Source organism: Nicotiana tomentosiformis, chromosome 3, assembly GCF_000390325.3.
Source record: "Nicotiana tomentosiformis chromosome 3, ASM39032v3, whole genome shotgun sequence".
NCBI classification, from domain to species: Eukaryota; Viridiplantae; Streptophyta; class Magnoliopsida; order Solanales; family Solanaceae; genus Nicotiana; species Nicotiana tomentosiformis.
This window is the reverse complement of record NC_090814.1, coordinates 88,335,418-88,405,397: the sequence shown is the minus strand read 5'-3', so window position 1 is coordinate 88,405,397 and position 69,980 is coordinate 88,335,418. Positions and strand designations below refer to the sequence as shown.

At 37.6% G+C, this 69,980-nt stretch overlaps 7 protein-coding genes across 12 annotated transcripts in view; 3 read left to right on the top strand and 4 right to left on the bottom strand.

Annotated features, from left to right (window-relative positions):
* Nucleotides 1-1,485, bottom strand: part of LOC104086984 (probable inactive purple acid phosphatase 1) — a 7,051-nt gene extending 5,566 nt beyond the window's left edge. The window contains exons 1-3 of the mRNA XM_009591353.4: nt 1,299-1,485; nt 193-377; nt 1-54 (exon numbers count right to left, since the gene is read on the bottom strand). The exon at nt 1-54 is cut by the window's left edge and continues 38 nt beyond it. Coding sequence (XP_009589648.1) covers nt 1-54; nt 193-360 — 222 coding nt within the window. The 5' untranslated portion in view covers nt 361-377; nt 1,299-1,485. The remainder of the gene's footprint in view (nt 55-192; nt 378-1,298) is intronic.
* Nucleotides 1,486-18,618: 17,133 nt separating this feature from the next.
* Nucleotides 18,619-19,245, bottom strand: LOC138908141 (uncharacterized). Its single transcript, XM_070198783.1, has one exon. The coding sequence runs from the start codon at nt 19,243-19,245 to the stop codon at nt 18,619-18,621; it is 627 nt and encodes a 208-aa protein (XP_070054884.1).
* Nucleotides 19,246-23,944: 4,699 nt separating this feature from the next.
* Nucleotides 23,945-30,491, top strand: LOC104086985 (polypyrimidine tract-binding protein homolog 2). Of its 5 annotated transcripts, none has more exons than XM_009591355.4 (11): nt 23,945-24,102; nt 25,233-25,423; nt 25,660-25,869; nt 27,158-27,220; nt 27,329-27,402; nt 27,955-28,047; nt 28,362-28,419; nt 28,815-28,919; nt 29,022-29,103; nt 29,593-29,705; nt 29,905-30,491. In XM_009591355.4, the coding sequence occupies exons 2-11, from the start codon at nt 25,238-25,240 to the stop codon at nt 30,247-30,249; spliced, it is 1,329 nt and encodes a 442-aa protein (XP_009589650.1). In that variant the 5' UTR covers nt 23,945-24,102; nt 25,233-25,237; the 3' UTR covers nt 30,250-30,491. The 5 variants fall into 5 exon arrangements, with proteins under 5 accessions (XP_009589650.1, XP_009589649.1, XP_009589651.1 ...); XM_009591354.4 differs by having other exon boundaries at nt 25,220-25,423; XM_009591356.4 differs by lacking the exon at nt 23,945-24,102 and having other exon boundaries at nt 25,285-25,423; nt 25,645-25,869.
* A 553-nt stretch (nt 30,492-31,044) lies between these two features.
* LOC104086987 (ATP-dependent zinc metalloprotease FTSH 11, chloroplastic/mitochondrial) lies at nt 31,045-44,464 on the top strand. 2 transcript variants are annotated; one of them, XM_009591360.4, is made up of 17 exons: nt 31,045-31,891; nt 32,351-32,504; nt 32,798-32,890; nt 33,116-33,204; nt 33,524-33,647; nt 35,041-35,160; nt 35,268-35,318; nt 35,847-35,908; nt 37,008-37,065; nt 38,079-38,204; nt 38,287-38,367; nt 38,987-39,116; nt 40,142-40,290; nt 40,653-40,934; nt 42,129-42,218; nt 42,600-42,653; nt 43,967-44,464. In XM_009591360.4, exons 1-17 carry the CDS (start codon nt 31,350-31,352, stop codon nt 44,120-44,122), a joined length of 2,361 nt encoding a protein of 786 aa, XP_009589655.1. In that variant the 5' UTR covers nt 31,045-31,349; the 3' UTR covers nt 44,123-44,464. The 2 variants fall into 2 exon arrangements, with proteins under 2 accessions (XP_009589655.1, XP_009589656.1); XM_009591361.4 differs by having other exon boundaries at nt 31,751-31,891; nt 32,382-32,504.
* A 2,539-nt stretch (nt 44,465-47,003) lies between these two features.
* Nucleotides 47,004-49,930, bottom strand: LOC104086988 (uncharacterized). Its single transcript, XM_009591362.4, has 3 exons — nt 49,488-49,930; nt 48,691-48,942; nt 47,004-47,532 (listed from the first exon to the last, which is right to left on the bottom strand). Exons 1-3 carry the CDS (start codon nt 49,842-49,844, stop codon nt 47,251-47,253), a joined length of 891 nt encoding a protein of 296 aa, XP_009589657.1. The 5' UTR covers nt 49,845-49,930; the 3' UTR covers nt 47,004-47,250.
* Nucleotides 49,931-62,252: 12,322 nt separating this feature from the next.
* Nucleotides 62,253-64,728, top strand: LOC104096905 (pentatricopeptide repeat-containing protein At2g13600-like). Its single transcript, XM_009603357.4, has one exon. The coding sequence runs from the start codon at nt 62,523-62,525 to the stop codon at nt 64,710-64,712; it is 2,190 nt and encodes a 729-aa protein (XP_009601652.1). The 5' UTR covers nt 62,253-62,522; the 3' UTR covers nt 64,713-64,728.
* A 2,049-nt stretch (nt 64,729-66,777) lies between these two features.
* On the bottom strand, nt 66,778-69,398 carry LOC104096904 (bidirectional sugar transporter SWEET3b). The gene is made up of 7 exons (XM_009603356.4): nt 69,104-69,398; nt 68,943-68,979; nt 68,624-68,846; nt 68,347-68,508; nt 67,517-67,636; nt 67,156-67,384; nt 66,778-67,019 (listed from the first exon to the last, which is right to left on the bottom strand). The coding sequence occupies exons 1-6, from the start codon at nt 69,138-69,140 to the stop codon at nt 67,184-67,186; spliced, it is 780 nt and encodes a 259-aa protein (XP_009601651.1). The 5' UTR covers nt 69,141-69,398; the 3' UTR covers nt 66,778-67,019; nt 67,156-67,183.
* Between the last annotated feature and the right edge of the window lie 582 nt (nt 69,399-69,980).

Genomic DNA, 69,980 nt, shown 5'->3' with positions numbered 1-69,980 from the left:
GGCCGAGGGATTTGAAATGTTGTACTCTAGAACAACCCATTTTTTGTTTTCGCCCTGCAATTTGAAGGGAAAATTTAACAATGAAGGGGAAAGAATTACAGTATATTCTCATTTGCAAATCTAGACCAACTATGCCATTGTTTATTGAAGACCTCAGGAAATTCAACTGTAAGAAAAGCTATGAGAGCTTACATTAACCCCAAGAACTGAAGGAGTGGCTTTAATAGAAGCATGAATGTCAAGGGAAAGAACGGTCTTATGAATGGCGATCTTTGAAAGAGGATGCTCCCCATGACATGTTACCCCTTGACGGCTAACCAGAGTCAACATAATTGAAAGAAAAGCTACTAAAGTTCCCATTGCGTCCAGCGCAAAATCTGAAACCAATGAAACAGTATTAATTAGAATAGAAAATCAAGGGAAAATGACGTATCCAGTATTGAAGATAAGATATCTTTCGAAATTTAATAACATGATTAAAACAAGTATAGCAACACTAGGTGTATAACTAGCCAATTGAATCATTTATGCCTTGCATATAATCATGAAACCAAGTTCAACTCCCTGCTTGAACCCCAAAAAAGAAAATAACATATGCTAAGAAGGACAGCCCGGTGCGCTAAGCTCCCGCTATGCGCCGAGTCAGGGGAAGGGCCGGACCACAAGGATCTATTGTATGCAGTCTTGCCCTGCATTTCTGCAAGAGGCTATTCCACGGCTCGAACTCGTGACCTATAGGTCACATGGCAGCAACTTTACCATTTGCTCCCCTGATCCTAAGAACTTCCCTAAAAATTAACTTTTGCAAGCATGGCCAGTTCCAAACAAGGATAAAGAAGGAGAATGTTGATAACTTAGTTCAAAAATAGTCTTAACTATAAATAATCGTCGATGCTCCCACCTACGCACGTGCTTAAGTAGCGCAGAATGATTGCAGGCGATTCATATAGTCGACTACAACTAGTTTGGAATTGATGTATAGTTAGATTGATTGATCTCAATTATCTCAAAAACACTCTTAACATGGGATGATACTGCTGAGACAAAATTACGTAGGTTTACCAAAAATGCCTCAATCTATTAAGACTATCCTCAAACATAGTACTGATTTCTTTTGTCGAACTTTTAATTTGGGACTTTGTCCGGACACTAACGAAAAATATCTGACTAAAATCATGACCAACCATTATGTCTGTATCCAACAAAGCAAATACATACAGCAATAAATCAGCAAGTTTGGTATCCAAGAAAAACTGGAAACAGTAAATTCAATAGAAAATGAAGAATAGAAAACTAACCTTAAACTACTTGGAATTTGAATGAAGTTCAAGATACAAATTTAAGTAGCACGTGGGAACAAATCCATAAAGCTAAAGTTTTAGTGTTGATTTTAGCAGCTTAATTTAAGGGAGCAAGAAAAGCTTAGAATTTAAGGGGAAGATCCAGTCCATTACGTGTTTTCTGGAAGACGATGAAGTGATTATTGTCTTATTCATAATGATTGTGACATCTTATGATTCCAAAGAATTATTCTTGGAATCATCACTTTGTACTTCTCTGGTGTAGCTGAACGATGATAGGACGAAATATATACTAACTTTTTAAAGTTATTTATATGAGTAAAATTGGTAAATTTTTTACTTCTTTTAGAATATTTATTAGAGTAATAATGGTAAAAATAGAAAAATAATTAAGTTCTTGATTTTCTAAAATGAAAAATATTTTGAAATAACAAAAGTGACAAGTAATAGGGCTAGAGGAATAGAATAGATTTCATACAAAATAATAAGATATTCTCTAAGCCATTTTTTGGTATTTAGAAGATTGAAATATGTATTATCACATAAAAGTAAAAGGTTGGTGTGTTTTCCATGTCGATTGAAGAAAGTAATATTTTAGAGATTTTGTAAAGTAAATTACTTAACGCATAAACATTATATGTTATATTCAATAGTTCTGCATGAATCTTGTAAGAAAAAAAATACTTTAAAAGTTTAAGACAATTAAATACAAAAGATTATTTCATCAACGAAGGCACTTTGTATAAAAGTTCACTCTATACGAATAATACACTAGATTCAACTAAAAAGTTTACTAGTTCATTTAATGAATTTTATTCCTTTTTAGTTGCAAGTTTTTTCCTTGATATTTTGGTTCTCTATAAAATTTAAACAAAACCAAAAGGGTCATTTCTTTCACATGCTATTTGAGAAATTATAATTAAGGAATTATTTACGCGACGAATAATAATAATTTTGTGGGTGGTATTCCTCCTCTTAATTTTGTAACAAACAACTTTGACATGTTTATTGCATAGTACACGAGCGTTAAAAATTAAAATTTTATCAGTAATGGATTACATACTCGAATCTTTACGATAATACACTCTTTTAGATTACCTATATGATATAACTGTTTATCCGTAAAATAATACAGTTGAATTTATACGTGGTTTCTAGACAAGTAAATTAATTTGATCCTGAAATAATACAATAATTGAATAAATGTACAATACTTAGCCTTGAAATATAGATGAAATAACAGAGATGAAGGTTTCCGGGCACAACAATGATGAGATCAAAAAGCAAAAAAATAAGATTGTATTAAGCTTCGTATAGAATATAGTATAAGTTTTGTCAGAAAATTCGTATCCCTTACAATGATAACTGAGCTCACTATTTATAGTTATCTCTATGGAAGGAAGTCATAGGATCATGTCCTCCTTAAATGTCAATTATGAGGATCATTGATGAATACGTAACGGTGAACATAAATACCAAATTCTCTGTAATGGACCGTCGCTCTTAATGCTGCAGAATATTTCCTATTAAATATTACCTGGCGCAGAGCATTTAATACACCTTTATGAACGTTATCCTTTCCGGTGACAAGTGGAATGATTGCGTTCGATTTTCGGCCATTCCTGTCTTGGGTTCCACGTGTCCTCCCTTTAGGCGACCACGTGTCCTCCCTTTAGGCGACCACGTATCATATCATATTTCACCCTATACATATAGTCCCCCTACTTTTCGGTGACATAACTTTATATTACCGGGAAGTTGGTAGAAATACCTTTTTGGCGGGAATTACTATAACTCTCTCTGAAGGACCCTCACAGTTGATTAGACGCGCGTCTCTCCATATTTAATGCCCCGAACATGCGTCATCCCATGATTCAGCACGTCTTTTGCCAATTATCGAGATAATCATGGCCATAAATTTAACCGATAAAATTTTGCTTATACGCCACATTCTTTTCTTGTTCGTTTCATAATTTCTCAAACTCCTGATTTGCATCTTTACTTTCTATTCTTCCTCTAGTTTTCTTCAAACACAAAACCTTTTCCATCTTATTTTTCAATGGATTCTTCCTCTAAGCGAGTTAGTTCTACAAAGAACAAAATCGAGGACTTTGTTCCTCCAACGGTGGGTTCCATCATCCCAAGAAGACTTAGTACTTCAAAGGATTTTGAAGAGAAATTTCCTACTGCTAACCCTCATACATGAGTTATTAGTAGGTATCCTTCTTCCATTCGTCCTTCCAGTATTTCTATTGTGAAGGAGGATTGTCGTTGTCATGAGTTAGATATTATTGCTCATAATCTATCGGAGCGAGTGACCATTCCCAAGGAAGGTTTTACATATTTTTCTACGCATCCCTTTACTTTGGGTGCGTTTTCTTTGAGCGGGTACCTTGATTCCGTGATTGTGGAGTTTTGCCTTCGTTACCAGGTGTGTTTGGCACAGGTAAGTCCTTCAATGTGGAGGACGGTCGCCTGTCTTCGACGTTTGTGCTAGGAAACTGGAGAGGAGCTAACATGTAACGATCCGGCCGGTCGTTTCGAGAGTTATAGCCTCAATTCCCCTATTTCTATTTCTTTTTGTGTCTATATTATAATAGATCGGGTTAGTTGATTCGGGTCCGGTGTGGTTTCGGAGTTGAAACACTTAGTCTCTTTATTAGAAACTTAAGTTGGAAAAGTCATCTGGATGTTGACTTATTTGTAAATGATCTGAAATTTGAATTTTGATGGTTTCGTTAGCTCCGTTAGGTTATTTCGGACTTAACAACGCGTCCGGAATGTGATTTGGAGGTCCGTGGTAGAATTAGGCTTGAATTGGAGAAAGTTAGAATTTTGGCAATTTTGGTCGGCAATGAAAATTTTGATATCAGGGTCGGACTGGATTTTCGGAAGTTAGGGTAGGTTCGTGATATCATTTCTCACTTGTGTGCAAAATTTGAGGTCATTCAGACGTGATTTGGTATGTTTTGGCGTCGTTTGTGGAATTCGGAATTTTTTGAGTTCATTAGGCTTGAATTCGTGTGTTATTCGTATTTTTGGTGTTGTTGAAGGTGATTTGAAGGTTCTATTAAGTTCGTATGATGTTATGGGACGCGTTGGTATTTTTGGTCGAGGTCCCGAGGGCCTCGGGGTGGTTCTGGGTGGTTAACGAGAGGTTTGGGAATTTGGAAACAAAGCTGAACTACTGCTGCTGGTGTTTTGCCGTACCTGCGGAGAGGGAGCCGCAGGTGCAAGGGCGCAGAAGCGCTTGGGGAAGTAGCAGGTGCGGGCAAGGCTAAGGTGGACTGGAACCGCAAGTGCAAAAAGGTTGTCGCATCTTCGAGCCCGCAGGTGCGAGACCTGAGGCGCAGATGCGGAAGAGGGCAACTTGGCTGGCTTCGCAGAAGTGGAGGGGGATGCGCAAGTGCGCTTCCGCAGGTGCGAGATTTGGGCGCATATACGGAACCTAGGATCTTAAGTGAGTTCCGCATCTGCGATGAAAATTATGTAGGTGCGGCGTCGCATAAGTGGAAAAAGGACCGCATGTGAGTTTTCGCTGGGCAGATTGCATAAATAGGAGATTTCGCGAATTTTTGTTCATTTCCACCATTTTTAAGTCGGACCTTGGAGCGTTTAGAGTGATTTTTTGAAGGGGATTCAAGGGTTTTCACAAAGGTAAGTTGCTTAAGGTCTAATACTCCTAGCTATGGTGTTTTCCCGTTGTTTTCCCACCTAATTAGTAGGATTTTTGAAGTGAAATAAGGGGTTAGGGCTTGGGATTTTATACAGTGACATTTGGGGATTTTAGGGACCAAATGATGTCATATTTTGATGAAATTCATATGGTTAGACTCGTGGGTGAATGGGCTTTCGGGTTTTGTGACTTTTGTCAGATTTTGAGACGTGGGCCCGGGGGCCGGGTTTGAGTCGATTTCGGATTTTGGCTATAATTTGGTATTTTCTTGTAGAATTGATTACTTTAGCCTATATTGATCGTATTGTATTACTTGTGGATAGATTCTGGACGTTCGGAGGCCGAATTGAGAGGCAAGGGCATTCCGGAGTAGGACTTTTCTTGGTTTGAGGTAATTAACATTTTCAAACTTGGTTCTGAGGGTTCGAGACCCCAAATTATATGTTATGTGATTGGTATTGAAGTGACGCACATGCATTGACGGGCGTGCACTGTGAGAATTATGACCTGGGTGTTTCCATGGCACCGTTTAGTGACTCTATCCTGTTGATATCCATGTTTTCATCAGGTGATAAAGTAGTTGAGCTATAGATCGTGCTAGATATCATGTTTAGTCTTTGTGCCGGTATTGGTTGGACCCTTAACAGTCGTTTATTACTGTCATCTCACTAGTTTCATTTGCTATTCCATACTCAGTCATGATCATGCATTTTTTTTAATATCATATCTCGGTCTTAATTATTTATTGATTCATCATATCATTGTTCCAAGTTGTTTTTGTGACATTGTGGGCATGTGGTGAGACTAGAGAGGTTGATGAGTGAGTGAGGCCGAGTGCCTGGTTATGAGTGATAGTTATGGGATCGGACTGCACGCCGTAGTGGTTATATTGATGATTATGATAGTGCTTGGGTTGTAGGAACCCCTCTCGAGTCTGTAACACACACCTAGTGAGCACGGGTGATATTATTGAGGGATGGATTTCCCTGGACATGGATTTGTCCGAAGTACTTGATACTTGGAGATGGATTTCTCCACAGGGTTGGATTGCCCATTTTTTTCGGTACTGGTGACTTATAGTCAGTGTTGTATATGTTCCGGGATGGATTTCCCTGGGCCGGATGGCCATATACAGTACCGAGTAGTTAAATACTTGAGAGTAGAGCACATAGTGCATTTCATATAGTTTGTGCATTGGCATGTAGAGATAGTTAGGTTGTATACCTTACTCTATTCAGATATGTATATCCTTTACTGTTTGAGCTGTATATTTGACTTGAAAGCATGCTTAGGTTTCTTCACATTTATTTCGGTTATACCTGTTGAGGTTGAGTTCGTCACTACCTTTCAGTCCAAAGTTTGGACTTGTTACTTACGGTGTTAGTGTACTCACGTTACTCCCTGCATCTCGTGTGCGGATCCAGGCGATACCAGTCGTAGCGGCGGTTGTTGATTGAGGATTCTAGAGTTCTAGAGACTATCAAGGTAGCTGCACAACGTTCGCGGACCTTGACTCTGTAGTAGACTGTATTTCTGATCTAGACGCTCATTTACTCAGTGACACCGTGGTTTTGGGCTGGATTGTATCACTTTGGGATTTTCATATGTTTTAAACAGTTTTTCTTAAATGTTAAATACTTTCGTTAACGTTTTAAAATTTATTGTTGTTGGTGTTGGGTTGTTGAGTTGAGGCTGGCCTAGTTCCATGATAGCCGCCATCACGACGGTTGATTTTGGATCGTGACATATTGGTATCAAAGCCTAGGTTACATAGGTCTTACGAGTTTTAGTAGAGTCTTACGGATCGGTACAGAGATGTCTGTACTTATCTTCGAGAGGCTGCAGAACCTTTAGGAAAATTTCCACATTCTTGAATTCTTATCGTGCGAATCTGTTGATTTTGGTAACTAAACATCTGTTTTTTCATTCTCTTACATATGGTAAGGACTCGTACTACCGGGCAGGATGTACAGCCATCAGTACCACCAGTCAGGGCCGCAAGAGGCCGAGGGCTCGGTAAAGGCTGCGGTAGGGGCAGAGGTGCAACCCGCATAGCAGCTGGGGCAATACCTGATAATCCACCAGTTGCCCCATATTAGGACCAGATTCCAGTTGTTGATGCACTAGCTCAGGCACCTCTTTGTGCCTATTGTGATTCCAGGCCTTCAGGAGGCCTTAGCTCAGATTCTGACCGCGTGTTCTAGTCTTGCTCAGGCGGTCTCTATTTCGGCTGCAACAGCTTCTTCTTGGGTCGGGTGTTCTATCCTACTATGCCTAAGGATGAGCAACGTATATTGGAGAGGTTTGAGAGACTCCAACCTCCATCTTTCAGTGGTGCAGAGGGAAATGATGCACATGGTTTCTTGGACAAGTGTCAGAGGATACTCCATACAACATGTATTCTGCAGACCAGTGGGATCTCGTTCACTACCTTTCAGTTCTCTGGGGCTACATTCAGTTAGTGGGAGGCTTACGAGAGGCGTAGGCCGGTCAGCGCAATGCCCCTTACCTAGCAGTAGTTCTCTGTTATCTTTCTGGAGAAGTTCGTGCCTCAGTCCCGCAGAGAGGAGCTGAGCAGACAGTTTGAGAAGCTTCGTCAGGGTGATATGTCTGTGATGCAGTATGATATGCGATTCTCGGAGTTGTCCCGTCATGCTATCTGGTTGGTTCCCACAGACAAGGAGAGGATCAGGAGGTTTATAGATGGCCTCACTTATCAGATGTGATGCTTATGACTGGAGAAAGAGGGTCTGATTCTACTTTTGATGAGGTTATCGACATTGCTCGTCAGATTGAGATGGTTCACAGTCAGGAGAGGGTTGAGAGAGAGTCCAAGAGGTCTCGTGGACATGGTGGATTTAGTGGTACTCTTTCTGGGGGTCAGTTCCAGCACGATAGAGGTTGTCATTTCAGGCATGCTCAAACGGCTCGCCCCAGTACACCGAGGTGCATCATCTGGTCATGGGCCCCATGGTTATCAGCAGGGCCAGTCATCATTCGGTGCGCTACCAGCTCAGAGTTCGTCGCATGCACCATCAGCTTAGGGTTCATCTATGTTAGGACCTTCTAGCGGTTATTCTAATGCTCGGGGCTCCCTTCAGTCCCAGTGGTCGGTAGAGGTTGCTTTGAGTGTAGGGATTTGGGTCATATTAAGATGTATCATCCCCGCCTGATGGGAGGTTCATCTCAGCAGAGGAGTCAGTCTTTGACTTCAACACCAATTCCTCCACCACCCGCTCAACCAGTTAGGGGTGAAGCTCAGTCAGCTAGGGGTCGCCCGAAAGGGGGAGGCAGATCAGCGGGTGGCCAGGCCCGTTTCTATGCCCTCCCAGCCAGACCATATGCCATTTCTTCAGATGCTGCAATTACATGTATTGTCTCAGTTTGTCACAGAGATGCCTCTGTATTATTTGACCCTGGTTCTACTTATTCATATATTTTCTCGTATTTCGCTCATTTTTTGGATATGCCCCATGAGTCTTTAGTTTCATCTGTTCATATATCTACTCTTGTGGGTGATACTATTATTGTGGACCGCGTATATCGGTCATGTGTGGTGACCATTGGGGATCTGGAGACCAGAGTGGATCTTTTGCTGCTCTGTATGGTCGATTTTGATGTGATATTGGGTATGGATTGGTTGTCTCCATGTCATGCTATTCTATATTGTCACGCTAAGACTGTGACGTTCACGATGCCAGGATTGCCGAGAGTTGAGTAGAGCGGTTCTTTAGGCTATGTTCCCAGTAAAGTGATTTCATACTTGAAGGCTCAGCAGATGGTTGGGAAGGGTTGCTTATCTTATTTGGCTTTTGTAAGGGATGTTAGTGTAGAGGTCCTTGCTATTGATTCTGTTCCCGTGGTGCGTGATTTTCCGGATGTGTTTCCTGCAGACCTATCGGGCATGCCGCCTGACAGGGATATTGACTTCGGTATTGATTTGGTGCCAGGCACTCAGCCTATTTCTATTCCACTGTATCGTATGGCACTGGCGGAGTTAAAGAAGTTGAAGAGACAACTTCAGGAACTCCTTTATAAGGGGTTTATTCGTCCTAGCGTGTCACCTTGGGGTGCACATGTTCTATTTGTAAAGAAGAAAGATTGTTCTATGAGGATGTGCATTGACTATAGGCAGTTGAGCAAGGTCACGGTCAAAAACAAGTATCATTTGCCACGTATTAATGATCTATTTGACCAGCTTTAGGGGGAGAGGGTGTTCTCCAAGATTGATTTAAGGTATGGGTATCACCGGCTGAAGATTCGGGATTCGGATATTCTTAAGACAGTTTCAGGACCCGAAATGGCCATTATGAGTTCTTAGCGATGTCTTTTGGGCTGACCAATGCCCCAACAACGTTCATGCATTTGATGAACAGTGTATTCTAGCCCTATTTGGACTCATTCATTATTGTATTCATTGATGACATCCTGGTGTATTCTCGTAGCCAGGAGGAGCATACTAAGCATTTGAGGATTGTATTGTAGAGATCGAGGGAGGAGAAACTTTATGAAAAGTTCTCCAAGTGTGAATTTTGGCTCGGTTCAGTAGCATTCTTGGGACACGTGGTGTCCGGTGAGGGTATTCAGGTGGATCCGAAGAAGATAAAGGCGGTGCAGAGTTGGCCCAGACCGTCCTCAACCACAGAGATTAGGAGTTTCCTTGGTTTGGCGGGCTATTACCGTCGCTTTGTGGATGTATTTTCATCTATTGCATCGCCCTTGACCAAATTGACCCAAAATGGTGCTCCATTCAGGTGGTCGGATGAGTGTGAGGAGAGCTTCGAGAAGCTCAAGACTGCTTTGACCACAACTCCAGTTCTAATTCTGATGTCAGCTTCAGGTTCTTACACCGTGTATTGTGATGCTTGGAGGATAGGTATTGGATGTGTTCTGATGTAGGAGAGTAGGGTGATTGCCTATGCATCGTGCCAATTGAAGACCCATGAGAAGAACTATCATGTCCATGATCTTGAGTTAGCAGCCATTGTTCATGCCTTGAAGATTTGGCGTCATTATTTGTATGGAGTTCATTGTGAGATCTATATTGATCACCGAAGTTTGCAGCATCTATTTAAGAAGAAGGATCTTAATTTGCGTTAGCGGAGATGGTTGGAGCTTCTCAAGGACTATGATATCACTATTTTATACCATTCGGGGAAGGCCAATGTGGTGGCCGACGCTTTGAGTCGCCATGCGGAGAATTTGGGGAGTTTAGCATATCTTCCAGCAGCAGAGAGACCTTTGGTATTGGATGTTCAGGCCTTAGCTGGCCAGTTTGTTAGATTGGATATTTCGGAGCTGAGTCGGGTGTTGGCTTGTGTGGTCTCCAGGGCTTCTCTTTATGACAGTATCAGGGAGCGTCGGTATGATGACCCCCACCTACTCGTTCTTCAGGACATGGTTCAACGAGGTGATGCTAGGGATATGACTATTGGAGATGATAACGTGTTAAGGATACAAGGACGGATATGTGTGCCTAATGTAGATGGGTTCCGGGAGTTGATTCTTGAGGAGGCCCATAACTTTCGGTATTCTTGAGGAGGCCCATATAGTTGGGGTTTTGACTTGGTGTCTCAACTGTCAGCAGGTTAAGTATGAACATCAGATACTGTGTGGCTTGCTTCAGAGGTTAGAGACCCCAGGGTGAAAGTGGGAGCGGATCACCATGGACTTCGTAGTTGGGCTCCCATAGAATTCGAGCAAGTTCGATGTTATTTGGGTTATTGTGGATCATATGACCAAGTTCGCACACTTCATTCCAATTGGCACTACTTACTCTTCAGAGCAGTTGGCTGAGATTTACATCCGAGAGATTGTTCTCCTGCATGTTGTACCACTTTCTATCATTTCAGTTAAGGGCACTCAGTTTACATCGTAGTTTTGGAGGGCAGTGCAGCGAGAGTTGGGTACTCAGGTTGTGTTACGCACAACCTTTCACCCTCAGACGGACAGACAGTCCAAGCACACTATCCAGATATTGGATGACATGTTACGCGCTTATGTCATTGACTTTGGGGGTTCATGGGACCAGTTTCTGTTGCTCGCGGAGTTTTCATATAACAACAGTTATCAGTCGAGAATTCAGATGACTCCGTACAAAGCTTTATATGAGAGGAGGTGTAGATCTCTAATAGGATGGTTCGAGTCGGGTGAGGCTAGGTTATTGGGTACATACTTGGTCCAGGATGCATTAGACAAGGTGAAATCGATTCAGGAGCGGCTTCGCGTAGCGTAGTCTAGGCAGAAGAGCTATGTGGACAGAAAGGTCTGTGATGTGTCTTTCATAGTTGGGGAGAAGGTGTTGCTGAAGGTATCACCCATGAAGGGTGTTATGAGGTTTGGGAAGAGGGTCAAGTTGAGCGTATGGTTCATTGAGACTTTTGAGGTGCTTCACAGAGTAGGAGTGGCTTAAAAGCTAGACTTGCCACCCAGCTTATCGAGTGTGCATCCAGTGTTTCACGATTTTATGCTCCGGAAGTATATCGGAGATCCATCCCATGTTTTGGATTTCAGCACGGTTCAGTTGGATGGTGGTATGACTTATAATGTGAAGCCGGTGGCCATTTTTGGATCGTCATGTTCGGAAGTTGAGGTCAAAGGATATAACTTCAGTGAAGGTGCAGTGAAGAGGCCAGCCTGTGGAGGAGGCCACCTGGGAGACCGAGCGGGAGATGCGGAGAAGATATCCATACCTATTTGAGACTCCAGGTATGTTTCTAGACCCGTTCGAGGACGAACATTTGTTTAAGAGAGGGAGGATGTAATGACATAGCCGGTCATTTCGAGAGTTATAGCCTCGTTTCCCTCATTTCTACTTCTTTTTGTGTTCTTCAGCTATATTATGATAGATCAGGTTAGTTGGTTCGGGTCCGGAGTGGTTTCGGAGTGAGTTGAGACACTTAATCTCTTTATTAGAAGCTTAAGTTGGAAAGGTCAACCGGATGTTGACTTATATGTTAATAATCTCGGATTTGAATTTTGATGGTTTTGTTAGCTCCGTTAGGAGATTTCGGACTTAGGAACGCATCTGGAATGTGATTTAGAGTTCCGTGGTAGAATTAGGCTTGAATTGGCGAAAGCTAAAATTTTACCGATTTTGCCCGGCAGTGAAAATTTTGATATCGGGGTCGGATTGGATTTCTGAAAGTTGGAGTAGGTTCGTGGTGTCATTTATAACTTATGTGAAAATTTTGAGATTATTCGGACGTGGTTTGGTAGGTTTCGGCGTCGTTTGTGGAATTCGAAAATTTCTGAGTTCATTAGGCTTGAATCATGTGTGTTATTCGAGTTTTTGGTGTTGTTGAAGGTGATTTGAATGTTCGACTAAGTTCGTATAATGTTATGGGATGCGTCGGTATGTTTGGTCGAGGTCCCGAGGGCCTCGGGGTGGTTTCGGGTGGTTAACAGGAGGTTTGGGAATTTGGAAATGCAGCTGAACTGCTGCTGGTGGTGGTGTTTTACCGCACCTGCGAAGAGGTAGCCGCATGTGCGAGGGCGCAGAAGCGCTTGGGGAAGTCGCAGGTGCTGGCAAGGCTAAGGTGGACTGAAACCGCAGGTGCGAGAAGGATGTCGCATCTGCAAGCCCGCAGGTGCGATACCTGGGGCGCAGATGTGGAAGGGGGGGGAATTTGGCTGGCTTCGCAGAAGCGAAAGGAGATGCGCATGTGCGCTTCCGCAAGTGCGAGATTTGGCCGCAGATGCAGAACCTAGGATCTTAAGTGAGTTCCGCACTTACGATGAAAATTACGCAGGTGCGGCATCGCAGAAGCGGAAAAAGGGACCGCAAGTGCGGTTTCGCTGGGTAGATTGCATAAATAGGAGATTTCGCGATTTTTTGTTCATTTTCACCATTTTCAAGTCGGACCTTAGAGCGTTTGGAGTGATTATTTTGAAGGGGATTCAAGATTTTTCACAGAAATAAGTTGGTTGAGCTCTAATACTCCTAGCTATGGTGTTTTCCCGTTGTTTTCCCACCTAATTAGTAGGATTTTTGAAGTTAAATAAGGGGTTAGGGCTTGAGATTTTAGAAAGTATAATTTGGGGATTTTAGGGACCAAATGATGTCAGATTTTGATGAATTTTATATGGTTAGACTCGTGGGTGAATGGGCTTTCGGGTTTTGTGACTTTTGTCGGATTTTTAGACCTGGGCCCGGTGGCCGGGTTTGAGTCGATTTCGGATTTTGGCTATAATTTGGTATTTTTTTGTGGAATTAATTCCTTTAGCCTATATTGATCGTATTGTATTACTTGTGACTAGATTCGGGACGTTCGAAGGCCGAATTGAGAAGCAAGGGAATTCCGGAGTAGGATTTTTCTTGGTTTGAGATAAGTAATATTTTCAAACTTGGTTCTGAGGGTTCGAGACCCCAAATTATATGCTATGTGATTGGTATTGAGGTGACACACATGACAATTGACGGACGTGCACCGTGAGAATTGTGACCTGGGTGATTCCATGGCACCGTTTAGTGACTCTATCCTGTTGATATCCATGTTTTCATCAGGTGATAAAGTAGTTGAGCTATAGATCGTGCTAGATATCATGTTTAGGCTTTGTGCCGGTATTGGTTGGACCCTTAACGGTCATTTCTTGCTGTCATCTCACTAGTTTCATTTGCTATTCCATACTCAGTCATGATCATACATTTTTTTTATATCATATCTCGGTCTCAATTATTTATTGATTCATCATATCATTGTTCCGAGTTGTTTTTGTGACATTGTGGGCCTGTGGTGGGATTGGAGAGGTTGATGACTGAGCGAGGCCGAGTGCCTGGTTATGAGTGACAGTTATGGGATCGGGCTGCACGCCACACTATAACACACCCCCAGTGAGCGCGGCTGATATTATTGAGGGATGGATTTCCTTGGACATGGATTTGTTCGAAGTACTTGATACTTGGAGATGGATTTCTCCACAGGGTTGGATTGCCCTTTTTCCTCGGTACTATTGACTTATAGTCACTGTTGTATATGTTCCGGGATGGATTTTCCTGGGCCGGATGGCCATATACAGTACTGAGTGGTTGAATACTTGAGAGTGGAGCACATAGTGTATTTCATACAGTCTGTGCATTGGCATGTAGAGATAGCTGAGTTGTATACCTTACTATGTTCAGATATGTATTTCCTTTACTGTTTGAGTTGTATATTTGACTTGAAAGCATGCCTACGTTTCTGCACATTTATTTTTGTTATACCTATTGAGGTTGAGTTTGTCACTACCTTTTAGTCCAAAGTTTGAACTTGTTACTTACTGAGTTGGTGTACTCACATTACTCCCTGCATCTCGTGTGTAGATCCAGGCGATTGAGGATTCTATAGTTTTGGAGACTATCAGGGTAGATGCACATTGTTCGCGGGCCTTGACTCTCCTTCTTTATCTTTGTCTTACTTTCAGTTTATATCTCTAGACACTATAGTAGACTGTATTTCTGATCTAGACGCTCATGTACTCAGTGACACCCTAGTTTTGGGTTGGATTGTATCACTTTGGGATTTTTATATATTTTAAATAGTTTTTCTTAAATATTAAATGCTTCCGTTAACGTTTTCAAACTTATTGTTGTTGGTGTTGGGTTATTGAGTTGAGACTGGCCTAGTTCCACGATAGGCGACATCACGACGATTGATATTGGGTCGTGACATAACCTTAGCTCATATGATGAAATTTTATTCCCCCAAAATCTTCCGCGGGGGAATGATAAACCTTTGCAAGGGTGGCCACCATGCTTTGCTGTCTAGCATGGATGATGACAACGACCGTGGGTGGATGGAACGGTTTGTTGCAATTGCCACCAACGACATTATTCCGACAACAACTTTATCCTTTCTGACTACTTGGAACTGCACTCGTAACTCGATGGATCCCACCGGTGGTAGCATGTTTAGACCAGTGGGTTCAAACAATTTTGGATGTCACGATGCCCAAAACTCGTTTATGGAAAGAACTGGCCCTTAAATACGGGTGAAAGGCCAAAAATCATGGTAATTTTAATTTACATTGCTTTCATTACGAAGAACTTGATTGAACCCTTTTGACTTGTTCATGAAATTAGGTCTACCTGTGGGCTCTGTTGTTGTCCCCGAGGTTGATGTTTTGGCTGATCATGCTGATGTAGTGAGGCTGCTTCAGGAAGCACTTACTCGAACAGGTATCTCCGAGCCTGCTTCGGGCGCAAACTCTTCTTTACGGAGTCCCCGGTCGGAGGATAAGCAACCGAAGAGAAGACATTCCTCCGCGGTTGGGGAAAAGAATAAGAGGGCAAAAACTGATGCCCCCGAGTCATCTCCAGTGGCGATGACAACTGGTCCTCCTTTCGAGCCGGTCATAGACACCGTGATGATTGATGATGATGAATAATATGTCGATGAGGGAGCTTCTTTACATATAAGGCGACGATCCTCGTCATCTCAATAGGATGCTCGACCTGTTGAGATAGTTACACTAACTGAAGACGATGTCTCGACACTATGGGGAGAATCTGATTTAGTAGAATATGTCGACTCCCATTTTCGGGCCCCAATTGTTATAACCGGTGTTGCGGGGTAAAGTACCGGGTCCTTGCCGTCTTTGGTTTACGAGCATCCAACAACCGGCACTATATTTGATGCAAATGTTTCTCTTTCTTCAACTCCATCAGCTTTATCTCCACCTTCACTAACACCAGCAACTGCTACATCACTTCCATCTTCATCCACTCTTCCACCAGCAGTTGCTACATTACCTCCATCGGCCGCACCTGACCATGAAGAAGGTGTTCCTCTTCCACAGTCCCCAGTTCATGGGAATTTGGGGCAAAATTATGTTGTCCATTCTAAAGATCCACAAAGGAGGAGGAACGTTACTCTTTCGGTCTCTATTGGATGCAACTTGCTATCCTAGCATGTGGAGCTTGCTAACTATCTGAAGCCTTTGGCTTCAGAAAAAGACTGAGAAAAGATTCAGGCACTCTCGGGAAGTGCTTGTTGAACAATGCCCTAGTGCTTGAGTTGGCTGCAAAAAATGGACTCCCAGCGCAGTCTGATGCTCCAGGTTCTTCTGATTTCGGTTCCGAGTTTTCGAAAACTAAAAAGGGATCGGAAGACGATGATGTCGAAGACCAAACTAGGGAAAATGTTGAACAATTGGTGAAAACACCTACTTTTCCTGGGGATGCGGATACTTATCTTCCTCATGGTTTCGGAGGCGCTGCAGTTTAGCTTTATCTTTCTTATCCCATTTTGTACTTTTATCGTTTTGGCCCGTTCTTGTAACTAAAGATATATTTTTGCTCAAGTATCATTTGGGTCATACTTTCATTTGAATATCCATGCAAATCTTTAACTTTTGCACTTGGTCAAGCATTCTACGCTTGATGTTCTATTGGCGCTTTACTATGTGTAGTCTCGGATGCCTTTTCTTCAAAGCATTTTGGTTCCGAGTATTATCCCTTTTACGTGAGGGTTTCTATGAATATTTGCGCAAGTTTCCCTTTCACGTGAGGGTTTCTGTGAATATTTGCCAAGTTTGCTTTTTGCGTCCTTTTCTTATACGAATTCGGGTGAATTTTTTCCCGGTGGAATTTTAGATTCCGGGCATTGATTCTTCCGGAACCAACCCTTTAACGTGAGGGTTTTTATAAAAGAGGGCCCTATTATGTTTACGGTGCTCTTGAAGATGACATCTCATGTTCATTACAGTACTAATATTTAAAGTACTTGTTTAACTTTCAAATGACAAAGTTAGCTCATCGTTCGGACAAGAAACAAGATAAAAGCAAAAGGATTTCATTTTATTCCTTCTATTTCAAAAAATACATAAGAATCTTGCTATGCAAAAAAGAAATTGCCATTACTTATGGCTATCTTGTACAACTAGTTTCTACGGGGCTGGCTGCACAGTCCCCCATTCCGATGATGCATTTTATTTCCGGATTTTTGTTTTCTGGTTGATGTGGCAGTCATTGTTGTTGTATCTTCATATCATTCCCCCAGTGTTCGAATGCGGAGAGTGCGGATTAGAACACTGGAAGTCTTGTATCTTCGAAGGTTCCACCAATGAATTGCTATGTAATCCTTCACTCGGCAACATACCTTACTTCCCCTTAGGAATCCATGCTATCGGGCAAAAGAATACCTAACAGTCCTCTAGTGATTTGTGCTCGCGAACGGTAGGGTAACCCTTGTTCGGTAGCAAACTTAACTTTCCGATGGGAATTTGCTATCGAACCAAAGATTAGATAATCATCCCAAAGTGGAAGCTTGTTTGTTTGACTTGTTATTAAAGGTCTTGTTGTTGTTGTCTTCATAGTATGCTTTCTGTCGCTGCCTCATTAAAAAAACCTTACCGAAGAAACCCAATTAGGACAAAAATTGAACGAAGGAAAAAAGAGTGCAGCACATATTTCCTATTGAATAATGTTCATCAACAATAATATCTTTTGAGATGTTCCACGTTCCAGTTGTTGGGAAACTTGTCTCTATTCTGGTTCTCCAACTCGTATGAACCTTTCCCAATAATAGCTGAAATCTGGTAGAGACCTTCCCACATTGTACCTAGCTTTCTCGCGTTGATCTCTCTAGTACTTTGGGTTACTTTCATTAGAATCAAGTCTCCTACTTTGAAATAACAGAAGTTGGCTCTTTGATTATAATATTGCTTCATTCTCTGCTTTTGAGCTGCCATCCTTACATGCGCTAAGTCTCTGCGTTCCTTGAGCAGTTCCAAGTTGTTTAGCATTGCTTTGTCATTCGATTCTCCATTTTTCTGAGAATATCTCAAAGTTGGTTCACCCATTTCTACCGGGATTAGGGCTTCAACACCGTAAATACGAGAAAAAGGAGTTTCTCATGTGCTCGATTTGGCCGTGGTTCGGTAGGCCCATAGAACTCCGGGAAATTCTTTGTGCCATTTGCCTTTTGCTGCTTCCAACCTTTTCTTGAGGTTTTGAATAATCACTTTGTTTGTTGACTCCGCTTGACCATTTGCGCTCGGATGATAAGTAGAAGATGTGATCCTCTTTATTTTCAAGTCTTTAAGGAATTTTGTAACTTTTGCACCGATAAACTGTGGCCCATTGTCGCATGCTATCTCTTTTGGTATCCTAAGCCTGCAAATTATATTTTCCCATAGGAAATCGACCACTTTGCGTTCTCCGATCTTCTGATAAGAACCTGCTTCCACCCATTTAGAAAAATAATCAGTCAAAATTAAAAGAAACATTACCTTTCCGGGAGCCGGTGGTAGCGGTCCGACGATGTCCATCCCCCATTTCATGAACGACCATGGGGACAGAACCGAATGTAAGGGTTCTACTGGTTGATGTACTAGTGATGCGTAACTTTAGTATCTATCAAATTTTCGTACGAAATCTTTGGCGTCTTGTTCCATGCGAGGCCAATAATATCATGCCCGTACCAATTTCAGCACCAAAGACCCTGCGCCTGAGTGGTTGCCGCATATCCCTTCGTGGATTTCTCTCATGACATAGTCAGCTTCTGACGCTCCTAAACACCGGGCCACCAGGCCTTGGAAAGATTTTCTATACAATTGGTCTTTCCTGAAGCTATAACTTGCAGCTTTAGCGCGTAACGCCTGTGATGCTTTGGGGTCGTCGGGCAACTTTCCGTTCTCGAGGTAGTTGATTATTTCATTTCTCTAGTCCCAGACCAGACTAGCTGAATTCACATCATAGTACCCATTTGTATCCAGGACTGAGCTCATTAGTTGTACCACCGTTCCGAACTCTGATCCCTTTATTTCTGTCGATGATCCTAAGTTTGCTAATGCATTCGCTTCTGCATTATCCTCCCTCGGGATATGAGTAACTGACCATTCCCTTAATCGTGCCAAAAGAGCCTGGACCTTTATCACGTATTGTTGCATACGTTCTTCTTTAGTATCAAAGATTCCATAGACCTGATTTACCACCAGCTGTGAGGCACATTTGATTTCGATAACCTCGGAATCAAGTCCCCGGGCCAATTTGAGCCTTGCAATCAAAGCTTCATACTCTACTTCACTGTTAGTTAAAAGAATTGTTCTGATGGTCTGCCTTAAGGTTTCCCCTGAAGGAGTAATTAAGACTATTCTGATCCCGAACCCTTTTACATTCAAAACTCCGTCCGTAAATAAGGTCCAAACCCCCGATGTCAATTCCGACACCATTACTACCTCCTTAGTTGCCACAGGTAGTATTCCCATACTAAAATTGGCCACGAAGTCAGCCAAGAGTTGTAACTTAATTGCAGTCCTTAGTTTATATTCTATGTCGAATTCACTCATTTCGACAGCTTATTTGGCCAATATACCCGAGAGCTCGGGTTTGTGGAGGATATTCCACAAAGGGAAAGTAGTCACCACAACTATCGGGTGGCATTAAACATGCTCAAAGCTGATAACCGGGAAATGAACATGCTCAAAGCTGATAACCTTCATGTGAGTCTTTGGACTTCCTTTACGCTTGACAATTAATCCGGGATATCGTCTACGACCTTGATTTTGTCAGGGTTTACCTCAATTCCCCTTCGTGAGACCAAAAACCTTAGGAACTTACCAAAACTGACCCCGAAAGCGCACTTCTCGGGGTTTAGTTTCATGTTATGCTTCCTCGGGATGTCGAATGTTTCTTGTAAATACTTAAGGTGGTCACCTGCATTCAAAGACTTAACGAGCATATCATCTATGTAAACTTCCATGGTCTTTCCTAATTGCATTTTAAACATCTTATTTACGAGCCGTTGATAAGTGGCTCCGACGTTTTTTTAACCCGAAGGCCATTACATTGTAACAATATGTACCGAAATTTGTTATAAATGATTTTTTTCCTGATCTTCTGGGTTCATCTTAATTTGGTTGTACCCGGAATAAGGATCAAGGAAACTCATCAACTCGTGCCCGGTCGTGGCATCAATCATTTGATCGATATTTGGCAGTGAGAACGAGTCTTTCGGGCACGATTTGTTAAGATCTTTATAGTCTACGCACATGCGAAATTTATTGTTCTTCTTAGGAACAACTAATCTATTTCCCTTTTGTCACGCCCTTCCCTTTCCTTGTTGGTCGCACTAAAGCAATTGTAGCAAATAGGAGAAGAATGCCGACGACATTCCATGTGTGGAACTTTTGTAATAGAATAGGCTCAATGACTTTGCCATATTTTATTACTAATTAATAATTATCATTCTCTTATCGGCCTAATCTCGTAATACGGATAGCCAGTCTGGATATCTTACCTCTCTGACCGAACCGATTTTAAGCAAGCGTGTTACCTTTTCTTTGATGAATTTATTCCTGACCTCGACAATAAGACGTTTCTTCTGTCGTACCGGTGGTATGTTGGGATCCAAACTCAACTTGTGTACGGCTATTTCCGTCGGGATACCTGTCATATCCTCGTGCGACCATGCAAAACAATCAACGTTAAGTTTAAGAAATTCAATAAAACCAGACCTGAGCTCGGGGTGCAGTCCTGTCCCCAAATGAAATTTTCTTTCTAGGAATTCTTTGAACAATACCACTTGCTCCAATTCCTCCGCTGTGGATTTTGTTGCGTTCGTCTCTTCCGAAACTTGGAAATATCTCGGTACCTGATATTGTTTTGACGACTTTGCTCCTCGGCTACCTCCTTCTAACTCGGGAAAAGGCGCAAGTTCCTGTAATTAGTATGTCGTGCGCTCCTTCCCCTTGCTACAGGGAAACTGAGATTGCATTCATCTCCCTTGCTGTCGGTTGATCACCTCTTATCTGCTTGATTCCTTTGGGCATTGGAAACTTCAGTAATTGGTGATATGTTGAAGGTATAGCTTTCATCTCGTGTAACCATGGCCTCCCCAGGATGATGTTGTATCCCATATCACCATCTATTTCTTAGAAGAGAATTGTTTTCATTACCCCTTCAGCGTTCGTGAGCAGCAATATCTCTCTCCGGGTCGTCACGCTCGCAAGGTTGAATCCAGCAAGAAGCTTTGTTGCCGGAATAATGCTTCTGGCGAGTTTAGCTTGTTCCAATACTCTCCATCATATCATATTAGCCGAACTTCCTGGATTCACTAGAATACGTTTAATCTTGAAATCTAACACATTTAAAGAGATTACCAATGCGTCGTTGTGTGGTAACAACAACCCGTCTGCGTCTTCCTCCGTGAAAGTAATATCGTCTTCCCAGAGTCTTTTGCTATGAGTTATCGATATTTTAATCTTCTTTGCTGCCAAAAAGGTGACCCCATTAATCTCATCACCCCCGAAGAACATATTGATCGTTTGGCATAAGGGTTATTTTCCTACTTTCGAAAGTTTCGCGTTGTCTCTGTTACGACCATAATTGTTCTTAGCTCGGTCACTCAAGAATTCTCTAAGGTGGTCGTTCTTTAATAATGTTGCCACCTCCTCTAAGATACGTCGGCAGTCCCCTATCCAGTGACCTTTCGTCCTATGGTACTCGCACCATAGGTTGGGATCTCTCTGACTGGAATCAGATCTTATAGGTCTCGGGAATCGTACATCCTTAATGTTTCTCATGGCTGACACCAAATCCACTATACTAACGTTGAAGTTGTATTCCGATAACTTGGGGTAAGAAGGAAACCGAGATCCCGACATCTCCTTATCCTGAAGCGATCTATTATTTCGACCACGATCGGTCCCTCTGTCATTGATGAATTTGTTTGGTGCCCAAAAGTTTCTGCCACGACTTTCGGTCCGCTCGTAGGGCAAAAATCGGCCCCTCGAAGTCCATCTATCTGCGTCGTATTCATCCTTTGATTTTGTTTTGCTTTTCTCCCGTCCTCTGGCCGATGATGAAAAATCGACCTAGTCATATTCGATCCTTATCTTTGACTTTTATCGGTTGTGTACATTTGCCCAAGTTGTTGCTTGAAACTCAAGCAGGCTCTCATTCAGCTTTCGGGAAGCGTCTAAACATTTTGGAATCAATCCTTTGGTGAATGCTTCAGCTACCCATTCATCTGGGACGGTCGGGAGCATCATTCTTTCTTTCTGGAATTGAGTAACAAACTCTCGTAATAATTCAGATTCTCCCTGTGCGATCTTGAATATGTCGGCCTTCCGGGCTTGCACTTTTCTGGCCACGGCATGACCTTAATGAAAGAATCTGCGAGCATCTCGAAGGAATCTATCGAATGCTCGGGTAATAATGAATACCACGTTAGAGCTCCCCTCGTGAGAGTTTCTCCGAATTTCTTTAGCAACACAGATCCAATTTCGTGAGGAGCTAAATCATTTTCTTTCACCGCCATTGTACATGTAGTAATATGCTCATGTGGGTCTGAAGTTCCATCATACTTTGGAATTTCAGGCATTTTGAATCGCTTCGGGATTAGTTCTGGTGTCGCACTCGGCTTGTACGGTAATTGAATATACTTCTTCGAGTTTGGGCCTTTCAATACTAGTGGCGCGCCCGGGATTTGATCAATGCGGGTGTTTACTTCCCTCATAAACCGCAAAAGTTCATCCTTGAACGAATCGTTATTGTTGTTGAGACCGGATCTGCTCCACCCCAGTCATGTCAGAGCCAACTTCACCCCTGAGATTGTTGTTGTCGACTCTCTGCGTTGTTTCGTCTGCGGGAACAACAAGAGGAATTATATCTCATATGTTTGCATTATTCGAATCACCTAATAACGCCAGCTTCAGTTCCGTCATAACCTGATCCTGCTGCGTGAGATGGCCTAAAATGATTGCATTGTTGCTCTTACATGACCCTCACCACATCTGCTACATGCTCCTCATCAGCATCATCAGGAGTTGTCTCCCGAACCTGTCGAGGGTACTGCCTGTCATGCACCGACGTGGCGTCATTTCCCTCACTGCGGGTGTCAATGATTGAATCCTCAAAATTAGGCTGATCCCCTCGAATTTTAGGGTTGTGTGTGTCGTTAACAATATTATTTGCCATTTTCGTGATTTTTTTATAAGACAAAGTAATCAAAACACGTTAGTAAAAAAGGCAAGGATCAATTTAATTGCACGACTGTGTAGGCCTAACGATGGGGGCCAAACTGTTTACCCGTAAAACGGTATAGTTGAATTTATACTTGATTTTTAGACAAATGAATTAATTTGATCATGAAATAATACAATAATTGAAGAAATGTACAATATTTAACCTTGAAATATAGACGAAACAACAGAGATGACGGTTACAGGAACAAAGTTTTCGGGCACAACAATGATGAGATCAAAAAGCAAGAAAATAAGATTGTATTAAATTTCGTATAGAATATAATATAAGTTTTGCCAGAAAATTCATGTCTCTTACAATGATAACTGAGCTCACTATTTATAGCTATCTCTAGGGAAATAAGTCGTAGGATCATGTCCTCCTTAAATGTCAATTATGAGGTTCATTGGTAAATACATAACGGTGAACATAAATACCAAATTCTTTGTAACAGACCGTCGCTCTTAATGCTGCAGAATATTCCCTATTAAATGTTACCGGGCGCAGAGCATTTAATATACTTTTATGAACGTTATCCTTTCCGGTGACAAGTGAAATAACTGCGCTCAATTTTCGTCCATCTCTGTCTTGGATTCCGCGTGTACTTTCTTTAGGCGACCACATGTCATATCATATTTCACCATATACAATTACTACAAAACATGAGAGAAACAAGTCATTGAAAGGTTTCACCCATTTGATAACCGTTCGCGTCCATGGTGATTAGAAATTTCATATGTATCCAATTGTTAAATCTTATAGTTGAGTCAAGGCGAGTATTTCGATAAAAAACATAGTTCATAGTTACATTGATTTCAATACAAAATTTAATTTGTTTCTAATCTACATTAGAAGAGTAACAATGGCCTGAAGATAATTTGATGTAAAAATTATTTGATTTCTAAAATCGTAATAGGTCATAAAAACAAATATTGTTATCCAATTCTTGAAAGAAACATTTTCATACTATTCCGAGTCTTTGAACTTTCATTAATCGAGTTTAATTTTCGTATATGCTTTGCACCGGTCATTCAAGAGCTATATATAAGCCATCTACCGTTCATAATATAAAAAATTAACAATATTCATATCAATTAATCAAGTATACTCTGCGTTGTCACGACTCAAAGCTGTGCGCTCTTCCGTTTCCGTCTGTGAAACCCTAATCTCAGATAACATAGGTATGGCTGCTCTAAATCTATGTTTTTTGTTCATTCAAATCAAAACGTTGTTTTAGGGTTTCTAATTCAATATCACATGATTATGTTTTCCCCTCGTTTTGTGCCCTAATCTCTCTTCTTCATTCTAATTTAAACGTTTGCGTTTGAACATTTTTTGACGGCGACAATGATTTCAATCAATTAGCTCCTTTTTTCCCTTTTTGTTTTTATATATTCGATGAGTTTGAGTAGAGGGATTGTACGATATTGTATGTTTTTTCCTCCTATTTTATCATGTCCCGGTTAATCTGGTACTAAATCCAGCTGACGATTACGTTCGATTCACTGTCCTATCCGGGTTTGTAGTTGGTTGACCATAAAGTTGATGTCTTTTTAGCTGCATAAATTAGATATGTTGCTTATTATCTGTGGATAAATTAATTGTTTTCCTGTTGGTGGAAGCTTGTGATTCGCTTCATTTTCTTAGGGTGATGTTTTCTGGGTTCTTCACTTAAGTATTTATTTTTGGTGGAGAGGGGAAGGGGAAGGACTGATGTAATGTGATGACACCAGTATAACATGGATTCGCCAATGTAATTGAATGACTGAAGTTTGAAGAGTTGATGTTTAGTTTAGCGAGAACACAAGTCATGTTCTAGCAGAGAATTTTGCTTAAATGCATTAAATGCCAGCGTTCTACCTAATTTTCTCTTTCTTTATTGGTGTTTCGCGTTAACTTTGCGTGCGATAAGGAAAAATATAATGGGTTGACCCTGATATAAAAAACCGGGTTGAGCAGGTTATAGTTACACAGTATATACCTTCATTTGAAAGCTTAACATAAGAGGCATTCCTAGTATGAATAAGAAAGATAATTTGTGGCAATGGTTGTACTTATTCTAATTATATTCCTGCAGAATTGCTTTCTATTTAAGCGCATTATATTACACAAGATTACATATATTTTTTGATAAGAAAATTACACAAGGTAACATTTGATTATTGCGCTGGCACATTTAGCATCAAATTTTATATAGTTTATATACTGCTCATAATCCAATCAGGCTCTTAGCTTTGACAGCTCGAGGAGTGTTATTATTGAGCGAATACCATTTTAATTTTGTTATTCTGTTTGAAGCTTGTCTTTATAGTTAGGATGGCATCTGGGTCTAGCCAACCCCAGTTTCGATACACACAGCCACCATCAAAGGTCCTTCATTTGAGAAACTTACCATGGGAGTGCACAGAGGAGGAGCTGATCGAATTGGGGAAGCCATTTGGTAAAGTCGTTAATACCAAGTGTAATGTTGGAGCGAACCGGAATCAGGCATTTATAGAGTTAGTAAGTATCTGGTCAAATTTTGGGCTGATCTGCACCATCTTAGTGCTTGGTCAAGTTTGCTTATATTAATTCTACTTTCTCAAAATATAAAATTACTCACCTTTCCTCATAAAAAAAGAGAGAGAGTTCGTAAGCAGCTAGTTCACCATGCTCTTTCATTACATTTCTGTTTTCTTGTCAAACTGCACGTCCTTCAAAACTTGATTTTCTTGTTTCTGAAGTGTTAATATGTGTAGGCAGAATTAAATCAAGCTATTGCAATGATATCGTACTACGCCTCTTCCTCAGAACCGGCTCAGGTACGAGGGAAAACCGTCTACCTACAATATTCTAACAGGCAAGAGATAGTGAACAACAAAACTACAGCAGATGTAGCTGGAAATGTGTTGTTGGTTACAATTGAGGGGAATGATGCCCGCCTTGTCAGTATTGATGTTTTACATTTGGTAAGGATTACATTACTTCCCATGTACCTTGGTGGAAAGGAAATCTTCTTCATAGAAAGGTTTTTCTGTAGTTTTGGTAATTAGGTTGGGCTATTTCATGCTTTATTGAGCACTCTTTGACATGAAATTGAATGGATCAGCAGGCCAGTGTCCAGGATATATCTTCAGTGGCAGCTTATTGCTTCGGGAGAAAGAGCGAATGTGTGTTTGTCTCCTTTCTCTTTTGCTTAACTCAAGCTCTTCCTTCCCTTCTTCTCCTCATCTAACTTTCCTGACTTTCTTGGAGTGTCAGATGATTCTTATTCCTCAAAATCTTCATCCCTCCTTAGCATATGCATAATGGAGTTGCAGTTTTTCGTTGTCCAAGGCAAACTTGTTGCATGTGCATCTGGAAACTTGCAATGGATGCAGAATTTGCTTGCTTTTCTTAGAGTAATAATGTCTTTTTGATTAATTAACTTGAAAGTTTAGGATCCAACTCAATTAGGCTCAACACAAAGCCAGATAACCATCTATATACGACTCAGATATTTTGTTTTCTAAACTTACCCTCTCCATGACTTGCTTGTCTTAAATTTTCTAAAACCTTTTAACTTCGATACTAGCTTAAGAAATAATCTCCTTCCCTCTAGTTTTAGTGTTATTAGGATGTTAATAGATGGAAAGTTTGGTTTTCTTAAAGACTGCTTCAAGGAATGGAGCTTGCTCAGCTTTGGGCCAAGATTTTACAAGCTTGAGGCGACTTACTGATGCTGAGAACTTCTTGATTATGAGCTTTGTTTGACAAGGTTGCCCTTGTAATGAAGAAATGAGCCCTAGGCTTTATTCACAGATGCGAAAGTTAATTTTTTTTCTTGTGGAATTTTCTGAATACATGAGTGGTTGACCTATATTTGGTGACTTCAGTGAACTGTCTCTCATGTTCAGGTAGTTTTGTTTGCATCACATGTTCAAGTTCAGGTAGTTTTGTGCCTTTGTTTGTATCCTTGCAGTAAATGACAGGAGGGATGGTCTTCTTTTGTACTTCCTCCTATCGATATCCTTTGCATTTTTAGAACCTCTTTAGGTCAACTGTTGTGAAATACTCCTTGATTAGAAAATATTTGCAGTATTATTCTGTGATGGTATAACTGATAATCATTAAAAACAGAAATGTTGTTTATAGGATTTGTTTCTAATACTTGAGAAGAGCATGACTGGAAGTGCACATTAGCATGTAGGATTTCTCCAAATTTATAATTTTTTAGCATTGAATAGATCTATTTCTGAACTTATCATATTCTTTCAGGTGTTTTCAGCTTTTGGATTTGTGCACAAGATTACAACATTTGAGAAGACTGCCGGGTTCCAGGTATTTATGCTTCAGAAAGATGGATTCGACCAAGCTTGATTAGTCTCAATATGTTTGTTGACCTCCTAATTAACTGACAAGTCCCTCACCTCCTTGAACCCTCCTCAGGCTCTGGTGCAATTTTCTGATGCAGAAACCGCTACTTCAGCAAAGGATGCCCTGGATGGAAGAAGCATTCCCAGGTGATGTTGGATTATATTTTTGGCTGGGTTATGGATCATTTTTGTAGATGTGGTGCATATACATTGGGGCTGGACATCTTTGAGGAGCTTTTTAAGAATTTACTAAAGGGGTACACACATGCTCCTTAGCCCGTTCCATATATTTTATATTGGCATTTCAGGCACCTTCTTCTTGTGTTCATTTAAGTTCTAGTTAATGGGGCTAATGAGCTTATCAAACTCTGTTTTTTAAATCCTGCTACAGAATGCATTCATAACTAGGACTTTCTGAGAAAGAGGGCTGATCCTTGTAAAAATGCTTGTCAGAAAAGATGATTGTTTGGTCTTCCCGTTTAATTTAGTTGGCTAAAATTCAGAGGGTCGGCTGGCTGCTTAAATGTACCTATGCTCGGAGCTATTAATGGAATTCTAATTTCTATGATCTTGTGAAGGGAAAAATATATGCTCTAAATTTTCTTACTATACTCAATTGCTGTTCTGGAGAAATATTTATTAGTCACTTCTTGTTCATGAGGGGCAGTTGACTGATTTTTTTCTTCTCTCATGCATTAGTTACTTGATTCCAGAACTTGGACCATGTACGCTTAAAATCACATATTCTGCTCATACGGATCTGAGCGTGAAGTTTCAGAGCCATCGTAGCAGGTAGAAATGATATCCATCCTCCTCCCCTCACGCACATGCACTATTTTCGGGATAAAGATGCTGGGAAGGAAAACTCCTGTATACAAACAGTGCACCAAAAAGTAGAGAACCTACTGAAAGTCACCCAATCTTCTATACAAACATACACATTCATAATTGATGACTTGTTTTAATTATTGAAAGCTGGTCATACAGATTGCTTTTGCGCAGTCTTCATCATACTTTATTGTATCGTGTATATGACTTAATTTGTTTGGGTTTATTATTTCCTCCTCCTCTTTCAATCTTATATCGTGTATATGTTTCTGATTTAGGGACTACACCAATCCTCACCTTCCCATTGCTCCCTCAGCCATAGATGCAAGTGGTCAGGTAATGCATCAGTCACAGCTCTCTCTCTCTCTCTCTCTCTCTCTCTCTGTGCGTGTGTGTGTATGTGTATGCAGGCATCAGTTGCACATAGAGGATTTGCTAGGATTGGTAAATTTTTGTCTTCCAGTTTCCTTGTTGCTGGTGTTGTGCTTTCTCCGGGATTACTTTATGATACTGCCCTTTCATACAGCAGGAATTAATTGGATAAGTGTGAATGTATATCCTACTCTAATATGGGATTGAGGCGTAGTTTATTGATTGGTGTGTATGTATGTCTTTACATGGTGTGCAAATCTTTTTCTAGTTTCTGTGGTTTGAGATATGTTCCTAGGTGGCAAGCTTGTCTTGAGATGCTGTTTGTCCTTTCTTTGAAATTTCTTCCATCCGTGTCACAGTTCAGTTTGGGTTTGGATGGGAAGAAACTGGAACCTGAGAGTAATGTTCTTCTTGCTTCCATTGAGAACATGCAGTATGCAGTTACCTTGGATGTCCTACACACGGTAACATCCCTCTTCAGTTGCTAAAAAGCTTTTGTACATTCTCTTGTGATCTGTCTTCTGAGTTGTTTTATTGCTTCCTCATTTTCCTTCATATGTCCTCAGGTTTTCTCAGCTTTCGGTCCTGTACTTAAGATTGCTATGTTTGATAAGAATGGAGGGGTTCAGGCTCTGATACAATATCCTGGTAAGATGAAGTGCAGTTAATTTGCCAGTAATTGTTCTTACCCTTGCAAATCGCAAGTCAGAACTTTCTTGCTCCAATGTTCTAAAAGCATTTGGCATAGTGACCAAACACTGTTCTCAGCTTCTTGACATTATATTATGTTGTGATTTATGCATGGCATTCTATAGTCAAGGAGGCTACTTCTTTCTAGTGAATATTTATTGGGTCATATACTTCCAGCTGTCCTTTTTTTCAACTTTGGTTTTCCTCTCAAGCGTCTCGTGTAAAAGAAAATAGTGGGTATATTAGTCAAAAAAATGTTTTCTTTTTTGATAAGGAAATATTTTAGATTGGTCAAAAAATTATTTTCAATTTCGTATACTCTGAAGAACAAGGTTTCCTCTTGTGAATTGGTGCTTGTACAAACTCAGAAGTAATGGATCTGAGTTGATTATTCTATACTAAGATGCTTGTGAGTTGAACTAAGCAATAGATTTGATGATTCTACAGATGTACGCACAGCTGTTGTTGCGAAGGGAGCTTTAGAAGGACATTCCATATATGAAGGTGGATATTGCAAGCTTCATGTCACTTACTCTCGACACACTGATCTTAGTATAAAGGTAAAAGCAACTTTGTGGAGAAAGCTTTATAAGCTTGAGATATTAATCTGTAAGGGGGACTCTGTGATTTAGTGTCAGCCATCTCTTTTTTGCTCATTGCTTATACTCCCATGCCTCCTTAGCCTTTTCTTTCTTTTCCTTTTCCCAGTGAGGGCACAAGTCATTGTCTAAATTGAATGGATATCTTTACTGATTTCAGGTTAATAATGATCGCAGCAGAGATTACACAATCCCAAATACCCCTATGTTGAATTCTCAACCTTCAATCTTTGGGCAGCAGCCTCAGATAGGAGGTCCAGGTGTTCATCCATACGGTGGCCCTGCCCATTATGCTCCAGCTCCAGGTGTCGCTCCGCCTCAGCATTCTGCAGGCTGGAACTCTGCTGCCGCCACAGCAAATCCAGGAATGCCAATGCAGATGCATAGTCACCCTTACATGCCACCTGCTAGTGTGCCTCCTCAGATGGGCTCCGGGGTGATGCCAATGCATGGACAGAATGGCATACCTTATTCTACTGCAATGCCTCCTTATCATCAACAGTAGCACTAACGTGAAAAGGCTTTTCATACCAGGGTTCCTTAATTTTGTTGCAGAGAGATGTTAACCAAAATGTGACAAGTCTTTTGGTCCTAACTGCATATCTTGGTTCTTTTTGTCTGTCTTTAGCTCTTTTCTTTTGGGTCACTGAATGGTCCCGTTGCTGCTTTTAGGCACTACATTGTACAATATTCTTGGTCACCTTTCATCGCTATGAATTATATTATGGAGCAAAGGCTTTGATTTCATGCTTGTCTTGTGTGAAACTTATTAGCTCGTCTACTCTCTTTCCAATTCTTGTTAAGTTGAAGACAGCGTAAAACAAAGGACCATGAGTGCCAACAAATGCAACCTTATGGCGTTTGTTTCAAACTTGAGGAAACTCGTTTTTTGAAATTTTCTTTTAGTTTTGCATAACATGTTTGTTTGATGTTGTTTTCATTTCTTTTGAAAGTTTTCAAACTCAGGTCTTCAAATTTTGCAACAGCTAAAAAGCAACGCATAAACTTCCCAAGAGAAGTGAATGTGAAACCAACGAAAGAAGTTTCAATCCTGAAAGATAGGCCACTTAAAAAGTAATGAACTTTGGTCCATGCTGAGCTAAATCTTAATTGGTACTTACACAGTAAATTCATATTTGGCTGAAAAAAATTGGGGTATGAAAATGACCAAACCGGCTGTTTATGTTAAGCCCTGGCCCCTGGGAGTTTGGGAACCGGTTCGGCTCCGTTGACATCCTCAAAATCTCAATGTAAGCTAGTAGTATTTTTTTTCTTTCAAAAAATAAGAGTGAAATAATAAAGGCCACAAGAAGAAGAGCGCCAATTTGATTGAGATAAGGTTTTTCTTGTTTGCTCCCTTGTTGTATAACATAACAAGAAGCAACCCAATCCTGTGGCTCTCTCTCAATCCCTTCAACTACTCTCTAATTCCTATAGTGAGAGCAAAAGGGAGAAGAGAAGTGCGTTACTCCTTCAAGAAACTAAAAAAACTCTTTTTTGCAGTAAAGAATCTTTGAATTGAGTTCAAGGCAAAGTATCTTTTTTTTTTCCTTCCTTTAAACCCTAATAAACATCTAATCGAAGAAAACAGAAAAAAAGAAAGCCATGACTACTCTTCAAGCTTCTCTTATCTTCAAGCCTTTACCTTCTCCTCTTTTCCAATTTTCTTCTTCCAAACCCTTTTACTCCCTTCGTTTATCCACAACAACTGCGTTTACTTCTTTAAAGCCTCGTTTTTGCCGCCACAATTTACTGCTTCACTGTACATTGACTCCTGACAATGTCAATTCTGATTTTGCCTTATCCAATAATAATGACACTGAAATTGAACCCCGAGAATTCAATGAACCCTCCTCCTTTGGTGAGAGCAGTAGTTCAATTCAAGAAGCGGGTAATGTTGAGGAATCTGAGGTATTGGTGGAGGAGAATGAGGAAATGAAGAGGAAGTTGCCTATAGTGGTTTTCTTGATGGGTTTATTTGCTAAGGTCAAGAATGGGTTTGAGAAGATTTTGCTTTCTGATTGGTTTAGTTGGTGGCCCTTTTGGCAGCAAGAGAAGCGTCTCGACAGACTGATTGCTGATGCTGATGCTAATCCTAAGGACGCAGCTATGCAGAGTGCTTTGCTGGTTGAACTCAACAAGCACAGGTATAGCTTTACACTCTATCTTAATTCTCAAATAATATTTAGTCTTTTATCTTAGTTACATAATGTACAAGAGGTAGGATACTAGTAAAGATTCTTTTAAAAAAAAAAAGGAATATTGTGATGCTCATTACTGATAATAATACTATGTTTTAGCAATATTTGCCCGTCTTTCAAGATAAATATTTAGAAAGATGTTTAATTGGTCATTATCCTCGTGGATGCTTTTTATTGGTGTGTCTAATTACAATTCTTTCCTATTTTCATAACGAACTAAGAGAATCATATATGAGGTGCCTATTAAAACAAGAATGGAGCTTGTGAGTTCCTGTGAATAATAGTACTTGAGTATTTCACCTGATCAGTTCGGGTTATTTTTGTTTCATTTTTTAGGTTTGATAGTGTATAAGTTGCCTTATTTTTAGAGAATATTCACTGTTCTCTTTATCGTTTCAACCTTAGCCCTGAGTCTGTCATTCGGCGCTTTGAGCAGAGAGCACATGCTGTAGACAGTAGAGGAGTTGCAGAATATTTACGAGCTCTTGTGACGACAAATGTTATTTCCGAATATCTACCTGATGAGCAATCCGGAAAGCCTTCTAGTCTTCCTTCACTGGTAATTGTTTGATCATAATACCTTTGAAGTTTTTTGTGTCTATTGGCAAATGCCACCTGTGTGGTAATATATCATTTTAGTGTTTGGCACTAAGTAGTGAATGTTCTGGATTCCTGATTATCCCAGTCAGTCTCAGTTCATTCTATCTCCACAATGACACCTAAGTGCTTCTGTTTTTTGGAGTGAAGGAAATCATTTTGAACTCTAGATATTCTGGTCACTCCTGTAATTTATAATGTTCTTGTCTCTTGATTTGGTGTTACTTTTTGATGATTAATGGAATCAAAATGTAGTTGCAAGAGTTGAAGCAGCGGGCGTCAGGGAACATGGATGAGCCGTTTCTCAATCCTGGCATTTCCGAGAAGCAGCCATTGCATGTTGTGATGGTAAGATACGATGAGCCCTGCAGTTTTTGTTGACACAAGGAGTCTAATGTTCATCTGAAGCATCATATCTAAACCTATGAGTCATCACTAACAGTTAAATATGAATTTTGTTTACGGCTCTTCGTGCTTCCGCTGATTTTGCTTATAATTACTTTATCCATTTGTTGGGTCATTCTATTGCATGCATGTGGTTGTTTAACCCAAAATTTCGTTATTCACATATAGGTTGATCCTAAAGTTTCAAACAGATCATCACGTTTTGCGCAAGAGTTTCTCTCAACTATCATATTCACTATTGCCATTGGCTTGGTCTGGTAAGCTAATCTTCTTGAATTTACTATTCCTCATGTACAAGTGAGGCCTAGTAATGTCTCTAGATATACTCTTGCCCTTTTTTCTAGATTTTCTGGGAGTTTGTTTGTTTTTGTGTGTGTAGGGTGAGAGGGGAAGGGGGTACACTGCTTGTTTTTTATGTGATTCCTGTCTTGCTCGTTAGCATATTAGCTGATTGTCCCTGACCTTATCTTAGTTTTCACTCACTTTCCTTGCTTTAGGTAACTTCTCCTGTCTTCGGTTGGTAGATGTTTAGTCTTCTTTATTTTTGCTAAGAAAAGAGCACATTCATTTTTTCAGGATAATGGGTGCTACTGCACTTCAGAAATACATTGGTGGCCTAGGTGGGATAGGAGCTTCAGGTGTTGGTTCAAGCTCATCCTATGCCCCGAAAGAGTTGAATAAAGAAATAATGCCTGAGAAGGTATGTTTTTTTTCTGGAGATGTTACATGAAGGTTATGTCTTCTGCACCAATCTTCTGATGTACTATGCTAATTAAAGGGATTGGAAGCTAAGTTTCATTTATTTTGCTCCTTAATTCCTGTCATAGTGTGAAATTCATCAAAAAAAAAAAAAAAATTCCTGTCATAGTGTGAAATGTCTAGTTTGTTTGGCTTCCTCGTCTTGTCGTTAGAAAAAAGAACTCTTGTCCCTGGGAATTTCGTTCAGAAATTTAGGAGTTTGAAAATTTGGAGGATTGAGGCGTCTCATTTGTAATTTTCTATGTTCTTGCGCTATCAAATCTCCACTATGATCAATAAAGAGTAATCTGGAAAACGGAACAGCTTCAAGTATCTATTTTATCCCAGGCTATTCCTACATAACTTACTTTCATATCAACAACAACAACACCCAGTATTATCCCACATCGTGGGGTCTGGGAGGGTTTGTGTGTACGCAGACCTTACCCCTACCTTGTGAAGGTGGATAGGCTGTTTCCAATAGACCCTTAGCTCAGAAAAACATAAGCACCACATTAATTAAAAAGATAGACAATGAGGGAAAACACCAAAAAGCCATGTAAAATTAGCATAGAAACAACACGATAATAAGATGATCAAAATGAAAGAAAACGACGGGTATTCATAGAAACCTACTACCAACAGAATGCGAGAGTGCGTACTAATCCTATTGGTATGAACAATCTACCACCTATCCTACTACCCTAATTCTCGACCCCCACACCTTCTTATCAAGGGTCATGTCCTCGGTCAGCTGAAGCTGCGTCATGTCTTGCCTAATCACCTCTCCCCACTTCTTCTTCGGCCTACCTCTACCTCTCCGTAAGCCTTCCAATGTCAACATCTCACACCTCCTCACCGGGACATCTGTGCTCCTCTTTTTCAATTTTATATTTTATTAACATAAATGTTGATGCCTCATTGGTCTTGGTTGTTTGGTTTTCTCTTGATCTTCCAGCTGTTCAGGAATAACTCATTGAGTGTCCGCTCTCTCGTTAACTAGTAACAACTTTTAAGAGTCATACATCATTCTCTTTTTGTGTATTAAGGCTCAATCATGTATAAGTGCTGCTTCTTATTCTTGAGGCTCACTGGTTTGTATGTTTTCGATAAACAAATAGTCCGTGTTGGAATATTTACTTAGCTGAGCTGTAGATTAACATGGTAGTGATTGAGAAAGATGTTGGGTGGACTTGAACTACCACGCTTATGCTATAGTGCTAGTTAATACTAGAGATTCAGTTTTTCCTTCTGGGAATTGCCCAATAGGGATTGGGAAAAGTATGAATTCTCTTATTTATGTATCTTGGATACTTGCATCAGTTTTTGTTTATCCATTTTTCTTTTGGACGCAGAATGTCAAAACGTTTAAGGATGTCAAAGGTTGTGATGATGCTAAGCAAGAGCTTGAGGAGGTTGTTGAGTACCTCAAAAATCCTGCTAAGTTCACTCGGCTTGGGGGAAAGTTGCCGAAGGTTTGTGCTTATTCTGCTTATTTATTCTGGCTTGTTATTCAATTTTGCTTCCTTTTATGTGAACCATCCCCTATCCTTTTTCTGAAGGTATTATTATCTTGTTTTAGGGAATTCTTTTGACTGGAGCACCTGGAACAGGAAAAACCCTCCTCGCCAAGGTAAGCTGTTGATCACATTTTACACTGAAGTAGTTGTCCACATTGGTTTTTCCATGTGTCGCCTACCAGTGTTCTTTGTTATATTTCCAGATGCACTGCACACTTCCAACTATAATCAAATTCAGATGAAATTTCTTCTTGTTAGTTGTGAGTCTTCTGATTAGGTCTTGCCTTCCCTCTTTCCTCTTCCTATTTGTTGGTGATGTAAGATCTGTTATCCCTTCTTTTTTTGTTGTTGCTAAAGTAAGGTAATTTAAGACTTGTTATTCCTTGTAATTACAAAAACATAGTTATTCCTTCCGTTCTCGAATAATTTCTCAAGTGTTTGGATTGGTCCTTTTTTAAATTTATTTAAAGATTTCTCTTCTATTATCGTGCATTAATAAAATTATTACTTTATCAACAAAAAAAAAAAAGATTATCGTGATTACTTCCTTGAGCAAAATTCTTTATATTCTGCATTCTTCTTGTATGTCAACATAAGCATGTGTACTTATGCTAATCGTGCTTAATTTTCTTGATTTGAAGGCTATCGCTGGAGAAGCAGGGGTGCCTTTCTTTTATAAGGCAGGCTCTGAATTTGAAGAAATGTATGTCTACTACTTTCTCTACCCTCATGTCTTCGTCATGTTTGTATAACCAATATGTTGATAAGATTAAGATTTGTAATCTCCCATTACTTTCTAGAATGAGCTTAGTTTCTTCTCATGGATAGCAAGTCACTTGGTGCTTATAAAATTACTTTTGTCAGTTTTTGTCGATTATATGAACAAATCTTCAGTATTTTGCTCCCGTCATCTAAGAAACTGGATGATAATTCTCATTGATATCGCACTTTGTCATGTTAACTCCTAAATGTGAAAAGAGGATTGGTAATATCTGCACAAGCGTATGCATGACACAGTGTCTGAATTTGGTCAATGGAGGTCTCAATAGCTATAGTAGGGTAGATCTTCTTTTCGTGCACATGTGACAAGTAGGATTTTATTGATTTATTCCAGATCTAAGATGGTACTGGTGTACGTACAAAATTACAGTTAGCAAAAACTCTTTCCAAATCTAAATACAAATGAAGCTGAGGAAGTCGAGTAAAGTATCTACTTCATGGATGTCAACCATTTTGTGTCAGATGGCTATCTAGAGAGTAAATTTGTATTTTAATCTGAAGATAGTGTCAGTATTGCCCTAAAAAATCCTGTGATTCCTTTTCCTCCAAAGCGTCCTACCAAAAGCATGCAAAAATGGTGTTCTAGGCAGCTTTAGCTTCCTTGTGAGGTACTTCTCCTCCCAAAAAAAAAGTTTCCTTGTCAAAGCTGCTCCTGCTCCAGCATTCTAGCAGCTCCTTGGTTTCTTTGCGGTAAATTATGCTGTGTCAAGCATGATTCTGGTGCTACCAGCCAACTGAAGCAAGAAGCGTCATAGGAGTCTTTAACTTACCATATGATTCTTCCATGGCCAGGGAACTTGATGACTGTTTTTATGGGATAGTCACTTGTAGCATGATTTTACTGTGAAAGTCCATCCTTCTGTCCCTATAAAAGGATACTGTCTGTTTTTGTGCACATGTGATTTTTATATGCTTGATTTTTTGTCTTCTGGATTTGGGCAAATTATCCTGTCTTTTCAAGATCTTACGTTTGGTTACCTGATGACCTAATTAACTTGGCTGGAAATTTTATCTTCTTTCAGGTTTGTGGGAGTTGGTGCTCGACGTGTTAGATCTTTGTTTCAAGCTGCTAAGAAGAAGGTTTGAGCGATTAAATACAGCTTACTTATTGTGGTTTCTAGAGAAGATCACTTTTAAATATCAGATGCAAAATCATGTGAAATGTACTAGGTAGACTCTGGGCTGAAGATCTTCAGTCAATGCTGAGCTATGCTTGAAAAGATCTCACTTGAGCTTAAGTGGTCTGGCTGTGACGCAATATGTTTTCTGAGTGCATAGAGACTCATCTTGCATGTATTATATATAACGTATTCGTGCCTACTGATCTCTCAAATAAATTTTGGTTTGAGTTACATAGTAATAAAAGAAGTGGGTGGAGATCTCTCATAATTGGTTATCAAAGCTTCCTCGATGGCTTTGTGAAACTGCAGCCACTTTCATGCTTTCATGTCTGTAATCATTTAGCATACTTTCTATTTGGGCTGTCCATAAGAATGCGCTTTCATCAATGGTAAAAGGAGTTTTCATCTTTCTTAAACCAAGAGTTTGGAGTGAACAAGGGATTCAACTGAGGAGAAGAGGTTTTGGGGTAACTCCAAACAAAACAGTTGTTAGAATTTCCATTGATTAATATTAGACCTTGCTGTACTAGGAAAGTGACTTTCAATCTCCGTTCACGATTTTTCTTTTTCTTATCAATCTCTTTACTTGTAGACTTGGATGTCTTGTATTTCTCGAAAAAGTGATTCGATTGATGGGATTTGGTATGAGATTGGAACTAGTAAAACTTGACAAGGGGCATGATGCCCTAGCATCTGCTTTGAAATTAATTTGTCGTCAAAACGTGTTATTTCTGCCTGAAATGCTAAAATAAATAAAACTCCCATTTTTGTTAAAACTGTGAAAACCTAATCGTAAGTCCCCTTTCAGCTTCATGTTACTGTATCTATCATGTGAGATTATCTGCTTTGTCCTTTCCTTGTCCTTGTACTTACTTGGAACAGGAAAGAATTTGATGTTCGTTTCCCTTTCTGAAGAAGCTCAATCAGTTTCTTGGAACTGCTATCTAATTTTGTGTCTTCTCTTATTTTAAGGCTCCATGCATCATATTTATTGATGAAATTGATGCTGTTGGATCAACTCGAAAGCAGTGGGAAGGTCATACTAAGAAGACACTGCATCAGTTACTTGTTGAGATGGATGGTTTTGAGCAAAATGAGGTAAACGCCTTGAAGTCAAAATATCTAGAACATGATCCCTCACTCTGAACTTGAGACTGGAGTGTATATTTGACTTGTGCAGGGCATAATATTGATGGCTGCGACAAACTTGCCGGATATACTTGATCCCGCCTTGACAAGACCCGGTAGATTTGATAGGCATGTAAGTCTTTTGGAGCTTTTCCAACCTGTTTGATTGCTTTCTACTTCCACACGATGTTTATTTCAAGGCATAATTTTGTGCTCTTCAGTAATTTTCTCTACTCTGATTAACAAGGGTATTTTGAAGGCACAAAATGGAGTATCTTTTCTTCTTTAACACTTGTCTGCTAACAAAGTACACCGGTTACTTTATCATGAATTTATTTACCTGAGAAAGTTGTGTCACACTATCTTACTGATTTTTTTCAAATTTACTAACTTTACGCCGGTATTTGTGCCATGGGGTGGTGTCATACAGCTTCGTCACACTAAAGCTATGCCTTAAGTTTGGGTGTCCATTAACAACTCCATGAATTGCATTTTGGAAATTGGAGTAAAAGCAAATTTCAAGGGAGCATTTTGGTCGTGAAATTGTACAGTATATACTAAATTTTGAGTTTATACATTTCATTATTCTGAGATGTCAGACTAAGTCAGAATTTTGTTGAACGACTTTTTGATCCTTCTGCTTTTGGAAGACACATTGTAAACGATGAATTTGAGGAATAGCTTATTTGCTCTTTTCTTATATAACAATGGTCCATCATCAGCCTGTTAACATCAAAACAAACCTTTTCTAGATTGTAGTTCCAAATCCAGATGTGCGGGGCCGTCAAGAGATCTTAGAGCTTTATTTGCAAGACAAACCAGTCGGTGATGATGTTGATGTGAAAGCGATTGCTCGTGGAACACCAGGATTCAATGGAGCAGGCATGTGCACTGCTCATTTTACTTTGTGTTCATTTTCTTTTGCTTAAGTTTCCCTCTTAATGTGAATCGTTTTTATCCTAAAATTGGTGTCTAATGAGACGGTATACTACCTTCTCAAGCTTGAAATGGAGGATCCTCGTTACGTGGATTCTATCTATGATCTTTTAGATATTTGGTAAAAGAAGATTGGATTGTGAAGATGGCTGTATCATTTATCTAATCGGCTGGACATGGTTTACTCTTCAAGATAACTCTGGAGGAGTGAAAGGAAAGTTAATGAATATGCGCGATCCACAAAAGCAAATATTATGCAAGTTCAGGGGCCAATTACATGAATAAGAGTCCTAACTTGTACTCCATTCCAACTTATGTGACGTAGTTCGAATGGTCCTGACGTTTAAGAAAGAAATGAAGACTTATTAAACTTGTGGTTTAAAACATGCCACAACATTTGTGTAGTTATAAAACTTTTGAAACTTGTAAACTTAAACATGCCACAATATTTGTGTGGTTATAAAAGTTGTTCATTAAGGGTAAAACGGGAAGTGTAAAGTTAATTATTCTTTTTGGAACAGACTAAAAAGGAAAGTGTGTCACATAAAGTAATAGAGGGAGTAACTATTTAAATTACTGAACTAGATTACATTTTGAGCCAAGATCTTGTATTATTGTGTCCATTGTTTTGTGCGTTGTCTCTTCCTTGGGATAACATTCTCTGTGAACTTCTTTTAATATTTTACATTTGACTAATGTCTGAGATTTTTCCTAGATACATCATTTTACTGTTATTTATAAATGGAATAGTGGTGTTATTGATACATCTTTTTCCTGATAATAGCATACAAGAAACACCTATATATAGGTGTCAAATCCAAGACTCATATGATTTTGTTCCTTGTGGGACGATATCTAACTAATGACATAACTCTTTTAACACTACACTTAATACTGAATTTACATTCTAACACCTTTCTAGGAACACTGTTGATTTGGATATATTATTTAATCATTTCTGTTTGAAACAGATTTGGCAAACCTTGTGAATATTGCTGCCATTAAGGCTGCTGTTGAAGGTGCTGAGAAGCTAAATGCATCACAGTTGGAGTTTGCAAAAGATAGAATAATAATGGGAACAGAACGCAAAACCATGTTCCTGTCAGAAGACTCAAAGAAGGTATTCTGCTCTGTTATGAAAAGTATGCTCATGTTTGGATCCTGTAACCTGCTCTTGCAAGTTTTATTTGATTTAACATCAGGCATTGATGTTTTGTAATCTATGTCATTGTTTGATTTTACATGTTTACGAACTGGCAAAATTCTTTAGAATACAAGAACTTATTTGGCCTCAAAACATCAAGTTGTGTATTTTATATATACCATGCATAATCTAGGTCAACCTCGTGTTGTTAATGAAAGGACTGTCAGAATGTTGCCTTAATGGGCCAACAACTTGTTTTCTCCCTGTTTATGTTTTATGGTGGCAATATTACGATATCTAGACATGCTAACCATTGTGGTAAATATCTTCTTTTTCAGTTAACTGCATATCATGAGAGTGGCCATGCTATTGTTGCCTTGAATACTGAAGGTGCACATCCAATCCATAAAGCTACAATCATGCCACGTGGGTCTGCTCTGGGAATGGTTACTCAGCTTCCTTCAAATGATGAGACATCAATCAGCAAAAAACAGTTGTTAGCACGGCTTGATGTTTGTATGGGAGGAAGAGTAGCAGAGGAGCTTATCTTTGGTCAAGACAATGTAACTACTGGGGCTACTAGTGACCTTCACACAGCTACAGAACTTGCTCAATACATGGTACAGTTTCGCTACTTATTAACATATATTTATAGTGAAAGAAATGGCCGATACTTGTAATAAGAATACTTCTTCTCTCTTACCTTTATGTTTCTCTAGCTTGCTAAACAAGAATTATTTTTCAGACACCTTCAAGACTACAAACGGTTTAAAAATATATTGAGCCTCATATATTACAAATATTAGCTATGAGAAGAAGTTGTTTCCTAGTTTCTTTTTACTTATAAGCAATTATTTACGCGTCTATACATTTCAATGTATGCATGCAGATCAAAATATGTTGTTTTTACTGACTGCATGATATTCAGTTTTAAGTGCTCATTTGCCTTTTAGCTGCATTGATATGCCAGAATTTGTTAACCGAAGAAGTTTTGTGTTCTCATCAACATTATGAGACTTAAGTTTCTGCTTCGGAAAAGTGAAATTGTACAGGGCAGTGCTTATTCCGTTTTTGATTTCTCGCCAGTAACTGCAGAAAGAAAATTAATATTTATGTGAACATCAAAGAGGAGTGACCATTGTATTGCAGGTTTCCTAAGGAAATTACCTAAACGATAATAAGGTGTGGAAAAAAATATTGTTCCATGCAAAATTATCAGAAAGATCAACTAAATCTGTGCACTAAAATAGCATAAAGATCAATTAAATCTGTGCATTTCGAGGCTATGCTGGGGACAGAAAATTGAGTCTGCCGATCTGAAGCTTCAATGTTCTGAAGTCACTTTTGCTTCCTTGGGTTGCCCTCAAACTTTTCACAACCCAAAGTGCCTAGAAAATAGAAATAGAGAAAATAGGATCACCTTTAGTTCCTTTTCCTCCATCTACTGCTATTTGTCAATGTAAGTGGAAATTAGCAGTTTTCTAACCCAGGCATAGCCAGAAAACAGATAGCAAACATACTCTCAATATCTATGCTGGCAGTATTTGACAATCTCTAGGCATAAGTGAGAAACAGCTTAGGTTCTCCCCCACATGATTTGCTGCAAAAGTAGCTTCCCACAGGCCAAAGCTGCCTTAAGAAGGTTTCTCTCCAGATCTGCTTCATAGGAAGAGTCAAAAGTGTCAGTCTGATATTGTTGTTTCTTCATTTTCTTTGTCTGTGTTATGTATATTAAGCTGTGAGTGACGTTATTACTCATCCGTTAGAATGAGCTTTCTAGTACAAGGGTATGACAGTATCACATTCTTCTGTAGGTATCGTCCTGTGGGATGAGTGATGCAATTGGACCTGTTCACATCAAAGAGCGGCCAAGTGCTGAAATGCAATCACGTATTGATGCGGAGGTATGTGCTTAGCCCGACTATTTTTTTAACCTTTTATTTTCTCACCTTTTGTAACAAGTGGCCTGGTGAAAAATTTCTAGTTCACTATAATGTGTAATCTTTTATGTTTTTGAGTGTGTTTGGATTAACTTTTAAACTAGTCAAATCAGCTTTTAAGCTCTTTTTAGCTTTTTTCAGCATTGGGCAAAGTCAAAAAATGCTTAAAATAAGTTAAAAACTGCTTAAAACAAGCCAAAAGCAAGAAGCTTGGCAACCCCAACTTATTACTTTTTTGGTTTAAAAGCTTTTTCCGCTGAAAAGCCACTTTTTTAAGCCAATCCAAACGGGCTCAAATTTATTTGGGTTGACAAGCTCTTATAAGTTTGTTCTTTTGATGCACAGGTGGTTAAACTTCTAAGAGAAGCTTATGATCGTGTAAAGGCCCTCCTAAAGAAGGTTTGTCTTACATATCTTAATGATCATAGAGCTATACTACCTTCCATCCTTTTACAACCTTCTTCTTGCTCAGTAGTTGATAGTATCTTTAGAAGTCCAAGTAGATGCATAGGTTTAAATACTTCAGTGTATGATAGTGTGCAGACAATCTTAGTCTTTTCAATGGGTTGACAGTGTTTTGGTCTCTTAAGACTGTCAATTTCCTATGGAGAAGGTGCATTATGAAGTACTACATAGGTAATGAATGACTCACTACTCTTGAAGAACAATTTCCATACAAGGTTGTTTTGCCTAAAGCTAATGAGGGCAAAAGGTTGAAAAATCAATCCCCAATTACATGGAACTATTTTCAACATACATGATACATGAAAACACTTAAGTATTTAGATAAATAGAAGTAACGGAACATGTATCTCACCCTATGTTGCTCGGATCCTTTGCCGACATGACACCGGCAGGTACGGGATTTGTACCAATGTTGGGTGGATACTTATGAGAATAATTTTTTTTCCATTTTGAGATGCCCCTTAATGATTGACATACTTCTAGAGTTAACATACTCTATACAACAAAAGTTTCAAGAACTCAAATTTATTTAACATTAACAGTTCGTAATTTTTTTTTTGAGAAGGAACATCAACAATTCATAACTATAAAAAAGAAAACCAAAGAAAGAAAATGTGACCCAGACTCAACTGTTGAAAGTTGCGTAGAATATTATCAATGTAGAAGTATGTGAAACATCTTGGTACGTCTTAAAGTGATAATTGATACAGCAAGTGAAGGACATATTTTAAAGAAATTGTAAAAGGAAAAATTATACAAATACGGGTTGCTATAGATCTTCAGAGTTAGCTGTAGACTGCTAATTCCTTGCAACTTTCAGATTTTAAGTTGGTACCTAATCCAACACAAGGTATGGCAAGTATCAGACATTACTTTTATGATTCATGACAAAATATCTTTATAGATGTGTTAAATGTTACCTTACTCAAAAAAAAAAAAATTCCTTATAGATGTGTTGGTCGAATCAAGTATTTGGTCTTTAGGAGATTATTTTGCCATTGAAGCGTTGTAGCTATATGATTTGAATCCGTAATGGCTGGTGTTGTACCATGTTTATTTGATGAGCAAAAGCAATGAGAAAGTTTAAGCAGTCCCTCTTCGCCCCACAAATCCTCAGTAGTGACTAAAAAGATGCGTCCTCATTACATTGTGTTGTCTGATTGTGAATTTGTTTCACTTGAAATATTTTAACCACGCAGCATAGATTGGAAATATTGCTCAAAAATCTGTCTGTTTTCTTGTTGCAGCATGAAAAGGCTCTGCATGCTCTGGCCAATGCACTTCTGGAGTGTGAAACATTGAGTTCAGAAGAAATAAGGCGAATTCTTCTCCCTTTATCCGAAGAACGGCTCTCTGAACAACAGCAGCAGCCACAAGACGAAGAAGCACTTGCATTGGTTTAGGTGTCGCTTTCTCTTCCATGGGTGATCATCTCAGCTGGTGTAGGGAGATAGTGTACAGTTTATACGACACACTAGTCTGATTATTTCATCTACAGATCATAGAATTTCTTTTTCCTCACTGTTGTAACATATTTATAGGACTTTCATTTCCTGGCAGCAGACAGAACAGGTAGCTTCAGTAGAGTATTGTACGCCTCGGTCGGAATTCAGGATTTCTTTTTTCCGTTTTTCTCTTTCAGCCACTTTAAAATTGAAAATACCCTGTATTGGGTAAAATTTTGCATGTAAACTGGGGAATTGTATATTAATTTTTTGAAAATAAGATGTCCTATTTTAACATCATACTTTACTAACTCTCTGCTGCTTTCAGAGAAATGTCATTCCCAATGTAACTTTGCAGGGAAATTAATAAAGATGAGGGTTAAAGAGGAAGAAAAAAAGAAGAAAGACGTAGCTACTCTGAGTTTTTCCTGGATCATGATACTTCTGGAGATTGATTTACTCAGCTCTAGGTTTACGACCTACAATGGTTGAACACTCCAAAAGCAAGAAACCTTATATTTATTTCCCTAGTGATGTTTCCGAAAAGGAACTATTTTGCATCGTTAGTGACAACTCCAAATGATATTCAAGGTCAGATTTGAAAAAAAAAATGTCGCGCCAAACAAATACACATAAAATCAGAAATAGCCTGATTTATAATTGATAATTGAAAAATAGCTACAATTTCAAAAGTAATTAAAATTTAGTCATTATTTTTTATGTAAAGATGAAATCTAGAGGGGTTTTGGCTAACTTTATAAGTTGGTCAAACTAGGTTATAAGTATTTTGACTTATCTACGCGTTTGATAAACACCAAAAATGCTTATAAGTCAAAGTCAATTGGTCAACCTGACTTTTCAACTTATAAACACTTTGAGTTTGACCAAAACTTTTATTATTTTATCCATATTATTATTATATAATTCTAAAATGCATTTATTTTAATAAAACTCTTATCTCTATTCATCGCTTCACTCCGTCATCTTTTCTCGGGCTACTTTCCCAGAAACATTATCCACCATTATGAACAACAAAAAGCTCTTTACCGTCAACTTAAATCACTCAAATTAATATGAGTTAGAAAAATTCTATTTTCTGTCAATCGACTTTCTTCATCTTTTAGAAAAAGTGGCTGTTTTGCATCATTTAAAATTCTGTTGTGAAATATGATTTAAATTATCTATTTTAATTGATTTGTGTTGGTAATGAAAAATGACCATGTAATAGTGATCTTCTTATAGTACTTTAGCTCACTGTTGCTAAAATAATATATACTTACTAAATATTAATTTAATCTAATCAATTTTGAACTAAGAGTAAATTCATTAGTTAATTTATACTTCAATCAATTTAGAATTTGAAATCTTGTATAATTATATATTTATTAGTGTAAGCAGTTTGAGGGACATTTAAGTCATTACATCACAAAAAAAATAATACTTATCAGCACATATTTACCAAATATTTTAACTGTTTATTATCAGTTTCAACACTAATCCAAATATATAACTGTTTATTATTAAATCAGTTTCAACATTTAAAAGTACTTTTCAGCACTGATACTTATCAACCACTTTGAATCAGCTAAGCCAAACAGGCTCCTAAACAAAAACACCTTGCTAAAATTCGATTTTTTTACATATAAAATTCCAGCATGATGTGCTGAAATTCCAATATAATATGCTGAAAGTTTATACGCAAAAGCTCCATATTATGCTGAAACTTTCTGTGTTTTAGCTAAAGTATTTTTGTCCAGATTTTATTTTCGCATAGAATAATAGCTATTTTTCAATGACTTTGCAAACGCTGGCTATTTTTGATTACCAGTCCAAAAACTGACTAGCCCATACTATTTTCACAACAAATACACTTTGTACAATGTTCCCGTTAGGGGTGTACATGGGTCGGGTTGGTTCGGATTTTCTAATTACCAAACCAAATCAATTGTATCGAGTTATTAAATCTAAATAACAAACCAAACAAAAAAAATCGGATTTTTTAATCTCGATTTTTCTCGGATTTTTCGGGTTTTCGATTTTTTTCTGTTTTTGTTTTCATAAAGTCTTCATAGCACAAAACGTAAAATTTGTGCTCCATATATTTCTTTAATCCTAATAAGACATAACTATATAATGTGTTTTTCAATAAAATAACATAAATATGAGATAAGTTATGGCATTATTGTACTACAATTCAACAATAAAGAAAATAAAGTCGCATAAAATAAATATTATTAATAAGCCATAATTAAAACAAACATAATTTAAAATTATGACTAATAAGTACTACATTATTTACATGACTAACCACTAAAAAAAAATTAATTATACATTTTATCTAAACCATAAAAAAATTAAAAAATAGATATCCAACACTATTTTCATTCATAGTACAATTGAATTGAATATCTTTTATTAGCATTGGTATTGATTTAATTTTGGTTTAGGATTTATTTGAGTTACTAACATTTTATGGAGTATAAAACTTATTGGAGCATCCAAAAGTTATAAGCCCAAACTTGAAATAATACGTTAAAAGATAAAACTATAAAAAAACTTAAAAAATATTTATAAACTACACTACCATAAATATTTTTATATATTAAATATATTTAAAACTTCTATACATATAATGTCGGGTTGGTTTGGTATCGATTTGACTTTTTTTTTAGTTAAAACCAAACCAAACCAAATATGGTCGGATTTTTTTTTCCAAACACGAAACCAAATCAAACCAAACCATAATCGAATTTTTTTTCTCGGTTTGACTCGGATTATCGAGTTGGTACGATTTGTCGATTTCATTGGTACACCCCTAGTTCCGTAACCCATACACTAGTACAAATAAGATATCGTTTTATTCAACACCAAATCCAAGTGATTATAATATAGTAATGTACGATCTCTCGAACTTTTGTGAATAAGCACATGTAAAACCAGCATATTTAGGAGAAATTAATGGTCCAAGACCAAGCAAAACTTGTAAATCTTCTGTAAATCCTCATGTTGTATGTGACTGTCCAAGAGCCGTTGGCGAAGTTTATATGAGATGGGAGTAATGCATAGAATTTCCTCGAACTATTAACTCAAACCTGACCAACAAGAACATCCTTATAGGGAGTTGGGGCAATAACAGTAGTTGATGTTGTTCCCTCCTCGGGTGAGTTTCTCCTTCTCCTTTGCTCTTCTATAATTAGTGGCATTTGCCCCTCTCTTTCTTGCATTAATCGGTCCTGTGCTCCGCCTCGTAACTTCTCTAGCCTCAATCCACTCATTTGTTGCATCTTGAACACTTTTACCACGTTCATTAGTCCCCCAATGAGAAGCAATAGGCTCCCAAATATTCCCAACCACACCCAGTCTTCACTCTGCATCATTTCAGAATTACTCATTTACTTGATCAAACTATGCAAAAGGCAGTGCAACAGATTCTAATACTCATAAGCATTCAAACAGTGTTACTATGTGTAAGTAAGCCTACAAATAGTCGGGAGATAAACAGAGTTAAAAAGGAAATCGACCAATAAGAATGCCTTACACCCTAGTTGGATTTTTGGCTAAATGAAACATCTGTATAAATGACATTCAATACGCACTATATTTCGCCAATCGGACTATTGCTATATAAATAACATTCCAGGTTAAATGACTTCTAGAAAGGTTCCAAAAATGAAGTTTTCTTCTCCTTCCTTTCTTTTTGATGCTTGGTTGACAGGGTCAGGGAGTTTCTCGCTATGCACATCCTATTCTAATTAAATTCTTCCTTATTCTTAATTAAACCAGTTCCTCCACTTTCTCAACTGAAATTAAAGATAGAGATCATCCTCTCCAAATGAGCAACTGTAAATGATTGTCTTTACAATCAGGAGAACTAACTAAAGAAATATAGTGTTCTTCTCAAGAGTAGGCATGGAGAGCTTTCTGCAGGAAAACTTGCAGTTATAGTTCAGGGAGATGCGGGACTCAACCCTAGCTTATATGTATTTGGACGATGAATGTCCTCTTTCTTTCTGCAAGTTTATACTGCAAGGGGTCGTTTGGTTGGGAAACAAGTTATCCCAATATTAATTATCCCACTCTCCCCCATAGGGATAAAAATAACACTATAATCCCGGGATAACTAATCTCGAGATTAGTTATACCTGGGATAAACTCATCTCAATTAATTATCCTGATAGTAGCAAACCTGTTGTTGTATGTGAAAGAAAGAAAAGTGGACAAAACAAAAAAATAAAAAAATAAAAAAGAGATGAATTTATGATGTATTAATTATCACAGGATTAATTATCCCACCCTCCCATAGGGATAAAAATAAACTACAATCCCGGAATAACTAATCCCGAAATTAATTATACCTGGGATAAACTCATCTAAATTAATTATCCATTTTCCCTCGTACCAAACGAACCTTAAAATCACATAGGTGGTACGATCTTATAGGTAGTATGAGACTATGAGCAAGTTAAACGGTACATCCATAAAAATATTTTCCATATCGATAATTTGTAAGATGTTGGATTACTTACTAACAATTTCAAGCCATGGTGGACATGCCCTGATTGCTCTTTCCAATTGAGGAGTGCTCCTACCAGAAACAGTAAACTGCCCAACAAGAAAGGAATGTTGACGCTTTGTTGCAAGATTTGAACATGTCCATCTGCTCTTTCATAAATCTGACACGAGTTGTGAATTGAACCAAGCAGCCATAGAGCAGGGCCAGCAATAAGCAGATTCACAGCTTGCTTCTCCACTTTGAAATTGTCATACCCCTTTTCTGCCTACATTCATTTTATAAAACATAATATATCCAAAACATAATAAAGAGTTCAGAAACAGTACAGTACTGAAACTACATACATATCCAAAATTTTAAAATTAGCCCGCGATGCATTACTATGTATTTTAAGACTTCTAAGCTCTATGCATTAACGATATAAAAGTTATTTACACAATTAATTTAGATAAAGAAGGGACAGATAATTAGATTTAAAAAAAATGGTACTATCTCCGTCCCATTTTATGTGATGCGATTTGGAGAATGAGGATCAAACTGTCCAATTTTAGTGCCCTTTAATGCATAATCACTATGTAATTTAAGAGTTTACGCTTTATGCACTAACAATATAAAAAAATAGTAGTACACGATTAAGTTACTTATTAGATAATTATAGGTAAACCAATGTGATAAAAATGGTTAATTATCACGTGTCAAATTACACTGATAGTAAATAGAATTTTTACAATGTGAGTGTATACAGTTTAAATCCATATTTGAAAGACACAAATTAAAGTTAAGCAGAAAGAAAATAAAGTAAGGAATTACCTTAGTGAAGAGAAAAAGAATTCCTAAGAAGTAAAGAAGAGTTCCCAAGGACTGAACAACGGGCACAGCAAACTCAACGAGGGCAAGCTGCGGGTCAAATCCGAGCAACAGAAATCTATAGTCAATAGCAGCAAGATGAGCCATAAGATCATGTACATTCACTACAATGATCACTGCCAACGCTATTAGCAACAGAACCAAACCGGACAAAGGTTCTTTGGAAAACTGAGCCGCAAACCCACCTACAAGCAAAATCGTAGAGAACATGTATAGACCCGCGTTGATGTACTCGAATCTATTTCGGGTCAATCTTGGCCCGTACATTCGGATCTCGCGTGCTGATGCTAATTTCACCATTATTGTTGAACAAGATCGAAGACGAAACGATGCTCTCTCTCTACAGTTAAGAAAAGAAAGCTAGTAAGTAATTGACAAGAAGGGGAGATGGAGATGTAGGAAGCGGGGAGTGTGGCCTCTATTCTGGTCAGGGGGTTACGTGTCTTTCTGCATGCACTTGCATGAAACAGTCAACGGAAACAATTGGATGACACGTGTTGATAGAGTAACCCATGTATGCTTATTTGACACAATATTAATCTTATAAATATTAGTTATATTTTATTATTTAATATAGTATGCACAAATATAACATAATTTATACAAAATTAAAGGATACACATTATGTAGTAATCAAATAAATTATTTGATCCTTTTTATTTTTATTATTGAATTAGCAAAACTACTTTTTATTAATTTGATACTTGGAATAACCAAAACTACTCCTCAACTTGAATAAGTAGTTTTTTTTTGTTTTTTTATAAATATTTTAGTTTTTTTACCTTAGCTAATTTAATTTTTTCTTATTTTTTATTTTTTAATTTTAAAATAAATTTAAAACTCTAACTTGAAATTACTCCCCCGTTTGAATGCCACATGAAATATATTTTGTCTTAACAATGCCACTTGACTTTTTATATTTTTCATTTGAATTGAAAGTTATTTTATTTTTTTATTTTTATTTTTTATTTTAAAATAATTTTAAAACTCCAACGTGAAACTACTCCCCAATTTGAATGGGTATTTCTTTTATTTATATATTTCCATTTTTTATTATAGCTATTTTATTTTTTCATTTATTTTTTATTTTAATATATTTTTAAAACTCCAACTTGAGACTACTCCCCAATTTGAATGGGTAATTTTTTTTCATTTTTTATAGCTAATGACTATAAGATATCTATATTTATTAATTCAAATAGAGTAACCAATTAATTTAAAATTTAAAATTTGTAAGCTTTTTTAGTTAGAAAGGCAGTTTATTTTGTCTTAAAACTCCAACTTGAAACTACTCCCAAATTTGAATTAGCAATATTTTTATCTTTTTTAATATCATTTTTTATTTAAAATAATTTTAAAACACCAAATTTGTTGGAGCTTTTTCCTAAATATCTATACTTGGCGTCTTATGGTTATACCGCTTGGCTTCATATAATTATTTACTTCTCTTTTTGTATATATAAAAACTACTATATTAGAAAGAAACTACTTCCTAATTTAAATTAACAATTTTTTATTTCTTTCTTTCAGTTTTTAAATTTTAAAATAATTTTAAAACTCCAAATTGAAATCACCCCCCAATTTGAATTAGCAATTTTTTATTTTTTTATTTTCATTTTTTATTTTAAAATAATTTTTAAACTCCAACTTGAAACTATTCCCCCACTTGAATCAGTAGTTTTTTTATTAATATTTTTGTTTTTTTATTGTAATTAATTTAATTTTTTTTTTTTTTTAATTTTAAAATAACTTTAAAGCTCCAACTTGAAACTACTCTCCAAATTGAATGCTACTTGAAAAATATTTTGTCTTAACAATGCCACTTGACTTTTTATATTTTTCATTTGAATTGAATATTTTATTTATTTATTTATTTATTTTTTTAATAATTTTAATAATTTTAAAACTACAACTTGAAACTACTCCCAATATGAATAGGTATTTCTTTTATTTATATATTTTCATTTTTTATTATAGCTAATTTTATTTTTTTATTTGTTTTTTTATTTTGAAATATTTTTAAAACTCCAACATTGAAACTACACCACAATTTGAATGGGTAGTTTATTTTTATTTTTTATTATAGCTAATTATAAGATATCTATATTTATTAATTCAAATAGAGTAACCCATTAATTCAAAATTTAAAATTAAAAAGATTTTTTAGTTAGAAAAGTAGTTTATTTTATCTTAAAACTCCAATTTGAAACTAATCCTAAATTTGAATTGGCAATTTTTTATTTTTTTAAATTTCATTTTTTATTTAAAATAATTTTAAAATACCAATTTTGTTGGAGCTTTGTCCTATAAATCCGTACTTGGCGTCTTATGATTATACCACTTGGCATCATATAATTATTTACTTCTCTTTATATATATATATATATATATATATATATATTAGAAAGAAACTACTCGCCAATTTAAATTGGCAATATTTTATTTCTTTATTTTCGTTTTTTCATTTTAGAATAATTTTAAAACTCCAAATTGAAACCACACTCCAATATGAATTGGTAATTTTTTATTTCTTTATTTTTGTTTTTTATTTTAAAATAATTTTAAAACTCCAACTTGAAACTACTCCCCAATTTGAATGGATAGTTTGTTTTAAAAAAATATTTTCGTTTTTAATATAGCTAATTATAAGATATCTATATTTATTAATTCAAATAGAGTAACCAATTAATTCAAAATTTTAAAAGGTTTTTTAGTTAAAAAGGTAGTTTATTTTGTCTTTACAATGCCACTTGGTTTTTTGTGGTTATTCCACTTGTCTTAATAATGTACTTTTTCCTCTTCTTTTATTATATATAGATTTTATTTTTTAATATAGCTAATTATAAGATATCTATATTTATTAATTCAAATAGAGTAACCAATTAATTCAAAATTTAAAAAGGTGTTTTAGTTAAAAAGGTAGTTTATTTTATCTTCACAATGCCACTTGGCTTTTTGTGGTTATGCCACTTGTCTTAATAATGTGTTTTGCCTCTTCTTTTATTATATATAAATTTTGAAATATTTTTAAAACTCCAACATTGAAACTACACCCCAATTTGAATGGGTAGTTTATTTTTATTTTTTATTATAGCTAATTATAAGATATCTATATTTATTAATTCAAATAGAGTAACCCATTAATTCAAAATTTAAAATTAAAAAGATTTTTTAGTTAGAAAGGTAGTTTATTTTATCTTAAAACTCCAATTTGAAACTAATCCTAAATTTGAATTGGCAATTTTTTATTTTTTTAAATTTCATTTTTTATTTAAAATAATTTTAAAATACCAATTTTGTTGGAGCTTTGTCCTATAAATCCGTACTTGGCGTCTTATGATTATACCACTTGGCATCATATAATTATTTACTTCTCTTTATATATATATATATATATATATATATATATATATATATATATATATATATATATATATATATATATATATATATATATATATATATATATTAGAAAGAAACTACTCCCCAATTTAAATTGGCAATATTTTATTTCTTTATTTTCGTTTTTTCATTTTAGAATAATTTTAAAACTCCAAATTGAAACCACACTCCAATATGAATTGGTAATTTTTTATTTCTTTATTTTTGTTTTTTATTTTAAAATAATTTTAAAACTCCAACTTGAAACTACTCCCCAATTTGAATGGATAGTTTTTTTTAAAAAAATATTTTCGTTTTTAATATAGCTAATTATAAGATATCTATATTTATTAATTCAAATAGAGTAACCAATTAATTCAAAATTTTAAAAGGTTTTTTAGTTAAAAAGGTAGTTTATTTTGTCTTCACAATGCCACTTGGTTTTTTGTGGTTATTCCACTTGTCTTAATAATGTACTTTTTCCTCTTCTTTTATTATATATAGATTTTATTTTTTAATATAGCTAATTATAAGATATCTATATTTATTAATTCAAATAGAGTAACCAATTAATTCAAAATTTAAAAAGGTGTTTTAGTTAAAAAGGTAGTTTATTTTATCTTCACAATGCCACTTGGCTTTTTGTGGTTATGCCACTTGTCTTAATAATGTGTTTTGCCTCTTCTTTTATTATATATAAATTTCTTCACACAACCATCTCCGATGATTTTCTATCTATTTCTTTGCTACTTCAATGTACCTATTGTTTGAACCCGTAATTCCCTTTTTTTTTTCTTAACCCTAAATGAAAATAAAGATCTTCTCTAACAAAGCAAGCAACATCGTCAACTCCATCATAATTTTTTTCCGAAGAGTTTATTTTTCAACTATACATCTCATCTTCCTCTCATATTATTTGCCAAAAATAAGTCTTGAAAGAAGGCATAGTGAAAGGGAAGTATCCCATAGAAAAAGATCTAACAATGATTTATGTGTAACTGAAGGGCCATATAAGAGGTTAAGAAGTTGGAACTTAATTTTAATTTAAAATTCATTCACATTCAAATTTAAAAATCTTATCAATGGTTATGCCACATGGCATCATCATATATATATATATATATATATATATAGATATTGATACAAATATAGACTATCATATTAGGAAGAAACTATTCCCAAATTTGAATTGAAAGTTTTTTATTTCTTTATTTTAGTTTTTTAATTTTAAAATAATTTTAAAACTCCAGCTTGAAACTACTTCCCAATTTGAATTGGATTTTTTTTTTCAATCTCGTTTTTTATTTTAAAATAATTTTAAAACTCCAACTTTGTTTTGTTAGAAAGGTAGTTTATTTTTTGTTAGAAAGGTAGTTTATTTTGTCTTAACAATGCCACTTGGCTTTTTATGGTTATGCCACTTGTCTTAATATTGTGCTTTTGCCTCTCCTTTTATTATATATAGATATAGATAGATATTGATATAGATATAGATATAGACTATCATATTAGAAAGAAACTACTCCCAAATTTGAATTGAAAGTTTTTTATTTCTTTATTTTGGTTTTTTTATTTTAAAATAATTTTAAAACTCCAACTTGAAACTACTCCCCAATTTGAATTGGCAATTTATTTTTTCAATTTTGTTTTTTATTTTAAAATAATTTTAAAATTCCAACTTTGTTTTGTTAGAAAGGTAGTTTATTTTTTAGTTAGAAAGGTAGTTTATGTTGTCTTAACAATGACACTTGGCTTTTTGTGGTTATGCCACTTATTTTAATATTGTGCTTTTGCCTCTCCTTTTATTATATATAGATATTTAGGTAGAGACGAATCAAGATTTAAATTTGATGGGTTCAACTTTATAATTTTTAGAATCTATTACTACATATTATTAAAATTATGGGTTCATATCAACTATCTATTGCTATTTTAGTGAATGTTTACACATAAACTAATATTTCGTATCGAAAGTATTAGGTTCAAATAATATTGATGTTGTTGTATGGACATATTTAGGTGTATGACTTAAATAAATTTTTATTCGCACTTATTCATTATCTAACGACTATCCTTTTTATGATCATATAATAATTCAATACTTCCTAGTTTTGGCTTTGTATACGGTAAAAACTGGTTAGTCTTGCGTACGAACTCGGCGAAATGGTAATGCATTGGATCGAAGATCAGGTTGGGGTTCGAAGTCAGGTTATCAAGCTTCGAGCCCTAGGGACCGATCAATTTCGAGCTCAATATCATTATCGAGCTCGAATCTGAATCGAACTATGATGAAGATTACCGAGCTTACGAGGCAGAGACCGACCAACACTGTCCCCAAATCAATACAAGGCTCCGAATCAGAATCGAGCTCTAGAGCTCGAGTCGATATCGAGCTTGAGACAATATCGAGCTCATAGACAAGAGCCGTTACAACCGCACTAGGAAAGAGAATTTTAGCAGGAATTATGGAAAAACTGATTTATCATGGGTCTCCCACTATGTATTTTTAATTGTATCTAAAGTAGGATCCCTTCACTATAAAAGAGTTGGTTATTATCTCTGTAAAGCATCAAGTTTTGCTTACACTGTAACTCAGATATTATATACTCTCATACTGAAGAATTATCCTTTATGAGCTTCATAAATTGACTCATCTTGCTCAATCCTTAAATCATCCTCTTTTCAACTTTGCTTATTTTTTATCTTTACAGTCAATATTCGATATTTCTATTTACCTTTACGATTTGTATCAAGTTATATCACATATCCTTAGAAATACGTATAAATTCTAACTCTATCCGTTTTTCGGGTAAACAGTTTGGCGCCTACCGTGGGGCTAAGGATAATAGTGATTATTTGATACAAATCTGCAAAAACACAGCGTTTTGTGCTTGTTTTTGGAAGTATCTTTGATTTCGGATAAACAACGACGAGTTCTCAATTAAATGGCCTTACCTATCGACAACGAAGCTGAATTTGAAGGTGAGAATAACAAATTGACGCCCAGGACCGAAAGGCCGCTTATCGACGTCGTTGGGGCTCGATCCAAAGTACCATTAGACGTCAATTCACATATGGCCATTGAGACAAACCAACGTTCTGAACCTGAAAATAGCTTTCATGGTGGTACTCGATCTGCAGCTCGAGAAACCCATAACGTTGAGGAAAACGGGATCAGCTTGCGTATGATTTTCGAAATGTTGCAAACTCAACAGGTAGCGATAGCTTAACTACAGAGTCAAACTCAGGTACCGAGCAGGCCGGAGCCCGATCCACCTCGAGAAGTCACCCACAGAACGGAACCAGCTATAGTAAGGTCAAATGAGCAAGAGTTGGGGACTAGTCCCGAAATTGCTAAGATGTTTGAAGAATTGATCAAACGAATAGAGTCGGGAGAAAGAAGGATCGAGGCAAACGACAAAAAAGGTAGAAACATATAACTCTAGGGTTGATCATATCCCCGGGGCACCACCGATATTGAAGGGCTTAGATTCTAAAACATTTATACAAAAGCCTTTCCCCCCGAGCGCGGCTCCTAAACCGATCCCAAAGAAATTTTGCATGCCCGAGATTCCTAAATATAATGGAACGACCGATCCCAACGAACATGTAACCTCTTACACATGCGCCATCAAAGGGAACGACCTAGAGGACGATGAGATCGAATCTGTATTATTGAAAAAATTTGGTGAAACCCTGACAAATGGAGCAATGATATAGTACCATAATTTACCGTCTAACTCTATCGATTCTTTTTCTTTGATTGCAGATTCTTTCATAAAAGTACATGCTGGGGCCATAAAGATCGAGACCAGGAAGTCGAAGTTATTCAAGGTAAGACAAAAGAATAACGAGATGCTAGGAGAATTTGTATCTCATTTTCAAATGGAACGAATGGATCTACCACCAATCACAGACGATTGGGCTGTTCAAGCTTTCACTCAAGGTCTAAACGAACAAAGCTCGATGGCTTCACAGCGGCTAAAGCATAACCTGATCGAATACCCAGCTATTACTTGGGCCTATGTGCATAATCGATATCAATCTAAAATAAGAGTCAAAGACAACCAGTTGGGTTCTGGGTCCATTATTAAAAGGGTTGTAAACCGAGAACAGAGGTCGATCAAAGACCGATACCAGCCGTATAATGGAAATCCTACAAGTCAGTGTGATAAACGGCTAAAATGATACTACTGCTAAGGTACGACCCCCTCCCCCCTGTTCAATTATATATTTCGAAACTAACCCTTGCAGGCGTTCGACCAAAGACGAGGATTAATGAATTCGATCAGGAATAAAGATGGATTATTCAACACGAAGCCTTAGGTTTGAAAGCACGCGTTGCACTCTTTTCCCCTTAGACCGGTTTTGTCCCGAATGGATTTTTCAGCAAGGTTTCTTAATGAGGCAACCATTAATCGTGCTAACTATAAACAATTCAACAGTATCCGAGGCCTCCTTACAATCAACCTCGAATACTGGGGGGAATACCATTGTCATTGAACATATCAATGATGATTATCAAGTATGGTGCAAAGGAAGTTACTACGTTATTTTATGGCAACAGGGTCTCGACAGGAAAAATTGTAAGGGCCAAATGGTCAAACGAGCCATGCCCATGTAGTTGGCAGGAGCCCTGACACAAAACATGAACACATGTATAATGACTTACAAAGAAAAATTTCTTCTTTACCGATGTCTTAGAAAAATTCCTCTATTTCGAGATCTATTATGCAAACAAGCTTAAGGGCCGACCATTACCCCATGAATCGGGGACTGCCAACCGAAAAATCAACGAGTTCTAACAACACTCACTTGACTATAAAGCCCAAAGGGCTACACCGACTCAAGTTCAAGCAACCATTCTCACTCGGGGGCTATCTACGAAGCCCAAGGGCTACCCTATTTCGAGTTCGAGCAATCACTTACTTGACTACTAAGACTACGGGCTACTCTTACTTCGAGTTCGAGCAAACACTCACTTGACTACTAATACTACGAGCTACTCCTATTTCGAGTTCGAGTAATCACTCACTCAACTACTAAGCCTACGAAATACTCTTATTTCGAGTTCGAGCAAGCACTCATTCGACTACTAAGCCTACGGGCTACTCTTATTTCAAGTTCGAGCAAGCACTCACTCTACTACTAAGCCTACGGGCTACTCTTACTTCGAGTTTGAGCAAACACTCACTCGACTACTAAGCCTACAGGCTACTCTTATTTCGAGTTCGAGCAATCACTCACTCGACTACTAAGCCTACGGGCTACTCTTATTTTGAGTTCGAGCAAGCACTCACTTGACTACTAAGCCTACATGCTACTCTTATTTCGAGTTCGAGCAAGCACTCACTCGACTACTAAGCCTACGGGCTACTCTTACTTCGAGTTCGAACAAACACTCACTCGACTACTAAGCCTATGGGCTATACTTATTTCGAGTTCGAGTAATCACTCACTTGACTACTAAGCCTACGGGCTACTCTTACTTCGCGTTCGAGCAAACACTCACTCGACTACTAAGCCTACATGCTACTCTTATTTTGAGTTCAAGAAATCACTCACTCAACCATTAAGCCTACGGGCTACATTTCTTCGAGTTTGAGCAATCACTCACTCGACTACTAAGCCTACGGGCTACTCTTACTTCGAGTTCAAGCAAACACTCACTCGACTACTAAACCTATGGGCTACTCTTATTTCGAGTTCGAGCAATCATTCACTCGACTACTAAGCCTACGGGCTACTCTTACTTCGAGTTCGAGCAAACACTCACTTGACTACTAAGCCTACAAGCTACTCTTATTTTGAGTTCGAGAAATCACTCACTCAACCATTAAGCCTACGGGCTACATTACTTCGAGTTCGAGAAATCACTCACTCGACTACTAAGCCTACAGGCTACTCTTACTTCGAGTTTGAGCAAACACTCACTCGACTACTAAGCCTACAAGCTACTCTCGTTTTGAGTTTGAGAAAATACTCACTCGACCATTAACCCTATGGGCTACATTACTTCGAGGTCGAATCATTCACTCGATTAATGAAGGCTACGGTCTACCTTATTTCAAGTTCGAGCAAGCATTCACTTAGTTGTAAAGGCTACAAGGTCCAAATATGATCAAATTGCCTAAAGCCTTATGAAAAATCTTCAATAAGGCATGAATGAAACAAAATCTTCACGAGGCAGAGAATAAAATAGAGGAAAGTCAGGAAAAGAAAAGATCTTTATATATATATATATATTTATAATGTCCGAACAAGACCCTACACAAAAAACCAAAATGAAAACTAAGGGCTAAGTTTCTTGGTTATCTATGGGGGCAGTCTCTTCTCCATCGGGCTCCTCCCCGCTCTCGGACCCACTCTTTCTCTCGTCATCGCCATCATCATCATTGGAAGCCAAGACTTCAGCATCGACTTCGAGCTCTTTAGCCCTTTTTTTCTCTTCAGTGAGATCGAAACCTCGATCATGAATCTCCTCGAGGGTCTCCCTCAGAGATCGGCACTTAGCAAGTTCAGCAACCTAATGTGCTCGAGTGTTGGTAGTCTCGGCTGCCTCTCTTGCTTGAAGTTGAGCAACTTCAGCATCGGCCCGATAGACGGCCACGAATGCATCCGCATCGGCCTTTGCCTCTTCGGCGTCAGATTCATCCTTGGCTAGTTCGGAGGCCAACCTAGCCTCGAGCTCCTCTATTCTTCTTGCCTGAACCAAGCTTTTCTCCTTCATACTTTGAAGTTGGTTTTCAGCCGATGATAATTGGGCTCGAGCAGCCTCTTTTTCTGCAGCAAAGCGGTCCATACTTTCTTTCCACTTCAAGGACTCCGCCTTTATCACATCGACCTCCTCACAGAGTTCCCGATCATCTCAAGTTTTTGCTGCAGCCGTGAGACCGAAAAATTAGCCATCATTCCGGTATCGAGCCCATAGGATTTTAATAATATCATTACCTGCTCGGACAGATCGGTCTGTTCTTGGCGAGCCTTGGCCAACTCAGCTCGAAGGTCTTTGATTTCCTCTCCCCTTTGCCCTAAGATGAGTTTAAGGGCATTCCTCTCCTCCGTAACCCGTTGAAGGTCGGCTTTGTATCGACGCAGCTCGATTCGAGATCGAGAACATGCTTCTCGATGAACTGCTGCGGCCTACAAAGAAATAAGAAACGAAGTTAGAAAAGAAAAACAAGCATAAAGGCAATACCAATGAAGTAAGTTAAGGCTTACCCGATTCAAAGCCTGCTTCACTCCGAGGAAAAGATCCGATGCATCACTAGTGCCGGCAATGTCCTCGACATCGGTAAACAAATCACAAAAAGGTTCCTCTCCCTCATGAGATCCATATACCTCGAGGGCCCCCAAAGCTTGGGCTTCCCGAATTGCCCCTTCGGAAAAAATAAGGAAAGTGGGCGAGTCTTCGATTACTACTGCCCCAAGTGAGTCGCTTGGGGCGTTCTCTTCGGTTCAAAGAGATTCAGAGACAGCCCCTTTAGACATATCCACCATCCGTTGACTTCGATGGGAGATATCCTCGATCTCCAACGGCTCGAGGACTTTTTCCGAATCTTTCTCCGATATACCCTCAGTTCGAGGCGGAGCCTTGTAAACCACCATCGATCCAGATGCCCGTGAGGCATCGACGGTTTTCTTCACTCGGGCCACCAGTACGGACCCATCATCTTTTTCTTCTTCCTCATCTTCATCCCTTAGACGACGAACTGATTCTAAGGTTAAAAGGATAATATTCTTCCTCGACTTACGAGCCTTCGGTTTTGGATTTTCGGAAGTAGAGACCCTTTTTCTCTTATTGTCCTTTGCCTATTTAGAAACCGGGGCCGAAGTTTCCTCCTCGCCAGACAGGGGTCTCAAAACCGCATCTTTGCCCAGATTTACACACAAGAAAATTGATTTGAGTGTATAGAAAACAAGTTGAACTATCGATGATGCGATAAAGGAGGTTACCATGATTGTTGGGCTCCCATCGGCCCTTTGACAAATCGCGCCATGAGCACTCGGCATAAGTAGAAGTCGAAGCCAGGGCTCGTAACCAGTCCTTAAGGTCGGGAACCGCACCGTACATCCAAGGAACCGCTGCACCACAAAAGGGGATATCAGTAAGAAAGGAAACAAAATGGCAAAATAATGGGAAATGACAACAGAGTCACACTTACGCTTGATGTTCCATTCTTCGCGAAATGACATCTTCTTGGACTGTATTAGGTCCGACGTCTTCACTCGAACAAACATTCCCATCCAACCTCGATCTTTGTCCTCATCTATGCTTGAGAACATAATTTTGGTGGCCCGGTGCTGTAGTTTTATTAACCCGCCTCAAAAGAGACGAGGATCCCCAAATCAATACACGGCTCCGAATCAGAATCGAACTCGAGTCAAGATCGAGAGCTCGAGTTGATATCGAGCTCGAGACAATATCGAGCTCATAGACAAGAGCCGTTACAACTACACTAGGAAAGAGAATCTTGGCAGGAATTATAGAAAAACTGATTTATCATGGGTCTCCCACTATGTATTTTTAATTGTATCTAAAGTATGATCCCTCCACTATAAAGGGATTGGTTATTATCTCTGTAAAGCATCAAGTTTTGCTTACACTGTAATTCAGATATTATATACTCTCATACTGAAGAATTATCCTTTTTGAGCTTCATAGATTGACTCATCTTGCTCAATCCTTAAATCATCCTCTTTTCAACTTTGCTTATTTTTTACTCTTTACAGTCAGTATTCGATATTTCTATTCACCTTTACGATTTGTATCAAGTTATATCACATATCCTTAGAATTCCGTATAAATTTAACTCTATCCGTTTTTCGGGTAAACATGCTTAGTAGGCCATATTAACACTCAAAAATACAATAAAAGACGTATAAATAACAGCAATTTGATATTAAAATATCATAAAATATGCCTAATATCATTATGTCTATAGGACAGTATCTTGAAGTTCACTATTATGCCTCAAGTTTATAATGAAATACGGGTAAGCCGATAATAAAATATCGTAAAATATGCATAATATCATTATGATGACATGACATTTTCTTGAAATTTTGAATTGCAAATTGAAGTATCCTAAAGTTCACTTATAGAAGTTTAAACTTCAAAACACTGCCGTCCTAGCTAGACACATGAAACTCTTATATCTTGGAGTTTGAGAAGGAGAAAAGAAGAAGAGGAGACGCTTTTATAAAAAAATCGTTGTGCGCCAACGATACGTGGAGGGATATTATTGTTCAAATATTATTTACTTATTAAAGAGTGATTTAATTCTGATTAATTTTAAAATAATGGCTGGTTTTTAATCAACAGTTAAAATGGCTATTTGTCAAAATAAACTTGTGTTATTTTATGGTTAGAAAAAATAAATTGATGATTGAACTACTACAACTATGTTAGTTATAAGTTGAGCATTAACCTTATTTATTGACTCCCCAAAAAGACCAAAGTCATGTGTCTGCATGAGTTTTTACGGAGGAGAAACTGTATCAGTCGGACCAGAACTCGTAGATTGCGACCATCTTGAAATTTATTTTTACAGTCGCCTGATCCGTTTGCTTTGACGGGATAGTAAAAATAAAGAAATGATTATAAGGCCATTATTTACGGGTCCCTGGAAGCATCACCGCTGGAAATGGAGTCTGAGATTTTTTTCGAACATATGCTACTACAGAAATAATGCTCGTCCGTCGAAGTCCGACGTCGTTGTCTCCACTAACAAAGCCATAACAGGGCTAATAAAAGAGGGTTCAATTGAACAAGCTCGAAAGCTGTTCGACGAAATGCCTGACAGAACCGTTGTCTCATGGAATACCACGATTGCTGGTTATTCCAAATGGGGTAAGTTCACCGAAGCGTTAAACTTAGTTTCTTTGATGCACGGCAGCTATATGGAGCTAAATGAGTCTACGTTTTCCTCAGTGCTAAGTGTTTGTGCTCGATCACAGTCGCTCAGTCGTGGTAAGCAAGTCCATGGGCTAGTCTTGAAATCTGGATATCAAAGTTTTCGTTTTGTGGGTAGTGCTTTGTTGTATCTTTACTCCACTTGTTGTGAAATTGAAGATGCGAGGATGTTATTTGATGTGTTGCATCAGGTGAATGAGTTGTTATGGAGCTTGATGCTTGCGGGATATGTTCAATGTAACCTGCTAACTGATGCTTTGGAGATATTTAGGAAAATGCCGACCCGTGATGTTGTTGCTTGGACCACTTTGATTTCTGGATACTCAAAGGTCGAAGGTGGATGTCACAAGGCTTTAGAGTTGTTTAGGTCAATGAGAGAGGATGATAACGTGGTCCCGAATGAATTCACGTTGGACTGTGTTTTGAGGGCTTCCGGTAGATTGGGATCTTTATATGAGGGTAGAGCACTTCATGGGTTGGTAGTGAAGCTTGGGTTTGAGTGGGATAATTCAGTTTCTGGTGCATTGGTTGATTTTTATTGTAACTGTGAGGTTCTTGATGATGCTATGTTGGTTTATAGTGCACTAGTTAATCCTTCCTTAAATGATTCAAACTTGCTGATTGGAGGGCTAATCAAGGCAGGCAGGATTGGGGAAGCTAGATCACTGTTTAATGGATTGATCAAGGGGGATCCTGCTTCATACAGTTTGATGATCAAAGGATATGCCATGTCTGGCCTAGTGGAGGAGTCAAAACAGTTGTTTTTGGAGATGCCGGAAAGAACTTTAATTTCCTTCAATACCATGATTACTGTGTACTCAAGGAATGGTGGAATCGGCAAAGCTGCAGAGCTTTTTGAAGAAGTCAAAGTACAGGAAAATTCTGTTACTTGGAATTCTATGATTTCAGGATATACCCAAAATGATCAACATGAGAGTGCGTTAAAGTTGTATACGACCATGAGAAGGTTAGCAATTAGCCAAACTAGGTCAACATTTGCTGTCCTGTTTCACGCTTGCTCCTGCCTTGGATCACTTCAGCAAGGTAAATTGATTCACGCAGATTTGATTAAAACTCCATTCGGATCCAAAAACTATGTTGGAACAGCTCTTGTTGACATGTATTCCAAATGTGGGAGCCTTGGTGATGCTCAAGCATCGTTTCACAGCATTGCTTTTCCTAATGTCGCAGCATGGACAGCTCTGATTAATGGGTATGCACATCATGGGCTTGGCTCTGAGGCGCTTAAACGTTTTCACCAAATGTTAGACGAAGGAATTGATCCAAATGCAGCAACTTTTGTGGGTGTCTTATTGGCTTGTACTCGTGTAGGTTTGGTGGGGGAGGGCACAAGACTTTTCCACGTTATGCAAGAACAATATGGTATAACACCCACCCTGGAACACTACACGTGCTTGGTAGATCTTCTTGGTAGATCAGGCCATCTACATGAAGCTGAGAAGCTTGTTAACGGAATGCATATTGAACCAGATAGCATTATCTTTGTTGCACTGCTTAATGCTTGTTGGTTCTGGATGGACGTGGAAATTGGCGAGAGGGTGGCTGAGAAACTGTTCTCATTGGATCCCAAGTCTACGTCCGGCTGTGTTATCATGTCCAATATGTATGCAGGATTTGGCAGGTGGTTGGAGAAGATGAGAGCGAGGAAAGCAATGAGAAATCTGCAGTATAAGAAGGATCCTGGATATAGTTGGATTGAACTAAACAACAAGGTTCAATTTTTTTATGTAGATGATAGAACACATCATTTTTGTGATATAATTTACTCGACTTTGGAAAATCTAACAGCAAATGTGAATTCTGAAATTAATTTTGATTGCACTTCTTCAAGATTATATGGGGAAAGCTAGTTACTATCTTAGTTAATCTTCCTGATTATATTGATATTGCAGAACACCCGTGGTATTTGATTGATGTTATTAGTTTTTTGTCCAAAAAATGCAATTAGCATCGATGAATCCATAGCATCATGTAAACTTCTTCAATTTGTGTTCTTGCTGCTTCATCATTTTGACTTCTCTATGCTTTTACTCTGTTTTCCCCCAGTTTTTTTTTAAAAAAATTGTCTAAATCTTGCCTCACTTTCTATATAGCAATATTGAATTTCATGACAGACAAATGGGTGTTGGTTGGCTTTGGCACATGAATGATCCTTCATCCTAGGAGGGTGCCTGAGATCAAAATTAGTCCAAGATTCATACGGCTAATCTCTGTATATGAGGCCTTCATCTGCCCAGATTAATGCATGTCGAAAATCATAATGTCTCAAAGGCACAGGTTCGGTAGGTGTTGATTTGTTGTGAGATACTGTCGTTCTTGTTCATAAGTCTTCAACATTTTGACGGGTACTCAGTATATATTCTTTCATTATCCTCTGACATTATTGATTACAAAGTGGTATACATTTCATATTCCTTAGAAATAGTAGGAATATTAGCTTCTGGAGCTGTGTCCACTTTCCCAGCAAAATTCTGATGCTTTTCTGATCTCTTTTGGTAATTCTGATGCTGTTTTGGAATAAATTTCATATTTTACAAGGGTTTTCTAAGAAACAGTGCGACTATTAGTTTTTGCAGCTGCATTCACTTTCCTGGCATAATCTGATGTTTTTCTGTTACTTTTTTTTGTGTGGTAATTCTGATGCATTTTTGGGGAACTCATATTTTACCTGTGGTTTCCAATAAATCTGCTGGTCTTTTGAATTAATCTAGAGAAAATGACCAATTCGAGAGACAAAATTTAGGGACTGAGTCTGGTATTTAAGTGGAGAAACGTAGAGTGACTAGTCCATTATCCACCAAGTGTTAAACTGTGGACGATTATGAAAAACACTTGGGAAAAGACACTGGATGGACTTCTTTTAAACCATTGTTTATATTTGGACCCTGTTAATTTTGGGAGAATAGCCACGTGTCAGTATTTAAAAACATATTGGACAGAATTTTCCTTAAGCGCCAGAACTTTGAAGCACTAAGTAATTCTGATGATCACCAGAATTCAGCATAACAGTTAAGGAAGATCCTGCCCATCATGTTTTTAAATTCTGCCGCTTAAGAAAAATCTTGCTCAACGTGCTTTAAAATTCCTCTCCTTTCCTTTTAGTCCCTAATTGTTTTTGGGCAAATGACACAAATAGGATACTTTCTTGCTACTATTAATTTTTTGATACCGCGGTTCATTGCTGTGCTTACACACAAGGCTACCCTTTTCCGAAAGCTCCCGCATTCGACGTGATTTGAACGACCTCCCCGAAACCCCCCAGTAACTAAGGTAAACTCCTTGAGTGGAAATGCTTTTCATGATCTCCAGCACTTTCCAAGGCTGTTGGAAGTCTCGTTCTCGATCATGGAGCAAATTACTTCTGTCTTAAGATCTGCAATCTAGCACTTGAGGCGCAGGCAAGCGTAGCGAATCACTATTTGTGTCATTCGCCAGCGAATCACTATTTGTGTCATTCGCCCAAAAACAATTAGGGACTACAAGGAAAGGAGAGGAATTGGAAGTTTGAAGTATGGATGAAGTTTAGGCCTTAGGGAGAGGGAAAAAAAAGAATAAGGTCATAACCAAGAACTCTATGGTTTTTGAAATTCCGCTCAACTGTCCTCTAATGAAACCTCTTCTTTCCTTTCTGTCCTAGTCATTCCCAGTCGATTCCCATATCAACGAAAATTACTATTACCCTTTTCTTTTCCTTCTTTCTTTCCAACCAAAAAAAGTAGTAGTGGATATCGTGGATGTAGTATTTGATTATCTTTCAAATATTAATTAGTCCTTTCCTTAATCGTGACTGATGAGTCAAGAAATAATTTAAGATTTTGTACTTAACTTTATGGTTCCTGTTGCAACGCCTGACAACTGCCTGTTTGAAAGGGGCTTGAAACAGATTTCTTTTAAGGGGTCATAATTTGTATAATATCTTGTAGAATAATCTATGTTTTATAAAGCAGAGTAAAATACATGATTGCTTGGTCAACTATATAGCTCATAGCAAAAGTGAAAAAGATGAAAAACGAACAATGAAAGAAAAGAGAAGCTTGAGGAACAAAATAAATTCGTCCTATTCCTCAAGAGAATTAAGAGTTACACAACAGACAAATCAATGCAAATATTTCTTGGTCCTCGTTGGTGAGCAACTCCTTGATCGAGTAAGTTTTTACCTGCTTGTCCAAAAATGAAATAGTAACAAAAACTCCTGGAGTATTACTTAGCAATATATAACAAGAACGAAACAAAGTCATATATAATAACTTAAAATAGATGGCAACACACAATGAGAGAATATGTATAGTATACCTTAAGTAAACTACGAAAAGCTCGCGCTTCAAATCTTGGTATTGAGATTCTCAGTGACAATTAGCTTCGATTCTTTTATCTCATCCAACGGGAATTCTTGCTTGATTTTCTCCTCGTTATATTCCAAATCTGGCCATTTTTGTGGTTTTTCCTTTATCGGATTCTTCCGATACTTGCAATACAGTATAAGCTGCAGGATACACAGGGGTGTTCCTACCAGATTTGGAGACTGAAGGAGTAAAAAAGAAGAGGACTTTTTCAGAATAGTGAAATGGGAAGGTTGAAGTTGATATTCATCTATATATAGCTTTGAATTTATGAAAAAATAAAAAGAAAAAGATTCAAGGTAGAATATACAAACCGCAAGAAAGAGATCATGGCTCAAGAGTCCATAGGCCATCCAAAGGCAGCTAGCAAGAAAAGAGAAAAATGACAAGTAAAATGGCATAAACTCCACGCTCTTTGTCTTTATCACTTGTCTCTGCATCCACCATCAACCCATAATTAAGTACACGTACATGAGTAAATTGTAATAATCTATCAATATAAGTAAATTAGACAAAAATTAAAGTTAAAAAAATAAATAAAGAGGGGTCTAGCTAGTCGAGTGTGGTTTGACATTATTTAAGATAATTGACATGGATATTGTTTAAAATACTTTTTTTTATGAATCGAGTGTAGTTACCAAAGGAGTAATGTCATCATTAAGTAGGATCCCGTTGTACTAAAGTTTCCGTTGTAACAATGAAAATATAAGATATTAGATATAGTATAACTAATTATTTCTATTATGTAAGCTAATAAGTGCTTTAACATTTTGGTTGATATTGCTAAGATAATACTAATAGTTTAATATCTCTAAGAGGGATATTAATAACTAGACAGTACATGACTTAAGTTCCCTTCACTGCCGTAAATTATTTTCGGTGCATGTGATCATATAAATTGCTCTCTTATAACCAAAAAAAAAAGTAAATGGAAAACGAAGTTAAATTATATATATACTGACAATGTAAAGAAATATTAGCTTAATTTAATTGGCTATAACATGTTATTACGAGCTATTCTTAAGGTCACCTTATTAGATTTGTTATGAAAATGTTATTTGTTGTTATAAGTTAACTTGATAGTGTATAATAATTATCCACCGTCAATGCCGAGAAATTACAAGTCAGTGAAAAAATGACTTACCACAACAACTAAAGGGGAAGCATACATAGCCACTGACGCTACCAATCCAATGCTTCCTACAAAAACCTTGCGACGGCGATGATCATGAAACACAAACGACGATATAATCCCTGTTGCCACGCATATTAGAATGATAGGCACCACCATTTTAGCTACCTCCTTCTGCTTTTAAGAAAAAACCTAATTAATTAATAATGCACTATGCTATATAATAATTTTTTTATTTAAAAAAGACGTGCCAATATACAGAAACTTGAGATGAGATATTATAACTTGCCTTTCCTTTAGCAGAAGAAAACCAGAAATATATGAGAATGAATGAGATCTCCAAAAGAATCCCTATTCCATTAATAGTAACCACTGGGAAATTTTCCCATCGATAACTTACTACTGGTAACCCATACCAAGTGTAGAGACAACAGTTGAACAACGCCAGTACGTAAGGTACGCATGAAAATCCTTCAGTATTCTTCTTCTTTATAACTCTAGAGAAAGTAAGTCTGCCAAACACAAGGAAAACAAATGTGACTAAATACATAATAAACGATATTATGTATATGATCTAAAATATAATTAGAGGTTTAATAAATAATTACATTGGTGCAGCATAGAGCAACATGGAGGCGGCATTCCCTGGGACAAATAAAACCATGCACGTTTATATATCATGTAATACTAGTTATGAGTAATTACTATATATCCAAATTATTCCAAGATATCGAAAAGAAAAGTGGAGTTAAATGAAAGTGTGGTTTACCCATTACTCCTACTGCCAAACGCAACATATCACCCATTTCTTTGGAGCCCAAAAGAGATAGTTTGGAGAGCAAAATATATATGAAGGATGATAAATATAATATAATCTATGCAAGTATTTAAGGTTGGTGTCCTCAACTGCTTAATTAGTGTTCCTCTATATAAATACTATGGGTTTTGCTTAAGAAAGAGAGGTAATGCTGTCTACATCTATCCAAATTTGTGGGTGGAAGCTGATCAATCAATATCAAAATAAAAGAAAAAAGAAAAATTTGTGGTAGGAAAATTGGTTAGCTTGTGTATTTTATATGGAATAATTTGTTCAATGTAAATGCTCCATTTGAAAACGCTTTAATTTATGGGTATATAATAGGATAGAGAGAGGGAACGAGATGCATACAAAAGGAAAAGCATAAGTTTGAAGAAATTCTATTTTACTATACTAGATATGTTGGTTCTATATATTGGTGGAAGATGTTACTGGACTTCCACTATCCACTTAATTTTGATGCAAAACGCTAATCTTCAGGTGGTTTCACTTTCACGTCAGATACAATTAAATGATTAATAATGGGATTGAAATAACATAGCTAATAAAGTGAATCTTGAACACATAAATAAGACGATAAAAAAATTTATACTAAACTAGGCGTAATAATTTATAATGATTTGGTCAATGATCCACATATGATTTATCACTAATATAAAAAGACAATAATTTTTTGAGAGAATAGTCTCCCCTAAACAAAACTCTCTAAAAGAGTGCATTGTGGATGTTGTTATTATTATTATTGTGGGAAGCAGAGATCTTCAATATATAGATATCCAAGACTTTTCCTTCAAGAAAAGGATAAGACATATGAAGGAAATTTATTCAT

What these genes read in the sequence shown, in the direction of transcription:
- LOC138908141 (XM_070198783.1), bottom strand. Translation starts at nt 19,245, where the DNA reads ATGAGTGAATTCGACATAGAATATAAACTAAGGACTGCAATTAAGTTA.
- LOC104086985 (XM_009591355.4), top strand. Translation starts at nt 25,238, where the DNA reads ATGGCATCTGGGTCTAGCCAACCCCAGTTTCGATACACACAGCCACCA. An exon ending in AGAAGACTGCCGGGTTCCAG is followed by an intron (nt 27,221 to 27,328) that starts GTATTTATGCTT and finishes AACCCTCCTCAG; the next exon opens with GCTCTGGTGCAATTTTCTGA. An exon ending in CCTTGGATGTCCTACACACG is followed by an intron (nt 28,920 to 29,021) that starts GTAACATCCCTC and finishes ATATGTCCTCAG; the next exon opens with GTTTTCTCAGCTTTCGGTCC.
- LOC104086987 (XM_009591360.4), top strand. Translation starts at nt 31,350, where the DNA reads ATGACTACTCTTCAAGCTTCTCTTATCTTCAAGCCTTTACCTTCTCCT. An exon ending in CTTCTAGTCTTCCTTCACTG is followed by an intron (nt 32,505 to 32,797) that starts GTAATTGTTTGA and finishes ATCAAAATGTAG; the next exon opens with TTGCAAGAGTTGAAGCAGCG. An exon ending in ATGGTTTTGAGCAAAATGAG is followed by an intron (nt 38,205 to 38,286) that starts GTAAACGCCTTG and finishes TGACTTGTGCAG; the next exon opens with GGCATAATATTGATGGCTGC.
- LOC104086988 (XM_009591362.4), bottom strand. Translation starts at nt 49,844, where the DNA reads ATGGTGAAATTAGCATCAGCACGCGAGATCCGAATGTACGGGCCAAGA. An exon ending in TTCTTTTTCTCTTCACTAAG is followed by an intron (nt 48,943 to 49,487) that starts GTAATTCCTTAC and finishes AAATGAATGTAG; the next exon opens with GCAGAAAAGGGGTATGACAA. An exon ending in ACCATGGCTTGAAATTGTTA is followed by an intron (nt 47,533 to 48,690) that starts GTAAGTAATCCA and finishes GAAATGATGCAG; the next exon opens with AGTGAAGACTGGGTGTGGTT.
- LOC104096905 (XM_009603357.4), top strand. Translation starts at nt 62,523, where the DNA reads ATGATTATAAGGCCATTATTTACGGGTCCCTGGAAGCATCACCGCTGG.
- LOC104096904 (XM_009603356.4), bottom strand. Translation starts at nt 69,140, where the DNA reads ATGGGTGATATGTTGCGTTTGGCAGTAGGAGTAATGG. An exon ending in TTGCTCTATGCTGCACCAAT is followed by an intron (nt 68,847 to 68,942) that starts GTAATTATTTAT and finishes TGTGTTTGGCAG; the next exon opens with ACTTACTTTCTCTAGAGTTA. An exon ending in CTTCCCCTTTAGTTGTTGTG is followed by an intron (nt 67,637 to 68,346) that starts GTAAGTCATTTT and finishes TGGTGGATGCAG; the next exon opens with AGACAAGTGATAAAGACAAA.